General features: G+C 37.7%; 6 protein-coding genes and 1 long non-coding RNA gene across 7 annotated transcripts; 4 read left to right on the top strand and 3 right to left on the bottom strand.

The window, feature by feature from the left end:
* Window positions 1-22,818: 22,818 nt before the first annotated feature.
* Window positions 22,819-25,634, top strand: LOC138877289 (uncharacterized). Its single transcript, XM_070156886.1, has 4 exons — window positions 22,819-22,950; window positions 23,013-23,251; window positions 23,642-24,197; window positions 25,446-25,634. The coding sequence occupies exons 1-4, from the start codon at window positions 22,819-22,821 to the stop codon at window positions 25,632-25,634; spliced, it is 1,116 nt and encodes a 371-aa protein (XP_070012987.1).
* A 16,583-nt stretch (window positions 25,635-42,217) lies between these two features.
* Window positions 42,218-46,586, top strand: LOC104241324 (uncharacterized). The gene is made up of 5 exons (XM_009796268.2): window positions 42,218-42,302; window positions 42,353-42,997; window positions 44,062-44,697; window positions 45,437-45,451; window positions 46,357-46,586. Exons 1-5 carry the CDS (start codon window positions 42,218-42,220, stop codon window positions 46,584-46,586), a joined length of 1,611 nt encoding a protein of 536 aa, XP_009794570.2.
* Window positions 46,587-46,860: 274 nt separating this feature from the next.
* On the bottom strand, window positions 46,861-47,331 carry LOC138877288 (uncharacterized). The gene has a single exon (XM_070156885.1). The coding sequence runs from the start codon at window positions 47,329-47,331 to the stop codon at window positions 46,861-46,863; it is 471 nt and encodes a 156-aa protein (XP_070012986.1).
* Window positions 47,332-47,450: 119 nt separating this feature from the next.
* Window positions 47,451-48,796, bottom strand: LOC104241325 (uncharacterized). Its single transcript, XM_070156884.1, has 4 exons — window positions 48,682-48,796; window positions 48,523-48,573; window positions 48,366-48,428; window positions 47,451-48,151 (listed from the first exon to the last, which is right to left on the bottom strand). The coding sequence occupies exons 1-4, from the start codon at window positions 48,794-48,796 to the stop codon at window positions 47,451-47,453; spliced, it is 930 nt and encodes a 309-aa protein (XP_070012985.1).
* Window positions 48,797-50,833: 2,037 nt separating this feature from the next.
* LOC138877287 (uncharacterized) lies at window positions 50,834-53,050 on the bottom strand. Its single transcript, XM_070156883.1, has 4 exons — window positions 52,999-53,050; window positions 52,622-52,897; window positions 52,133-52,372; window positions 50,834-50,910 (listed from the first exon to the last, which is right to left on the bottom strand). The coding sequence occupies exons 1-4, from the start codon at window positions 53,048-53,050 to the stop codon at window positions 50,834-50,836; spliced, it is 645 nt and encodes a 214-aa protein (XP_070012984.1).
* A 231-nt stretch (window positions 53,051-53,281) lies between these two features.
* Window positions 53,282-55,150, top strand: LOC104241323 (uncharacterized). Its single transcript, XR_714688.2, has 3 exons — window positions 53,282-53,363; window positions 54,460-54,534; window positions 55,033-55,150. It is a non-coding gene; the product is annotated as an uncharacterized lncRNA (long non-coding RNA).
* Window positions 55,151-64,857: 9,707 nt separating this feature from the next.
* On the top strand, window positions 64,858-67,003 carry LOC138877286 (uncharacterized). Its single transcript, XM_070156882.1, has 6 exons — window positions 64,858-65,226; window positions 65,422-66,000; window positions 66,109-66,267; window positions 66,352-66,599; window positions 66,655-66,833; window positions 66,960-67,003. Exons 1-6 carry the CDS (start codon window positions 64,858-64,860, stop codon window positions 67,001-67,003), a joined length of 1,578 nt encoding a protein of 525 aa, XP_070012983.1.
* Window positions 67,004-71,783: the final 4,780 nt, after the last annotated feature.

Genomic DNA, 71,783 nt, shown 5'->3' with positions numbered 1-71,783 from the left:
GCAAGCACGTGATTTTTGCCCAATATGAGAATTACTCCCAAAAAAATCAAAAATAAAATAATTTTTCTTGGTGTGCAATTTTGTGATATTTTGTGATATTTTTCTTCATCCCAAGCTTCATCTTCATCGTCAAATAACATCCGCTATCGACGAGCTCGCCAAGCTCCCATGGCTGCGAATCTTCTTCTCCTTCTTCTTTGTTGGGTCATTGTTTCTTCTACTGCTGCTGCGTCTGCCATGGTTGCTCCCCCACTGTTTCTGCATCGCTGCTGCTGCTGCCACTGCGTCGCCGCTGCTGCTGCCACTGCGTCGCCGCTGCTGCTGCCACTGTGTCGCCGCTGCTGCTGCCACTTCGTCACCACAGCTGCTACTGCTTAAGCAAAAGCTTCGTCCAAACGAGCATCGTCGTCTCCATTGCTGCCACTAGTTGAGTAGCGTTGCTACTGCTGCCCGCGTCGCCACTACTGCTGCGTTTTTCTTCCAGCTATTTGCTGCTTCACTTCATCGTCCTCTTCGCTGCTATTGTTTCGTTGTCGCTTCGTCGTCTTCAAGTCCATTTATGTCAAAGTTTCGTTGGATTCGTTTAAAGTTCGTTCGAGTTCGTCGTTGGTCATTTACGGTTAGTTGTTCTAAGTTTTGTTTCTGTCCATAATTTGTTTGATATTTTCAGATTTGGAATTAGTATAAGTTTGCTTTAGTTTTCTTATTTATTTTAGATAAAAATTGTTAGTTTAATTATATTGTTGTTAGATTTAAGTTGAAGATCCAATTTAATTATTTTTCAGCTTGTTTTATTAATTTTAAGAGGATTTAGTTTTAATATAGAAAGATATTAGTTTAAATCGTTCAAATCCGTTGTTGGTTGTTAATATAGATTTAGTTCGTGTTCATCTTGTTTGAAGTTCGTTTTTAATTTAGTAATTTAATGCGAAGTTATGTTTTGGTTTTAATTTTTGGATCATGCATCTTTGTTATAAGTTTTGTTGGATTTAATTTAAGAAAGATTAGTTGATTATTTGAAGATTAGTGATTTGAATATGTTTATTTGTTTTGTTTAAGTTTAATTCGAAGTTTGAACAAAGTTTGTTTGTTATTGTTATTGAATATTTTCATTCATGTTCATACTTTGTTTGGTTGATCTTGAATCCGAAATTTGTATAGTTTGATTTCTTGTTTATCATTTATGATTATTTCTTGAATTTGTCTCATAATCTTGTTTAAGTTTAATATAGGAATTGTTGGTTGTAATGTTGTTAGAGTTGATTTTAAGTTCAATATTATTGAATTTAGAAATCTGAATATACTTGTTTGTTGTTGTTGTTGTTGAATCTGAAAATAGGTTTGTTTGTTGCTAAAAATATTGTTCAATCAAATTTTAGTTGTTCTTTGTTGTTTAATTTATGTTCATGTGATTTGTTGTTGAAATATTGAAGAAATCATGTTCATGAAATTTGTTGTTTGAACATTGTTAGAAATTAATCATATTGTCTATATTTTGGTTAAATTTGATTAATTGATGTGTTGTAGCTGATGGGTAGTTTGGTAATTTGCAGTACGTTCAGGGGTAGTTTGGTAATTTCAGTAAGGTCGGAGGGGTAGTTTAGGAATTGTACATTTTGTAATTTTTTATGTGAAGCATGGGGGACAAAATGAAATGAGGTGGGTTGTGATATAGTTGTTTAATATAAAGGAGGGACAAGACAAAATTTAGTGGGGGGAATCTTGTATTTGTTTATGTTAGGCATGGGGGACAAAATATAATGGGGTGGTGTGATATGTTTATTTAATGTAATGGGGATGAGTGGGAAGATAATGGGTTTGGTAGAGAAAATGAGTTGATTTTAATTGATTAAAAGATTTATGGGATGAGATATATATAGAAGTCTTGAATCAGATTTTAAGGAGACAGACAGAGATAGAGAGAAAAAAAAAGAATAAAAAAAAATTGAAGAGAGAAAATTTCGAAAAAAAAAAAAAAAACTAAGACTTTAGAAAAACAAAAAGAAAAACATTCTGGAAATTCAAAAGAAGAAGAATATACACCTGATATATAGTCCAAATATTCTGAGATACGGATTGAGAAATTAAGGGTTAAACACTAACTAGTCTTTCAAAAATCTGAAAAGTTTCCCTTTGCTTCTGTCCGTTGGTTGTTGTTGTTTCCGGATTTTGTCTTGATTTTAAAATCTGTCACTAAGTTTCTCGTCGCTGGTTGTTACTAGTTGCTGGGATTGCTGTTATTGTATGCTACTGAATTTCTGCTGATCTCTCACTTTTCTTTTGCTTCCAATATCAGGTACACAACTGACACGTTGATTATTGTAAACTGAAACAGGAAGCATGAATACGAAAAATGAAGAATTGAAGTTCTAAATTTATTTTGAATTATATTCTTAATTTTATTTGTATATATAAATTATTTAGCTTACAAAAATCGGAATCATGTAGCTATTTAATGTATATATAGTGGAACATCCAACGATAGCTTAACGGATGAACTATCTATATATTGCTTAAAAATAAATAAATGGTGTAGTAACTCCGTCTAAGTTAAAAATCAAACGAATAGACCATTTCGGAACTTGTAAGAAAATTGTTTAGTTAAATAATATTGGTTAATTCCAGCATGTAATTGTTTTAGGATTAAAATTAGATTGCCAAGTAAATAAATAAATGGTGTAGTAACTCCGTCTAAGTTAAAAATCAAACGAATAGACCATTTCGGAACTTGTAAGAAAATTGTTTAGTTAAATAATATTGGTTAATTCCAGCATGTAATTGTTTTAGGATTAAAATTAGATTGCCAAGTTTTTTTTTTAATTTGACAAACTGAGAACATGCCTAGTATAATATAATTAGGTAGTAATACGTGAAGCCCAGGTTTAGTTTAATGCCATATACGTTGGGCCTGTGCCCGTATTGGCAACGGACTGCCTTGCTTGTATCATTTTTCAGAATTTACGAATCATATTCGAAACTCAACTATAACAACTCAAGCATGTAAATAAATTAAGACCTTTTCTCTTTCATTTTTGTAGAGACAATTTTAATAGAAAATGTAGGCACTTTAGGATTATCCTGATAAAAATAAATGAGATGAGCCTCGCCAAATAAAACGCACAAATTGCGGGGCCCTCGATAAATGTTTAATTAAAATTACTTAGACTTCGGGATGAGCCGTTTAGCAAAATTCCACGGCCTTACCCAGAAATAATAATACGATAATTGCTTCAGGCGTGCATTTTAATAATCTTACCTTCTTAAATTCGGGTGCGCATTTATGTGACCCAAATCCAAATCTCAACGGAGTCGGAATGTATTAACAACCATGGGCGCATTGATTGTGACATGGTTCGAAATGCATTTTTACAATGTTGCAATTCCATAAAAAATAAATAATAATAAAAGCGGTTTTAAACTTAATGAAAGCACATAAGTAATAACATGTATTAAATCAGATATCTAGCCATTTAACAATTTAAGCGACCGTTCTAGAACCACGGAATTCGAGGGTGCCTAACACCTTCCCTCGGGTCAATAGAATTCCTTACTTAGAATTTCTGGTTCGCAGACTTCATTTGGAAAGTCGAATATTTTCCTCGATTTGGGATTCAAGATAAACCGGTGACTTGGGACATCAAAAGTCAAACCTTTCCCAAGTGGCGACTCTGAATTAAATAAATAATCCCATTTCGAATATTGTCACTTAAATTGGAAAAACTCCTTCGCGCATTCAACCCTTCGGGGCGGGCGCGCAAAAAGGAGGTGTGACAGATTATGAAGGGTTTTATGAGAGTTGGATGGTGTGCATAGATCGGGTATCCAGTCCAAGAAGCACGCCATGTCTATTGAAGTCTGCATGCACTCCAGATAAGTCCTTCTTTCCTTTCCCTGAAAGGGACACTTCTCGTTTATATTCATCATCTTGCCTGTTGTTCACTTTTCTTTGAATCCCTTTCGGTCTAGTTCTCCTCTGAAACTAATACAAAGAAAATATGGTAAGATTGGTTTTTACAGGGTTTCATTTGACAAAAGTTAAAATGCAAGGAAAGCACCCAACCTCAGCAGGTGCATCAATTCGATCTCAACTGATCATGATGGCCGATGCTCCAGAGTCAAAATTATTGAAAAGGAAAGAAATCCAAAGTCAAGTGCCCATAAAGGCAAAATAAGATGAAAAGGCCAAGCCCCACACGGGCTAACCATCATTTGAAATTTTGGAAAGTCCAGATCCCTGAGTTTAGAAAAGAGACAGATTTCCAGAAAGTCAACGAGCAATAAAAATTTTCATCTAAAGAGTTGGGCCGATATCAAGTGACCGAAACAATCAAGGCCACAAAATCAACCACTGTTTCAAACTGACAAATTGTTCTTTGAATTGAAAACAGGTTCAGTCCAAAACAACCTTGCAAGAAGCAGGAGCAATAAAAGCAAGGCACGCAGAAACCAAAGCGGTTCTGCAGCAAAAGTTGATCTGAAAAAGGAAGTCTTTTTAAACCCTTCATTCATTTCCCTAAATAAAATGAAGAGTGAAGTAAAACAAATCATGGTAGCCTAGGGTCCCAATTCTCTAGCTGCGTTTTCCCAACATAGGGTCTCATTCCCTAGTCACTCCCAACATAACCTGGTAGTCTTTTTCCATTATAGGGTTCCACTCCCTAGTTAATCCACGACATAACCTGTGGACCTCCCCGGCATAACCCGATGACCTTTTTCTTTTCCGGCATAACCCGATGACTTTCCTAGCATAATCTGTGGACCTCCCCGGCATAATCCGAGGACCTTTTTCTTTTCCGGCATAACTCGATGACTTTCCCGGCATAACTCGTGTACCTCCCCGGCATAACCCGAGGACCTTTTTCTTTTACGACATAACCCGATGACTTTCCCGGCATAACCCGAGGACCTTTTTCTTTTCTGGCATAACCCAAGATATGATTGAAGTCACAAGTTTTGCATGTCCTGCCTTGATCTGAAGAGCTAGAGAAAAATGAACCAGCATTCGCAGCTAACGAGCATCAAGATTCAGATCAGAGTTTGCAGGAAGAACCAGCCAAGACTCAAGATCAAGCTTCAGAAGATTTATATATAGGATCTTGTAACTCGTAGCTCATAGGTTTAGTTAGTCTTTTTCATTTTAATTTTGATGTAATAATAGGACCGCGGATTGAAGCCTCGACGGAACCTCACTCGACTCTCGAACTCATCACTCCATCATCCTTTCAGAACTACACCGACCTGATTCCTTTATAGCCAAGGATATGTAGGCAACCCCCGAAGCAAGGTTCGGTCAAACTTTTTCAAAATGCTTCCAAATGGAGTTTCAAACGGGCAAAAATTGCTCGTAATTGCTCACTTTATCTTTGCTCGAAAACTCTTCATGTTTTCAAGCAAAGAGGGGCAGCTGTGAGCACCTAATTTTTGCCCTACATGAAAAAAACTCCTAAAAATAAACCAAAAATAATTTTTAAGGGATTTTAAAAGTTTTTCTTTATTTAGTTGCATTTCATGCATTTTTAATATTTTAAAAATAAAAAAGAAATGATAAAAAATATCATGTTTTAATTTTCATGCCATCTTAGGTCCAATTTGCATGTAGGAATTAACTTTATTAAGAAAAATCACAAAAAAGATTATTTTTACATATTTAGCTTTTAATCTTTAGAAAGTAGTTGTTTTTATTTAGTTTTAAGTTAATTAGTTGTTTTAATAGATAAACAATTTTAATTTTTTACAAATTAGATTGATTTAGGATTTTATTAGATTTTAAAATCAAAGAAAAAGAAAAATGAAAAAAAAGATTTTGATTTAGTCTTCCTACCCCAAAGTTAATTAGCCCAAATTCATGACCCAAATCCCTTCAAGCCCAAAACATTAAGCCCATACTCATTCCCCATTTGACCTAATCTAATTCCTACCCCTATAAAATAATGCTAACTCCTATCAGCAGCAGCTAACCTAAGACTTAAACCCTAAGAGCTGACAGCCGCAAAGGACTAAAAATAGACGGAGAAGGCAGATTATTTCGTTGTTCTTGAATTTCACCAAAAAAGCAGCCATTTTTTATCCTCTTTGTAATTCCATATTCACATAAAGAGATAACTAATCTCAAAAGAGCAACTGACTCCTTCACCTAATAGACGACAAACACAAAGAAAACCGAAAAACAGAAAAAAAAGAAAGAAGAAGCTGCGTACAACATTCCCAAAAGATACAGACATACACACATTTTTATAAGGGGGTACGAAAATAGTAGGGAAGGGGATTCACTTTTTTGGGGGGAGAAGAGCTTCCTTTCTTTTCTTAGATATACGCGACACACAAAAAATGCAAAACAAACAACACGCACACATAAGGGATGGAGGAAACGGAATTTGGACAGAAACTTTAGTCCAATTTTAGATTTTGGTCCATTATACAAATTGTGGTGTTGTAATTGATTTTTGGAATCAGCCAAAACGGAAGGAAAATATATGGATAAAGATGGCAAAGTTTGCCGAGGTTGATTCCGCTGTTGATTTGACGTTCCGATTTGTAATTTTGGTGTTTCAGTCCAAAGATTGTTGCCTTGTTTAGCCCGATTGATTTGCAATTTTCAGCTTTCTTCATCAATAAAAGGTCCATTTCTCAATTTTCATTCTCATTTCATTTTATTACAATAGCTTGGTGTGTGTGTTGGTTGATTTGTTATTCTACGCTATTTGAGTAACATGTCTTAGTTTTCATTTAAATTATTTTAATTAGTTTTTATTTCGATTGTGATGTATGTAGTCTAGGCTCTTGAATAAATGTTTTTAATTGGGGTAGATGAAAAATTGGAGTTATTTCTTTCTTGGCAAAGAATAAGAATGGGCCATAAAGTGAGTCTTGGACCATAAGGAATCTGACCAAGTAATAGATCATGTTAACTAGCTTATTTGCCCCCTCCCCAATAATATCTTGTTCATAAATTTGGCCTTACAATAATCTCGAACATAGAAAATGACTTTTGAACATTTGTAGTTTGCTTTAGGCGCGACTTAGTCTATTATCATGATTAAGTATACATTCATGTAACATAATTATGATTTTTTCTAAAAACTAAATCGAGGTATGCATTCGCGCAACTTCGACCAAACTTTCTTAATAATTAATAAAGCGTGACTAATTATGGACAAGTACGCGTGACATGATTTTTTACATGCCAAAGGAAATGAGTATACGTACGCGTAACTCAATTCTCTCATTACGAACAAATCAAGTGACTAAAAGCGGTAAAAAGGTAAATGCACATAGGTTCTAAAATAAGTAATTAGACAATTTAGCCAAGTATAAATTGCTGAGCGACCATGCTAGAACCACGGAACCCGGGAATGCCTAATACCTTCTCCCGGGTTAACAGAATTCCTTATCTAGAATTTTTGGTTTGCAGATTTTTAAATAAAGTTGAAAATTTCCTCGATTTTGGATTTAAAATAAATCGGTGACTTGGGACACCATAATGTCACTTAAAGTGAAAATACTCCCTTGTATACCCCTTCGGGGTGTAAAAAGGAGGTGTGACAAATACATTTAAAATTAAATATGTATTTGTGGATCCAGTCAGCTCAGCCAAATTATGCCCCCCTTACGATTCGTCAACGGGTTCAATACGGCGAGCGAAATAGTGAAAGGGGAAACCACCCTACCTGTCAATTTGGCCAGCACAACCCAAAACACCAACATCTCGACCATCAAAGGAGCTGAAGGATAAACAAATAGTGAAATACCAACCACGAGAAGCGCTCTCGGCTATACCCGAATGAACAAATAAAGGACTGTACCGTGTCCTCAGAGCAAATACTGAAGACCTACCGAGGCTCAAAGCGCCATCACCACTAAGGTATAACTATCTCCCTTTTAATTTACACTTCACACTAACCTTTATACAGGTGTCCGACTGAGACGGTCGAAGCGCTATCCAGCTCGAAGACCTTAAAGTTTCAAAGCATACGTTGCACTATTTTCCTTCGATCGGGTTTTTATCCCGAAAAGGGTTTTACCGGCAAGGTTTTTAACAAGGCAACATCTATATACTACCTAAGAAAAACTCAACAAGTATTCAAGGCTTCTTTTGCAATCAACCTCGAATATTGAGGGGCATCCCCCCGGAAGGTCACCTACTCGGAGAAGCCAAGATGCGCTAAATGGGGTCTCGATAGGAAAATAATGTACTAGACCAAACAGTCGAACGGACCGTGTCAGTATAGAGAAACTAAGCCCTTAACCGCAAAAGACATGTATACTTGTACCAAGTAATCAAAGAGTACTTTCCAAAAGCATTTTGCATTTCAAAGAAGCTCGGTATTTTTGCAAAAATGGTTCCTCTGTCAAAACGTCCCGAACACTCGGGAACTGGCGTCAATAACTCAAAACAATGCGACCTTGGGGTCGGAGCTTCAAACTCGTAAACCCTCAATGAGGCAACAACAAAATCACAAAACAGCTCCAAAGCCAAAAATGTCCTGAACACTCAGGGATTGTCGTCGAAAACTCAAGGCCACATGACCTCAGGGTCGGAAACTCCGAAATCATAATCCCTCAATAAGGCAATACCAAGTTTACAAGTAATGGCTCCCGAGCCAAAAAACCCTCGAGGACTACCGCCAACCGCCACCTCCATCGGCTTATCAAAACCCGAGGCCATAAGACTACATGCGGGCAACCTCGGTCTCGTAAGACCTATATAAGGCAACAACAATATCTGAAAGACCTCAAGCAAGTCATGAACCACACTTGTACCAAGTGAGCAACAACAATATCTGTAAGACCTCAAGCAAGGCATGAACCACACTTGTACCAAGTAAACAACACTGTAAGACCTCAAAGGCATGTCAAATTTGTAAGACCTTACTAAAGGCATAACCCCGATCTTAAAGTTAAGGCTATATATCGAACTTGTAAGACCCCTAAAAAGGCATACCCTCGATATAGACGCCGAAACTACTTTACTCAGAAATTGAAAGGATCCATCCAAACACAATGACTACGGTCACAAGGCTATACCAGCCAAACGAATGAGACTCGGGGATGCCCGACCGTCGCTATAAAATCATAGGCCTTCAATTACTTCGAAAAGAATTGGTTAAACAGGCTACCCTTGACATAGGAAAAAGAGCTTCGACCATGTCAGCTCCAAACTATAGACTTCGAGATACTCAACCATAGAGCCAAACCTCCCGAGGTGCTCGATCATCGCCATATAATGATTCACAATTGAGGTTTTAATCGAATCGTCGAAGAGTCAGGAAAACACAATTTCAAAAAGTCCTTAATGAGGGGAAAATAAAGCCTATATAAAAGGTCGTACTGACCCAATGCGTAAGAGCCACTATCGCCAACCCATACAAAAGGTCGTACTGACCCAATGCGTAAGAGCTACTGTCGCCGGCCCATACAAAAGGTCATACCGACCTAATGCATAAGAGCCATTGTCGCCAGCCTATACAAAAAGTTGTACCAACCCAACTCATAAGAGCCTAAGGGCCAGCCTTAAATTGAAAAACTTGAGGGTCGAATGAGCTCGAGTCGATACCCAACTCGGAGACTGAACCCAAAACAGTTAACTAAATATGCCTAAGAGAAAAAGGATAAGAGCTCAAATGCCGGCTTACACGAAAAGGTTGTACTAACCAAGTACGTAAGAGCCTACGGGTCAGCCCAATGAGCCCCAGGGCCATAACATGAATCTTAAGGTTCCTTTTAACTTGAAGACCAATTCCTCTAGCTAAAATCAAAGCAAAGAGAAATGCATGAAAAATAAAACCGCAAGGCTTCCTTTTATACATATATGCGAGAGAATACAAGCTTCATTACAAAGTCCTTTAAAAGCACTCTACGCAAAACAAGGAAGGAAAAGCCTAATCTAATCCACGTCCCCCTCGGGGATTATGGCCCGTCGGCCTCTTTCTCGCCATCTTCAGCATCAGACAGAAGGAACTTAGCATCATATTCTTTCGCATTTGCCTGCTTTATCTCTTCTGAGAGATCGAAGCCCCTAACATGAATTTCCTCGAGGGTTTCCCTATGAGATTTACACCTCACGTACGCTTTGTTCCTACTCTCCTAGTCGAGAGCACTCCTTAGCTTAGCAAGAGCATTGGCAGCATCCTTCAAATAGACAGCCACCTTTTTATCAGCCTTAGTTCGGATTGTTACAGCTTCAGCCGGGGCATCTATAACTTTGGCCTTCATCTTTAGGAGCTCGGACTCGAGCCAAGGAATCATGTCAATTCGAACCAAATTGTTCTCGTGAGCATTGCAAAGATGCACTTCGAGGGTAGAAGCCTTGGCCAAAACATCCTTCTTAGTCGGTATCTGGGTGTCCACCCGAGCCTTTAGCCCATCGTGCTCGAACTTGGCTTGACCAACTTCGTTCCTAAGGCGTTCTAGATCCTCCGTCTTTTTCTACAACTAAAGTAAACGAAACATTAGCCTCGAAGGATAGAAGAAGAAATGCACATTCCCCTGAAACAGAAGTTACCTGTTCCTCAAGGTAGCTTTCGTAGTTCAGACTGCGACTTGCCTCATATTGCAAGTGTGCCGACTCGTCTTCCCTTTCATCACAAAGAAGCTTGAGGGATTTCTCTCTATCTACGGCTTTTTGCAATCTGGCCTCACGGCGAAGCATCTCAGATTTGAGCTTATTAAAAGCCTGTAGAAGAGAGACGTGGTAAGAAAGTGAAAATTACAAAACTATAAAGCTAGTACGAACGGCCAAAACCTACCTCCAAGTAAAGCCGCTGAGCTTCCTCGAAAAATGAGCATACATCTACTGGTTTGGCTCCATATACCCGGTAGAACCGCCCCGATTTGGGACACGGTTGCCCAATATATGCGCCCCTTGGCGTCGAATATCCCTTGAAGTGCCTTCGATGAGAGAAGAAGCCGGCGGCAGAAAACCCTCGTTCCTTGAAGTACCTTCGATGGCAAAGGAAGATGGAAGCAAATGAGGGACCATTTTTCTAAATCCAGAGACCTCAGGTGCTGCAGGTTCGTCCGATATGCCCTCTCTGAGCCTTCGGGCCGGACTTGTCTTGTTACAATCATCGTCATCCTGCAAAGGCCTTTTCTTCCTATTGTTATTATTATCATCCCTCGGTCCTGAAGCCGGCGGTTTTTTTCCCTCTTCTAGAGGGCACGACCTCGCCTTAAGGGACTCCCCAATGCCTACGATGATAGAGTTAGTACGTAGAGAGAAAAAGTGCCCTCCCAAGAAAGGGGGGAGCAAATCACAAAGCACGTACCATGGTATTTTTCCTCCCGCCTATCCTTGGACAAAACTCGCCACTTACGCTCATTGTAGGCTGAGTAGGTTGCCAAATTGTCCAATATGGCAGATCGGGTACCTTGCACTACATCCATGCAGTAGCTTTAGAAAAGGAAAGGAAGGTGCATTTACGGGGCCCGCCTTCGCCATAAGCAAAACTATAAAGGCATGAGTGTACCACTTACGTGTAAAATTCCATTCCTGAGGAAATGGTAGAAACTCCATAGGGATAATATCGACAGTCCGTACTCGGACGAATTGGCTCATCCACCCCCAATCTATGTCTTCTTCATCATCAACAACGAAAGGCGTGGTGGATCGACATTGTAGGGTTAGCAGATCTCGATGGTGAAAAGGCTTGTACAGCCTGATGAGAAGGCTAAGAGTGAATTCAAGCCCTGCTTTCTATGCAAAGAACCTCATCATTAATACTATCCGCCAAAATGACGGATGAATCTGCGCCAAGGTAACCTAGTACATTCGATAGAAGTCGATCACAACCCTATCAAATGGGCCCAACATAAAAGGGTACGTGTACACATTCAAAAATCCCTCGGCATGGTCCATGATTCTTTTTTCCGGGAAAGTTACCCGCAGTACTACCTCTTACCCCCATCCACAATCCTTACTTGCCGACTCAAGAAGATACCCCCTCAAAACAGTATGCCCAGAGGTGAAACTCCATTCTCCTTGCCGAGCGGACCCTAACATAGAAGCCACGCCTATGGTAAAACCAGAGAATTGGAGCGGGAATTTGAGCAAGGGCGTCCAAATTGAAATGATGAAGGACCTAACGCAGGAAAGGAAAACTCTATAAAAGAGGATAACTACTCAGAGTAGCGGAATCTTCAAAAGGGTGAAGACAACCCTATACATGGAAAAAGCGGCGACTATTCGTCTGCCTTAAAAACCAATTAAAAACACTGGCTAAAGCTTTTATCGCTTTAGGAAGATGTGTTAGTGGGATCACCTCTGTCATTTTGTAACCATGTCATACACTTGACGCCGCCATATGACGTTTTGGGGTCAGAGACCCCCGCATCAACCAAGCCTCGAGATAGTACCTGATCTCGAGGACATTCGCCAAAAAGAAGATAAGCTCCAGAAAGCCATTTGCATCATTACACGTCCTGAGATGGTACCCGATCTCGAGGACCTCCTCCAAAAAAAAGATAGGCTCTAGGAATCCATTGGCATCATTACACATCCCGAGATGGTACCCGATCTCGAGGACCTCCACCAAAAAGAAGATAGGCTATAGGAAGCCATTGGCATTACTACACGTCCCGAGATGGTACCCAATCTCGTGGACCTCCACCAAGAAGAAGATATGTTCTAAGGAGCCATTGACATCATCCCAAGCCTCGAGATGGTACCCGATCTTGAGGTCCTCTGTCAAGAAGAAGATAGGCTCTAAGGAGCCATTAATATCATTATGAGACTCGAGATGGTACCCGATCTCAAGGACTTCTCTCAAAAAGAAGATAAGCTCTAAAACCTACTCATATGGTCTTGGCCTCGAGGTACCATCTAAACCCTGGTAAGCCCTCATATGGGATCTATCTGCAACGACTTAAGGTTATCTACACTGAGTTCCAAACAAGTTTCAAGGTCGCCCGATCATGAGAAAAAACCCCACTCGGGGACTGCTTTTGAAAGCTTAAAGGCTATTTTTATTCTTAGACATCCGAGCAAATCCCCCCGTCGGGGACCATCGCGGGGTCTAAAAGGCTAAGTCTCATTCTGTAAGTCCGAAACCCTAATTTCATTCAACTCAAAGTCAGGGATCCCGATGACCCGATTTTATCAAACTGATCTAGGCTCGGTCCAAGGAACGACAAAGGGTTCTACGGGGAATCATGTTAATCAATCAAGATCCAGAAGAAATACTTGCACACGGGCTCGATATTCGCACCAATTAGTGGAGTCATGCATTCAGATTCTTCACAAACGTAGATAAAAGGAAATATAGCATAAAGTAGAGACAAGTTGAAGAAATATCTTTGTATTTATAAGCACATTTTACAAAATCCCACGAAGGGTCCTTACATATGATTACAACAGCCCACGAGGGGTCCTTACACAGAAACAAAGAAGCAAAAAAGTATACATATAGTAAAAGCCAAGAGCCTAATCTATTCTCGAGGGTGCATCCTCGGCGGCAGCATCTTCGAGCACCATCTCCTTGGGGGTCTCATCTCGGTCTTCCAAAACGGCATCTTTAGGGGAGAAGATGAAGAAGAGGAAAGTGATGAAGAAGAAGCAGAAAAAGATGAAGAAAAAGCCATAGCCCGCTAAAGAGCAAAAGCTTTTACCAGGCCAAGAAGATCACGACCCGATAGAAGACTTGGCGAGCGTCGGCCTTACTTGCACAACTACTTTGAGTCCACTTCTTGGGATATTGTGACGTGCAAGTTATCGGCCAGTAGTGCCACTTCACCCCACGAAAAGCAAAATGGATGAAGTGCTACACCATGCCGGAGTAGGGAGGTGAGCAGCGCTGTAAAGTCCGAATATCCTCCTGAGCAGCGGTGTAGAGCCCAAATAACTTCCTGAGTCAGAAAAAATTGGCGTCCCTATCTCGTCGCCTCTAGCCAACGACGACAGTAGTAGCAAAAACAAAGACAATAACAACAAGAAGAAGTTAGTGCAATCCCGCTGGGAGAAAGACAACTTTGAGAAAGGGCCAGTGCGTAGCCGGTGAAAGCGTTGTCGCATGCCCCTTCGGCCACATGCGTTAAACATGAGAAATAAAATTGGATGGGGGCGATGAGAAGAAAGGAATTGAAAAATGGTAAAGAATGACTGAGTGAAGTTTGATTCAAGAAAGCTTCCATTTATAGAGAAAGGGTAGCGCAACCGACATGCGCATTCAATACTCTTTGGAAAAAGTAACCGATGGCACCATCAATGTCTTTGAAAGATGTATCGGCAGACGCAATCAATGCGTTTCTGGAAAGATGAACCGACGGGACGCCTCAGTTATCACTAAGGCTCAAGTCATAAGTGTGACATCATCACGGAAAGATCGAAGAGATAGATATAGAAGTCGTTTCTTATCGTTCCACTCTAAGAAACGCCGGGACTATCTATATACGATAAAACCGGAGGGTCCAATTTTCCGTCATTGTGATGCCTCGTCAACACGTTTTCAAAGGCTCGAGGCTATGGTCGAGATTCACCCCCGAGGGGCTATTGACGCCCGACCTCGAGCAGTATAGATCAGCGGTTATGGTGAAAAAGTGGGAAGTTCCCAAGGCGAGTAGCTAGAGCCGACAGAGTCTGTCAGTCTAGTCTAAGCCCGCATCATGGCATTAACTAGCTGTGCCATCTCCATATCTTTGTAATAAGTGTATTTGTACTATGTTGGGATTCCCCCTCATATATAAAGTGGATCCTTGTCATTTTGTAAGGGATCTGATGCTCAATACTAAATACACAAGAACATTCTCTTTGCTCTCTAACACATTCTCTTGATCTTATTGCTTCCGTTTATTGCTTATATTTATTGTGTTCTATTTATTGTTCTTCATTTATTGCTTATCATTGATTATAAAGAGCCTTCATTTTTAGCTCTCATAACTGTTATTCCTCCCTCGATCGCTCTAAACCGGCCTCCAGATTCGACCTCGAGGCCTCATAAATGGTAACTCGAGGCCCCGGCCTCCAGCCGTTCGGTTCGATTATCACATCGTCTCTAAGCTATAATGTTGCTTTCTAATCTTTTACTTAGCATCCATTGCCTAACAACTAGCATAAAAATAGATCACATATTTTTAGAACCACAAAATCAAATTTAATTGTTATTACCATTTTCACGGTATATATATATATATATATATATATCCAATGACTTAGCTAGAGTCCTAAATTCGGCTTTGCTCAACTCTCACACCTGTTCCATTTGTTGTAAGTTTCTTTAGGAGAGCCATGTATGAAAAAAATGAAAGTTGTAAGAGACAAATGTTAATGCCCGTTAACAAATTAATTAGTATATACACTTAAAAGGCCATGATCAAACGTAAGAGTTTGAACTGAACATATTAAATCGGGCTATTAAAAGGGGGCTAGAGAAGAAGTTATAAATAGATTTACATAATACTATTAGAGTCTAATTTTTATGCATGAGGTAAAGAAATTATTTACACAGACGTGTTATTCACTTAGATAATTACAGGTAAATATTTTGATAAAAACCATTGATAATTTAAAAAAAATTATAACTGTCACTGTATATAATCGTGATGTCATATATATAGTTATAGCACTCATAATCGTTTCAAATCTTTTCTCGCGAGGTGTTTGGGGGGGGGGGGGAGCATTCAACTTGCTGCAAAGGAAGAAGTCCTTCCCTACTACTTTTTATTTTCTAAATCAGTATGGGAGAACAAAAAGAGGGAATAAAATGTGATTCCATGTGCTAAGATGTCGAATGGTGAATACACACACAAGTATATAAAATCAGAAAAAAAGAAGAAGGAAAACTTGAGTAAAAGAAAAGAAAAGAAAAGGCCAAATACATAAACATCCCATTAAATTTGGTCTAATTTTTTATTTTGGCACTTTAATTCAGCCTTGTTCCATTTTGGCCATCTAACCCCATTTCTTTTGTTTCATTTTGACACAAAAGCTGACTAGATTCCATGTGTGATTTGCCTCACCCTTGTAGGCGCGTGAGAGCCATTTTAAAGCCAAATTTCATACTTCTAACGTAGAGGCTAATCCAGAATTTAAATCCTATGGATTCAATTTTAATGTTTTTAACATTGAACCCATTATATTTTTAAAGTTATGAGTTTATATCTATTTTTTTACAATTTTAATGAATTTTTACATACAAACTTTTACTCCTCGAAAGTTATGGGTTCAGTTGAACCCGTAGTTATTACTAAAAATATATATATAAAAAATATTTTTTCCACGGGAGGGGGCAGAAAAAACTAAAATAATAATAATTTGAATTACAAAAAAAAATTGCCGGGGGGTGGGGGCAATGGGGTGGGGTAGCAGCTGGATATTTGTCCGTGTTGCATTTGTACCTGGGATAAAAGTTTTTGTGTCAAAGTGGAACAAAAGAACCCATTATATTTTTAAATGTTATGGGCTTATATCTATTTTTTAAATAATTTTAATGAATTTTTACATTCAAATTTTTACTCCGCGTCGAAAGTTATGAGTTCAGTTGAACCCGTAGTTATTATTAGAAATATATAAAAAAAATATTTTTTCTCGGGGATGTGGGCAGAAAAAACGGAAAAAATAATAATTTGAAATTACTTTTTTTGCGGGGAAGGGGAGTGGGGGAGTGGGGTGGAGTATGTATTTGCCCAAAAGAAAAAGGAGATGCACGTGAGTAAGAGGCAGGTACAAAATAGCATGGAGGGGGGCACATGTTATTAGATCTACCAATATCTCAATAATTGACACCTAAATGCTTTGCCCCTAGCTATTACCTTTACAGCTAAATTGACTTCTTGATCTGACTTTTAGTTCAATAGGCTAATGATAATGTTCACCCAAAAAACCCTACTATCCCGCTTTAGAATCTTTTTTTCTAATAAAAAAAAAAAGTGGGGGAGGGGAGTGGTACAAGCTCAACTTCAATTGGACTGCTATAAGAGAATTGGATTCATTAATTGCCAGTAAGGTTTAAAAATGACATCTCCAAACGTTTCAGGTTAAAGAAGAAAATGAAATTGCAAAATATAATAAGAGAAACTGTAATGACCCGATTGGTCGTTTTGAGAAAATTGCACTTCGTTTAGTGGTTTGAAACTTTGAATAGCGTCATATTATGTATTATAATGTGCGTGAATGGTTGGTTTCGATTTTCAAGCGGTTCAGGATTGATTTGGAAGAATGACTCTTGTTTTAGAAGATTTAAGTTGGAAGAGTTGACTAAGGTTTGACTTTTGGGTAAACAGACTCGGAATAGGATTTTGATTGTTCCAATTAGTTCGTATGATGATTGTGGACTTGTACGTATGTTCGGATTTGGTTTCGAAGGTTCCTAGAAGAAATCGATATTATTTGTCGAAAATTGGTAATTTGAAGAACTTAAGAGTTCATAAGTTTGACAAAGAGTTGACTTTGATGCTATTGGACTCCAATTAGTGTTCCGAGACTTTGGACAGGTCTATATAGTTAAATTGAACTTGTGTGCAAAGTTTGAAAGTAATCCGAAGTGTTTAAGTATGATTCGAACACTCTTTTGAAAGAATGAAGATTCAACAAATTAAGAGAAATTCTATTCGGTTTGAGCCTCAATTCTTTGTTGTGATGTTCCCGTGGGTATTTTGAGACTTTAGATAAGTTTGAATGATGTATTTGTACTTGTTGGTATGATTGAATGGGGTCCCAAGGGGCTCGGGTGTGTTTTTCGATCACTGGTTGAGAAACTAGTTAAGTTAATGATTTGAAGTTTGGCCATGGTCAATACCAGGTCAAGATGTCATCTGTTTGCTGTTTTTAGTGCGAGCAAGTTCGTTATATGTTTTATGATTGAAATGCATATATGGTTTGTGTCCGTGAGATTCCGAATGAGTTTTGAGTGCTAAAACGAAGATTTTCTTATTGCTGTTTTTTGTGTGTAAGTAATTATGAAAATACCATTTATGTCCCTAAAATTTTCAGATTTATTTAAACTTCAAAACATCATGTCTCCCTTATTTTAAGGCCGAATTGGCTAATTCAAGAGGCTATCTTGGGTGTAATCTTGCAAGGATCATGTTGGATTTATCAAATGTGAGTTTCGGGATCATCTAGGACCCAATTCGAACTGAGATAACAACTGCATTTTTTTCTTGTTTCGAAATTTAGTGAGCGTTTTGGACATAAGAATTGTAAAATTAAAAAAATGCGAAATTACTTTTCAAGTGAAAATGCTATTTAAAAATCAGAGTTGTGTTTGGACATGAATATAATTTTAGGTTATTTTTTAATTTTTGTGAGTGATCTGAGCGAAAATTTTGAAAAATAACTTTTTGGATTTTTTCCAAAATTCATCTTCAAGTGAAAATCAAAATTTTATAGCCAAACACTGATTTCAAAAAATAGTGAAAAATTTTGAGAAAAAATGAAAAAATATTCATGGCCAAACTGGCTCTTAGTTACTTTTTCTCACAAAGTTTTGGAGCTCGATTTTGGAGGAAAATTTTACTACTTGGATTGGGGTAAGTATTTTTGACTTGGATTTGTTATTATTTCATGATTCCAACCTCGATTTTACTGTTTGATTAATGATTTGAATTGGAGAAATTTGGGAATTTTAGTAAAAGATTTAATACAAAAATTGATGGTTTGAAGCCGATTTGAGGTCGGAATTGAATGATATGTTATGGTTGGACTCGTATCGAAATGGGTGTTTGGAATTTGTGAGTTTTGTGGGGTTCCAAGATGCGGGCCCGAGGTTAACTTTTTTATTTTAGTTAAAGATCGAATTTTTATTATCCGAAGTTGTTTCTTATGACTTTTATTTATGGTGTGAAGTTATTTTGGCTAGATTCGAGCAGTTCGGAAGTGGATTTGAGCAGGAAGGGCTTACGAGTAGATTGATTTAGATTGTTTTAGCCAAGTATCTTGCCTAACTTTCTGTTGGGGAACTCCCCCTTAGGATTGAGTTTGATTATACTATTTGATTATGTGAAAGACGTGTATATGAGGTTACGAGTGTGTATACAGGCTTAAATGTGAAAAATGATCGGATTTAAACTCTTAGATTTCTTATAAGCATTTCATTGAAGTTGTTATTAATTGTTCTACCTTTTGTTGTCAAGTTTATTCTTACGTTTTTTAATTGAAGTTATTATTATATGGTCGAGTTTTTCCTTATATGCATTGATTAGTAGTTGTTGTTACATGCTATGCTTTCCATAGTTGAGTTAATATCTTCCTTGTTGATCTATTGAAGTTGTGGTTGTTGAGGAGCTATTGACATGTTTGTGGTCGAAATTGTTGGTTATTGGAATACCTTTCCTCGTTGAATTATTTCTCGTTTATTTTGTTGTTATTGAGATTCTTGTACATATCTTGGTTGAACCGTGAGCTATGTGTTATGGTGACATTGGTATTTTTTATTTTGGCAATACTATGACATATGGGCACGTATGGTGCGAGTTGATTATTGTGTTGTAATATTGATATGCATGTGGTGGTATAAGGGCGGGTATTAAAACGCATGGGGTGAGACAAGGTGGGACTTATACGCGTGTTGCTAGTAAGGGAATTACTTGAAGCCACACGGTGAGATAAGGGGGCTAAAACACGTGCAGTTATTTCGGAAAAAATATTTCTAAAATAAATGCAAGGCTCACCTAGTAATATAAGGAAGATTGTGATTGCGTTTTAGAGATTTAGATTATATAAGTGGAACATCTTGTAGTCAATGGGTTGTACCCATTAATATTATTAATGAATGAAGTATGTTCTTTCAAATTGTTCTCTTTATATTACTTCCGTAATACTGCTTAAAATTAGTTAATAGTTGGACTATGTATGATCATTCCGCTCCACCTAGAATAATTAATCACTTGCTTTGATCGTTTATTACTTCATTTTGCTATTGTGAAAAAATATGCTAGACATGCTCAATTGGGTGCATGGGATAGCGATCTGGGGGACCACCATCTATATATATATATATATATATATATATATATATATATATATATATATATATATATATATATATATATCACAAATTAATTGAGATAAAGAGCTGATGGATCTTATCCCCTATATTAAACACTTATTCCTATCTATTGATATAAAGATCTTCGTCAAATACCGAACTTTGTCTTTTTTTAGAAATTACTCATATTCAAAGCAACTTTTCACGAGCACTCCACCCCATACAACTAGTTTGGGGGGGGGGGTCGCCTTTTCAAACAAAGTAAGTAGTCAGGACTTCATAGAAACTTTCATTCTAAAGGAAGGGCAAAGCTTAATAATGAAGTAATTCACATGCTCACTTAGGATAATTAATTTAATATTCCTACATAGCTTAAATTCGGCCGGGAACCACAATTGTGGATCTTGAAGTGTGTACAACACCTTCTTTTCGAGGTTATTTGAGTCTTTGCCCGATCTTTGGTAATACGGACTAGTTAAACAGAGTTATTTGCAAATATGTGTCCTAACACACACCTTAAAATTGTTAGGTGATGACACTTCTCTTTTAATACCCATTCAAAAGGGTTGTCACATGTCAAAACCCGCTTTCGCGAGAAAATGGGGCGCAACAGTCATCATTTAATTCAATATACTAATTATGAGTTCATATTTAATATTTGTTGAGATTTCAGTATGTTTTTACACATATATGTGTACCCAGTGTCGTTAGTTATGGGTTCGGTTGAACCCATAGCCATAAGGCTACATTCGTCCCTCACTACTACACCTCAGTCCCAAACAAATTAGGTCGGCTATATGAATCCTCATTGAGCATGTGTTTCCATTTAAATTCATACTTTAATGTGCAAATTATTTGCAATATGAACATGGTAATCATATTGATCATTTCGACTTAAGTGTGTAACAAAATCTGAAAGAGAAGGGACCTTTCATGGTTCTCAGAAAGAATGGAGATTGATAAGTAGATCAATATTCGTGATAAACAAACGTATGTTAAGCCAATTACTCATCTATACAGATTAGAACTTCAAATTGGTTACATATCTTTTTTTCTTTTAACAACAAATCACTTAATGTTTAATCACTGCAAAATGAACCTAATTTCATAATGGTTTTACCATACAGTAAAAAGGAATGAAAGAAAACAAAAATCTGCCATTATTTTTTCTTGCCTGCTTTACCCTCTTTCCTTCTAACTACTTCATCAGCATACTTCACACCTTTACCTTTGTAAGGTTCTGGAGGTCTCCATTTTCTTATTGAAGCTGCAAACTGGCCAATGGCGGATTTATCGTATCCACTTACAGTGATTCTTGTGTTTTCTTCAACCTTAACTTGCAGTCCATCTGGTATTTCCATCCGAACCGGATGAGAGAATCCAAGATTAAGAACTATGTCTTTCCCTTCAATCGTTGCACGGTATCCTACACCTACCAATTGAAGTTTCTTCTCGAATCCTTTTGACACGCCCACAACCATGTTGTCAGTAAGGGTCCTAGCAAGTTTAATATACCAAAAAAAAATGTCATTTACGGAGCAAACACTAATATGCGTTTAGAACATGATTGCATTTACTTTTTACTTCAGTGAAGTAATGGCAATGAAATTAGAGACCAATATTGTAAGAGCCAAAAGTTCAAAAACCATCACGGAAAGCTTGGCCAATGGTTTGACTATATGACAATTCTTTAAACTCGAGACAAGGCATCAGTTTGGTCATTTCATGATTTAAGAACAATATCTAACTTTGGAATCATAAGATTCCTTAAGATCAGAGACAACCTCAAGAACTTCAAGTTGTAAACATAAAAAGTTATCATTGTTGGACTTTAAGCATTGGGCTTTAAAGACTAAGAGTGTGAATTGAGAAATGGTGGGAAATAAAATAGAGGAAAATGAAAATTTGAATCAAGTGAGCTTTTGTCATTAACTTTGTACCACATTGGTGAAAGACAACTACACTTGTGTGTATAAATATGGGATCACTTCTTAGAGCTCTTAAAAGGAGTTGAAGAGAATAAACCCTCGCGCCGCCGTCGTCACTCGCTCGGCTTGGATTTGGATTTGGATTTAGATTTATTTAATATTTAATATCGCGCCAGAACCCTTCTGCAGATTCAGAGGGCCACTCTGGCCGCGGTCCTGGCGTAACCGCGGCAGGCGGCGTAAACTTCTGAAAATGCACTTTTTTCAGAACAAACATCACACCTCTTCCAATAATTGCCTATAAATTCTGAGGCATGGCTTCGGTTTTGATACACCAAAAACATTACAGAACTTTCTTCTTTCTGAAAATACTGCATTCTAATTCGCAGTCTCTCTCTCTCAAATTCGTAAGTGTAATTTTGCTCCGTTCTTTGAGTTCGTTGGTATCCTGCAGTTTGTATTGTCACTGTTGCAGGAAGATTTATTCCGTTTCATCCTGGGAGGATTTAATCCATTACCTTGACAATGTGTGAAGGGGTTAAAATTCCTTAAGGACGCACAAGCAAATTGTGGACTCGGAATATTTCTTATAGTTTACTGTTTTTTTTTCCAGTTTTTTCTTCTAACAGTTTTTCTTTATTTTCCTCCTAATTTTGTGTTTCCATACCGAAATTTAACAAGCTTAAGGAATTTTAAAATCTAACGGTTCTGTGTTGAAATATATATATTAAACTGTTATCTATATTTTGTATACTGGTTTGGAGACTAAAGCCTTCGTGCTTTCTACTCCAATAATTGTTCTGTTCGGTTTAAAGTATAACAAAACTTTACCGGAATAAGAAACGAACGGGTTTGAAGTATATAAAAACTCCACCATTGTTACGTGTTGTGTGTTTGGTTTGGTATTCAGTTTGAAGATATCAAAACTTCACTGATTTAACAAAATTCTGTTTTGTTTCCAACTCTATAGAAACATGTCGAATGAAAACCAAACTAATGAAAATGTTGCGGGAACGGGTGCTACTGTTACGAGTGTTGCTGCCTCGTCAAGCTGTTCAACTCCTGCTCATGCTATGGCACCAGCAGAAAACCCGAAAAGTTTTCCGGTATTGACTTCAAACGTTGGCAAATGAAGATGCTCTTCTATCTGACTACGTTGAGTTTGTAGCGATTCATCAAGGAGGATCCTCCGGTCCTGGCTGAAGGCACTCCGGATGACGAACGATTTGTGGTAACTGAAGCATGGAAACATTCTGATTTCTTGTGCAAAAACTACATTTTGAGTTATTTGGAAGATAGCTTGTACAATGTCTATAGTGTCATGGAAACTTCAAAAGCATTATGGAATGTGCTTGAGAAGAAGTACAAGACTGAGGATGCCGGACTTAAGAAGTTCGTGGCTGCAAGGTTTTTGAATTTCAAGATGATTGACACTAGGTCGGTCATAACTCAAGTCCAAGAATTACAAGTCATTGTGCATGATCTCCTTGCTGAAGGTATGACCCGAATCAATAATTTTATTAATAAGATTTTTTGTGTTATTAATTGTGAATTTATTATTGAAGGTATGGTCATAAATGAGGCCTTTCAAGTCGCTGCTTTCATTGAGAAGTTACCTCCGTTGTGGAAGGACTTTAAGAACTATCTTAAACACAAGCGGAATGAGATGACACTTGAAGAATTGATTGTTCGTTTGAGGATAGAAGAAGACAACAAAAATACTGAAAAGAAGTCACGTGGAAACTCGACAATAATAAGGACTAACATTGTTGAGAAGGCACCACAAAATAAGAAAAGAAAGAAGGCTTCTGGACCAAAGAATTACCCGAGCAAGAAAAAGTTCAAGGGTAATTGCCACAACTGTGGAAAATCTGGGGATAAGGCCGTGGATTTTCCTGCACCAAAGAATGATAAGAAGAAGAAGAATCAAGTTAACATGGTTGAAAATGCTCAAGAAATGGAGGACTTGTGTGCAATGTTGTCTGAATGCAACTTGGTAGGAAATCCTAAAGAATGGTGGATTGATTCTGGAGCCACCCGCCATGTTTGTGCTAACAAGGAGTTATTTTCTTCCTATGCCCCCGCAGGACCCGACGAGACAATTTTCATGGGAAATTCGTCTACAACCAAAATTGAAGGAGTTGGCAAGATTGCATTGAAGATGACGTCGGGAAAAATTGTGACTCTAAACCAAGTTCTCCATGTTCCAGAAATTCGCAAGAATCTTGTGTCTACCTCACTTCTTGTCAAGAATGGATTCAAATATATTTTTGTTTCTAATAGTGTTGTACTAAGTAAGAATGATGTGTATGTAGGAAAAGATTACCTGAATGAGGGCCTTTTTAAGCTAATTGTAATAGCAGTTCCTATAAATAAAGTTAATGCTTCTTCTTACTTACTTGAGTCAAACACTTTATGGCATGCACGCTTAGGTCACGTCAACTTCAAAACATTGCGAAAAATGATAAATTTAGAAGTATTGCCAAAATTTGATTGCATTAATTCTAAATGTCAAATATGTGTGGAATCAAAGTATGCTAAGCATCCTTATAAGTCCGTTGAAATGAATTCAAGTCCTTTAGACTTAATTTACATAAATATTTGCGACATGAAGTCAACACCATCTCGCGGTGGGAAAAAATATTTTATTACTTTTATTGATGATAGCACGAGATATTGCTATGTTTATTTACTTAATAGTAAAGATGAGGCAATTGATGCTTTCAAGCAATACAAGAGTGAAGTTGAAACACAACTAAATAAAAAGATCAAAATGATAAGAAGTGATAGGGGTGACGAATATGAATCTCCTTTTGAAGAAATATGTTTGGAAAATGGCATTATTCACCAAACAACTGCCCCTTACTCTCCACAATCTAATGGAATTGCGGAGAGAAAGAATCAAACGTTGAAAGAGATGATGAATGCGTTGTTGATAAGTTTTGGTTTACCACAGAACTTGTGGGGGGAAGCAAAACTTACAGCTAACCGAATAATCAATCGTGTACCTCATAGTAAAACACTGTCCATTCCTTATGAAAAATGGAAAGGAAGGAAGCTCAGCTTGAAATACTTCAAAGTGTGGGGGTGTTTAGCTAAGGTACAAGTTCCTAAATCTAAAAGGGTTAAGATAGGTCCAAAAATGGTTGATTGTGTATTTATTGGATATGTAACCAATAGCAAGGCATATCGTTTTCTGGTTCATAAATCAGAAAATCCTGAGATTCACATTAATACGATAATAGAATCAGATAATGCTGAATTCTTTGAAACTATTTATCCGTATAAAAAGGAAAGTGAAGTGACCTGCCAAAAGTCAAAACGACCTCGGGAGGAAATAACAGATGGTATGCCTAATGAAGAAAATCCAAGAAGAAGTAAACGTCAAAGGATATCTACTTCATTCGGTCCAGATTTTCTGACTTTTCTGTTAGAAAATGAGCCTCGTACCTTCAAGGAAGCAATGTCTTCCTCAGAAGCACAATATTGGAAAGAAGCTGTCAATAGTGAAATAGAATCCATATTGAGCAACCATACCTGGGAATTGGTTGATCTTCCTCCAGGTAACAAAACATTGGGTTCTAAATGGATTTTTAAGAAGAAAATGAAAGACGATGGTACTATTGATCAAATCCATCAAATGGATGTAAAAATAGCCTTCTTAAATGGTGATCTAGAGGAAGCAATTTACATGAACCAACCTGAAGGGCTTGTGGTTCCGGAAAAAGAAAAGAAGGTGTGTCGACTTGTTAAGTCCCTTTATGGACTAAAACAAGCACCTAAGCAATGACATGCGAAATTTGACCAAACAATGTTGTCAAATGGCTTTAAGATTAATGAATGTGATAAGTGTGTTTACATTAAGAACATTCCAAGTCATATAGTAATTGTTTGCTTATATGTTGATATATGCTAATAATGAGCAAAGTCATTGCTGACATTCAAGCTACTAAGTGTATGCTTGCTAGTAAGTTTGATATGAAAGACTTAGGAGTTGCCGATGTAATTCTGGGAATTAAAATCTAGAGGACTCCTCAGGGTCTAGCTTTGTCTCAATCACATTACGTGAAAATGATACTTGAAAAATTCAAACACTTGGAATTTAGAAGTGCAAGAACTCCAATTGACTTAAACCATCATCTTATAAAGAATAAAGGTGAAAACACGTCTCAATTGGAGTATGCTCGTGTATTGGGAAGCTTAATATATATCATGAACTGTAACACGTCCTGATATAGCTTGTGCAATAAGTAAACTTAATCGATTCACAAGTAATCCCAACAAACATCACTGGGTGGCAATGAAACGAGTTCTAGGATATTTGGAATATACCCAAGACTACGCTTTACATTACAATAAATATCCTGCGATTATCGAAGGATATAGTGATGCGAATTGGATAACCGGCTCAACAGAAACAAAGTCCACAAGTGGATATGTTTTTACTGTTGGTGGAGGGGAAGTATCTTCGAAGTCTTCCAAACAAACATGCATCGCTCGCTCTACAATGGAATCAGAGTTTATAGCTTTGGATAAGGTCGGCGAAGAAGCTGAATGGCTACAAAATTTCTTAGAAGACATTCCGTTCTGGCCAAAACCTTTGGTTCCTATATGCATACATTGCGATAGTGAGGCTGCAATAGGACGGGTAGGGAATGTTATGTATAACGGAAAGTCACATCATATACCACGAAGACATAACACCGTTAAACAACTACTTTCTAGTGGAATTATCACTATTGATTATGTAAAATCAAAGGATAATGTGGCGGATCCGCTTACAAAAGGTTTAATTAGAGAGGGAGTTGATAAATCATCTAAAGGAATGGGACTATAGCCGAGGACAAGTCAACATGGCGGTAACTCTACCTAGAATTTTGGATTTTCCGAGATCTAGGTTCAAAGAGCTCAAATAAAGTTGTGATTGACCGGTTCAACATTGTCAAAGTAAAGTCTTTGGTCCCTTCTCGTGATGAAGACAATGTTCAGTAACAAGGATAGAACTTTACACGTTCTTTAATGATTACCTAAGTTTGATGTGGTATTTATCAAATAGTGTCAATCTAGAGGATTACATGTTTAGGAATCACCTATGTAAGTGTGAAGTGGAAGCCGCTTCAATGAGAATTCTGTAAGGCCAATTCTCTACGCACTTATGAAACCAGGAGGTGTTCATGGCTGAAACGAACACAACAATGAGAACCAAAAGACGGTTAAGGGTTGATTGTGTGACATATGGTTGTCTAGGTATACACTAAAGTTCGACGGTTCAAAGATATCAAATCTACCGATTGACCGAGTATATCCGACATATGCTCACTACGGAAAGTTCAAAGGGAAACCTACTTATCCAGATGCAATTAATCCTTGCTTGCAAATCACACAACTTACATCGATGATCATTCTTGTTACAGACATTCCCATTTATGTGGGGGATTGTTGGACTTTAAGCATTGGGCTTTAAAGTCTAAGAGTGTGAATTGGGAAATCGTGGGAAATAAAATGGAGGGAAATGAAAATTTGAATCAAGTGAGCTTTTTTCATGAACTTTGTACCACATTGGTGAAAGACAACTACACTTGTGTGTATAAATATGGGATCACTTCTTAGAGCTCTTAAAAGGAGTTGAAGAGAATGAACCCTCGTGCCGTCGTCGTCGCTCGCTTGGCTCGGCTTTGGCTTTGGCTTTGGATTTGGATTTGGATTTGTCAAATGATCGATCGATAAGATTATTTTTTGGACAAAATTTATTTAATTAATCACCGCTGAAGATTCAGAAGTATAGTCTGGCCGCGGTCCTGGCGTAACCGCAGTAGGACTGCGCCAGAACCCTTCTGCAGATTCAGAGGGCCACTATGGTCGTGGTCCTGGCGTAACCACGGTGGTACCGCGGCAGGCAGCGTAAACTTCTGAAAAGGCACTTTTTCCAGAACAAACATCACACCTTTTCCAATAATTGCCTATAAATTTTGAGGCATGGCTTCGGTTTTGATACACCAAAAACATTACAGAACTTTCTTCTTTCTAAAAATACTGCATTCTAATTCGCAGTCTCTCTCTCTCTCAAATTCGTAAGTGTGATTTTGCTCCGTTCTTTGAGTTTGTTGGTATCCTGTAGTTTGTATTGCCACTGTTGTAGGAAGGTTTATTCCGTTTCATCCTGGAAGGATTTAATCCATTACCTTGGCAACGTGTGAGGGGGTTAAAATTCTTTAAGGATGCACAAACAAATTGTGGACTCGGAATATTTCTTATAGTTTACTGTTTTTTTTCCAGTTTTTTCTTCTAACAGTTTTTCTTTATTTTCCTCCTAATTTTGTGTTTCCATACCGAAATTAACAATCATGAGATGGCTTAATGAAACAGGATACTGTTGAGTTGTCCTACATCGGAGGGATTTGAGGTCCTTGGTCTCCTTATATGGCTTGGGCAATCCTCACCTTATAAGCTAGCTTTTGGGATTGAGTTAGGCCCAAGGTCCATTATTATCATGGTATTAGAGCCAGGTCCATCCCAATTATTTATACCGATGTTGGGCCCCTATTTATGTTGTCCACGCTCCAGAGATCTGGGCGTGAGAGGGGGTGTTGAGTTGTCCCACATCGGAGGGATTTGAGGTCCTTGGTCTCCTTATATGGCTTGGGCAATCCTCACCTCATAAGCTAGCTTTTGGAGTTGAGTTAGGCCCAATGTCCATTCTTATCATGATGGTTAAACTTCCTAATTCTTATAGTGTTAAGGTAACTCATTCAGGATCAGTAACACTCATGCCTAATTCGATTCTACACAGCAATGTGTTGTATATGCCCTCTTTCAGATTTAATCTATTGTCTGTACACAAGTTGTGTAGACAACTCAATAAGTATGTTATTTTCACTCTTTCTTCTTGTTTACTACTACAAGGCCCTTCAGTGAAGAGCCCTCTGGAGATTATCTATTGTCTGTACACAAGTTGTGCAGACAACTCAATAAGTATGTTCTTTTCACTCTTTCTTCTTATTTCCTACTACAAGGCCCTTCACTGAAGAGCCCTTTGGAGATTGGTAAAGAACAAGAAGGAGTCTACATCCTCAATTCAAGGCCTTCTGTAGCAGCTTCAAAGGATTTACCTAAGTCTAGTAGTAATTTTAGTAGGAAATCTATTTCTATTTTAGACTCTTGTAGTAGGAAATCTATGTCTTATTTCAGTCTTTCTATTTCTGATGTAAAGGATAAGCTGTGGTATTATCGCTTAGGCCATATGCCCTTAAGTAATATGAAAAACATATCCTCTGCTTCTGTTTCTTCATGTATCAATTTTTCAACTCCTTGTTTTATATGTCCAATGGCTAGGCAATGTAAACTCCCCTTTCCCTCAAGTTCTATTTCTACCAAAAAGGTGTTTGAATTAATTCATGTAGATACTTGGAGTCCCTATAATGCTCCAATATATGATGGATATAGATACTTTCTTACCATTGTGGATGATTTTAGTAGAGATACTTGGACTTACCTATTAGCCAATAAATCTAATGCCTTCATAATTTTGAAATCCTACCTAACTATGGTAGAGAGACAATTTCACACAAAAGTAAAAACAATAAGGTCATGCAATGCTTTGAATTAGGAAGTGGGAATGTACAGTCAGAATTTTTTCAATCTCAAGGAATCCTTCATCAAACAACTTGTGTTGCCACTCCACAACAAAATGGTGTAGTTGAGAGGAAACACAAGCATTTATTAGAAACTTCAAGAGCCTTATTATTTCAATCACACTTACCTATATCATATTGGGGAGATTGTCTTTTAACAACTACATATTTAATCAACAGATTCCCTTCAAAGGTATTAAACCTAAAGACACCTTATGAAATACTACTTAGCTCCAAGCCTAGTTATTCTAACTTGAAGTGCTTTGGTTATCTATGCTTTGCTTCCACCGTTTCTAATCACAGAACCAAATTTGAGCCTAGGGCATTGCCTTGTGTTTTCTTAGGTTATCCACATGGAAAGAAAGGTTATAAATTACTTAATCTTCAAAATTTGAAGACATTTATTTCTAGAGATGTTATATTCCATGAAGAATTCTTTCCTTATGCTTCTTTAAATTCTGATTGTTCTGACAAAATACCTTTGCCTGTTGTCCCTTCTCCTACTCCAGGTAGCTATATACCTGACATCCCTATCTCAGTTTCCCCTTCCATTGGCCAAAACAATCCCACTACTTCTTCTACCACTAATCTTCCTTTTCCTAGTCAACTGCCTGTTCAAAGTCCAGCCACCTCTCCACATCTTTCTCCTTTGTCTGGTTCACATTCCAATCCATCCATTCCCCTATTTTCCTCCCCAGGCTCTGATACCATGATAATAATGGACCTTGGGCCTAACTCAACCCCAAAAGCTAGCTTATGAGGTGAGGATTGTCCAAGCCATATAAGGAGACCAAAGACCTCAAATCCCTCCGATGTGGGACAACTCAACAGATACAGCTTATAATGATGGCGAAATTAGATAGTATCCACGCTTTTCCTCTCTCTCTATATATGTGTGTCCTTTTTTTCTTTTTCTTTTTTTTTTGTTTTGGGGAGGGGGGGGGGGGGTTAAGGTGAAGTTGCATTCATTGCCTTGGTGGTTTTCTAAACTTGCTAATCACTCCCCTGTAGTTTTGAGTAATATCAGCGTCTTATGGATTAGATCTAGGATACAAATAAAATGGCACTAACTCTTTACTCTTTTTTTTATGACTTACCATATCACTAATCCACTTGTTCTACCATCTTTTCTTCAATTAATCTCAAAAAAAGCTACAAGATGAACTGCATCGATTCTATATCAGAAGAGAATTATACCACCAACTACTTAGAACATCCAAATAATCTTCTGATTGATCGAATCTTGATGTTCTTCCATGATGTTTCTTACACAAATTTGGTGCCACAAACCCACTATTCGTAGAACTGCACCAACCCCTTCTAAGGTGACAAGGACTAATGGGGTTTTCCATGAAGCTCCAGGATATCCTCACCAGCCAACACCACTACTCCCATCAACAGTATCTTCTGCAGATCATTTTCCCATATAAACCTACTATTTTCAGAGCTGCACCAACTCCTTCCAAGGTGACTACGACTAATGGGTTTTTCCCTGAAGCTCCAGGATATCCTGGCTAGCCAACACCATAACTCCCATCAACAGTATCATCTGCAGAATATTATCCCGTATAACAACCTATTATCTTGTTGATATCATTTGACTGTTACACAAGTGACTTAACTCTTTGTCTACACTTTGCCCCCTCTTTGTCCAAATGTTCACCACTATACAACTCATTTTTGCTGCCAATAAATATCAGCCAGGTAGAATATTTTAGCCTCTTACTTGTTTTAGACCACCAACTGGAAGGCCAAATACCGATGACTTCCTGACACTGATCTATTTACTCAATTTGCTAATTGATCGTTAAAGAATGAGTCAATCAGCAATCTCTAAATCTCAAATTAGTTGAAGTGTGCTATACGAATCCTCTGCATCCCAAATTAATCCAGTTAGTTAGACTGAATAACTAGATAAATTCTCCTTTTACTCCAACTGCCAGACCTAATACCTATGATTTCCCGACACTGCTGTTTTTACTCAGGTTACTAATTGCTCGACAGAGTAAATACAGGATTAGTTCTCTTAGCTAGATTATGGTGTTGGTGATTCCAGTTGCATGAGTAAACAATAAACTTCATTGAACTGACTTCTTCATTTTCGTAGATATACGAGTGTTGAAGAGATGAAATTGGTGCTAATCTATCTAAAAATTTGCCTTTATCTTTTGCCTTATCGTCACTTTTCGTTTGGAATTAGCTACCTTCTTCCTACTGCTTTCCTCACCACCTGTTACCAAAAATTCCTTCTGCTTTATGCATAATCTATCACCAAAAGTTCTCCAGTAACACAATCGACGTTTGCAGTGCTTATTGGTTTGAAAAGCTCTTCTCTTTTCCTATGGTTTAACCCTAGATCCATTTACCCTCTAATATTCTCAACTATTGTTGGGCTTCTATTGTTTCCTCCGGGATCCAGGTAAATTACATATTTGTGTGTTTATCGAAGCTAAATTTTCAGTTTTTGGAGCGTAAAACGAACATAAAATTGGCAAGAAAAAAATCCAACCTTTGTTTTTGTGTTTCTACAATTTTTGTTTGTTCCTTCTCCATTGTGTTATCAAAGCAAAAATTCAGTCTTTATAGAAGCACAAAATGGGGATATAACACCTGAGATCATCTTTCAACTTTTGTTTTCAATTGTCGCTTTGCATTTAAAATTCTTTTCTGTTGTTGCAATTTTAACTTTACATGAAGAAATAAAATCTTGTTAACAATATATAGCTGTATTTAATTCTATCCCTACAGTTGCAAGGTAATTACTTGGTTAAAATAACTATTTCTTTTAATGTACGATGTTATGTCTATTATGGAGATTTTGATCAACGCTTTCAAATCGATTAAAAGCTACAACAGAATAGTTAATCTATCTTGAGCATGCTTAGTAGCTATATTAGCAGATACTACGCTACTGCTTTGATATGATGAAAACAGGAGAACCAAATTTTTGTTGCTACTATCTAATATATTAACCGTGAAATTCATTACTTCTCAAAATCATGTTGTCTGCTGCACTTGGGATCAAGTTTTCGGCTGCCTTGGGTTGATACTGTGGAGTCCATACCTACTACATTGAATAAAAGAAAAAGAAAGAGGAGTGATTGACTCACCTACTACATTGAATAAAAGGAATAGGAGTGATGGATGGAAGAAAAACAACTTCAGATTTTTCAAGATTGGGCTGCTAGAATTTGCACATTGATTAACCAATCAAATTGGTTTGGTTGGTGAAAATGTGCCTATAAATAGCAGGCTTCATTTCTCCTTTAAACACAACAAAATAAGAGAGAAACAATAAAAATTAGAGAGAGTAATCCACAGATTGTTGTCTGTGAGATAACTAGTGAGTGATAGTAATATTGTAGTGAAGTGTTTTATATAAAGAGTGTTATTTCTTTCAAACTTGTAGTAGTCTCTTGACACTACTGAGTTGTAATATTATAGTGGTAATATTGCTACACTCGGATATTGTATTTTATCCCGCTAAAATATTTGGTGTCATTGTTACTCTCTTGTGTTATTTTTATTTGCTGTGGATATTATTCCTGGGCGGAATTATTTATTTTATCCCAACAACATGGTATCAGAGCCATGACAAATAATGGTCCGCTATCTTTTCAGTACCCCCGTCTGACAAAAGATAATTATGAGAAATGGTGTCTGAAAGCCATCATTGGCTCTTAGGATATATGAGCAATCGTAGACAGAGGGTATGCAAAACCCGATAATGAGGAAGCTCTTCCCCAAAATGAAAAAGAGGTCTTGGCAAAGACAAGGAAGAAGGATCAACAAGCCCTCACGCTCATCCACCAATGTTTGGATGATGCCATGTTTGAGAAGGTGGCAGATGCTACCACCTCAAAGGAAGCTTGGAAAATTTTACAAAATTCTCTTCAAGGAGTTGACAAGGTGAAAAAGGTAAAACTTCAAAATCTAAGGGCTGATTTTGAAGTTTTAAAAATGAAAGAATCCGAATGCATCTCGGATTATTTTTCAAAAGTGAAGGCTGTTGTAATCAACTAAGAAGATACAGGGAGGACATAGAAGATGTCCGTGTGGTAGAAAAGATCCTTCGCACTTTAACACCTAAATTTGATTTTGTGGTGTGTGCTATTGAGGAGTCTAAAGATTTAGACTCTATGATGGTGGAGCAATTGGAAGGTTCTTTACAGGCCCACGAAGAAAAGATCAAAAGGAGACAAGAAGTGCCATTGGAGCAACTTCTTAAAACTCAGGCATCCTTCAAGGATTATGGAGGTGAAACAAGCTATCGAGGAAACGGACGAGGACGAGGCCGAGGTCGAGGAGGTCATGGAAGAGGAAGAAGTAATGGTAACAACTTCTACAATGAAGTTAAAATCCACCAAACATTCAGAGGTCGTGGTCATGGACAAAGAGGAGGAAGAGGACGTGGATACTACCAAGAAAATAATGGACAAAGGTATGACAAATCAAAAATTGAATGTTATAATTGTCATAAATTTGGCCATTACTCTTGGGAATGTCGTAGCAATGTTGAAGAAAAGGCTAACCTTGTTGACGACAAGAAAGAAGAAAATGAGTCAACGTTGTTGATGGCACTCAAGGAAGAAGACAGAGATGATTGCAGCTCGTGGTATTTGGACAATGGAGCAAGCAATCATATGTGTGGATGCAAAGAGAAGTTTGTGGAGATCAATAAAACAGTGAGAGGTAATGTGTCCTTTGGAGATACCTCAAAGGTTCAAATCGAAGGGATAGGTACGATTCTGATCTCCTGTAAAGATGGTAGTCACAAGTTAATTCAAGATGTTTATTATGTGCCAAAATTAAAAAGTAATATTTTAAGTTTGGGCCAACTTCTTGAAAAGGAATATGACATCCACATGAAAAATATGCATCTTTGGTTTAGAGATTCAAGTGGAATTCTAATTGCTAAAATGCATATGGCAAAGAATAGATTGTTTTCTCTGAATCTTAAAATAATTGATGCAAAGTGTTTGAAGGCTAATGTGCAAGATGAATCATGGTATTGGCACATGCGATTTGGGAACTTAAATTTTTAAGCGCTCAAATCAATGAGAGAAAAGAACATGGTGCATGAGATACCATCAATTAACCATCTCAATCAATTGTGTGAAGCTTGTCTTCTTGGAAAACATGCAAGGATGAGTTTTCCAAAGGAGGCCATGTCAAGATCAACCAAGCCGCTCCAGCTTGTCCACACTGATGTGTGTGGACCAATCAATCCACCTTCTTTTGGTAAAAAAATATACTTTCTGCTTTTCATTGATGACTTCAGTAGAAAGACTTGGGTTTATTTCTTGAACCAAAAATCTGAAGCTTTTGCTGTTTTTAAAAATTTCAAAGTACTTGTGGAGAAAGAAAGTGGCTATGAAACTAAAGCTCTAAGGTTCGATAGAGGAGGCGAATTCACCTCAAACGAATTTAATGACTTCTGTCAACTTCATGGAATTCGTCGCCCTCTAACGGTACCTTATTCACCTCAACAAAATGGTGTTGCAGAGAGAAAGAATCGAACGATTCTTAATATGGCTAGATGTATGTTGAAAGCTAAAAGTATGCCTAAGGAATTTTGGGCCGAAGCTGTTTCTTGTGCATTTCATTTTGAATAATAGGTCTCCAACAAGAAATGTTAGAGATCAAACCCCTCAAGAAGCATGGAGTGGAAGAAAGCCAAGTGTCAAGCACTTAAGAATCTTTGGGAGCATAGCCTATGCTCATGTGCCACATCAAGGGAGAGCAAAGCTTGACGATCAAAGTGTCAAGCATGTGTTTGTTGGCTATGATACGAGTTCAAAAGGCTACAAGCTATACAACCCAAGCAGCGGCAAGGTAGTGGTAAGTCGTGATGTTGAATTTGATGAAGAACTGACATGGAATTGGGAAGCTGAGGAAGAAACTTTATATGATTTTCTTCCATACTTTGGTGATGAAGAAGAATCGGAGACCGTGGAACCTGTGCAGGACACAACTCCACCTTCTTCTCCAACAAATGTTGCATCTCCCTCTTCTCAAGAAAGTTCAAATGAACAGCCGCAAAGGACAAGGAGCATTCAAGAGCTCTATGAGGACACAAAAGAAGTTACTAATTTTGATTTTTTATGTTGTCTCTTTGCTGACAGTGAACTGATGAACTTTGATGAAGCTGTTACAAACAAAAGATGGAGACAAGCCATGGAGGAGGAGATCAAGTCAATAGAGAAGAACAACACTTGGGAGTTAACAACTCTTCCTAAGGGTCATCGAGCAATTAGAGTGAAATGGGTATACAAAATAAAGAAGAATGCTGATGGAGATGTGGAGAAATACAAGGCACGACTTGTGGCTAAAGGCTACAAGCAAAGGCAAGGCATTGACTATGAAGAAGTCTATGCACCTGTTGCCCGCATGGAGACGATTCGTTTGCTAATCTCTTTGGCAGCGCAAATGAAGTGGAAGATTCATCAACTAGATGTCAAGTTAGCCTTCTTGAATGGCTATCTTGAAGAAGAAGTCTATGTTGAACAACCATTGGGCTTCGTGGTCAAAAACCATGAAGATAAAGTGTTGCGGTTGAAGAAAGCTTTATATGGATTAAAGCAAGCCCCACGAGCATGGAATAGTTGCATCGACAAGTATTTTCAAGACAATGGGTTTACTCGTTGTCTCCATGAATATGCTCTTTACCTTAAAGTTCATACTAATGGAGATATCTTACTTGTTTGTCTTTACGTTGATGATCTTATTTTTACGGGTAATAACCCAAGTTTGTTTGAAGCTTTAAAGAAAGATATGTCCCGTGAGTTCGAGATGACAAATGTAGGGCTCATGTCATACTACTTGGGCCTAGAAGTGAAGCAGATGGAGGATGGAATTTTTATCTCTCAAGAAAGCTATACAAAGGAGATATTGAAGAAGTTCAACATGCTCGATGGCAACCCCGTGAACACACCGATGGAAAGTGGGACAAAATTGTCCAAGTTTGATGAAGAAGAAAAAGTGGATCCCACATTCTTCAAAAGTCTTGTGGGAAGTTTGAGGAACTTGACTTGTACCAGGCCAGATATACTCTTTGCAGTTGGAGTAGTTAGCCGGTTCATGGAGGCTCCTACCTCTACTCACTTGAAGGTCACTAGAAGAATTCTTCGTTACCTAAAAGGTACGATCGATTTTGGGTTATTTTATTCTTCTTCTAATGATTTCAACCTTATGAGATTTTGTGATAGTGATTATGCGGGAGATATTGATGATAGAAAAAGTACAACTGGTTTTGTATTTTTCTTGGGTGATTCTGTTATTTCTTGGAGTTCAAAGAAACAGTCCATTGTTACTCTCTCGACTTGTGAAGCCGAATATATAGCAGCAACATCATGTACCTGTCATGCTATTTGGCTAAGAAGATTATTGAAGGAGCTTACAAATGGAAGCTACAGAGATTTGTATTGATAACAAATCAGCGCAGGCACTCGCGAAGAATCCAGTGTATCATGATCGAAGCAAGCATATAGATACAAGGTATCATTTCATCAGAGAGTACATTGCCAAAAAGGAAGTCAAGCTCAAATATGTGAAGTCTCATGATCAAGTTGCAGATATCTTCACAAAGGCTCTCAAGTTTGAAGATTTTCAAGGATTGAGATCAAGACTTGGAATGAAGAAGAAAAATCAAAATTAAGGGAGAGATTTGTGGAGTCCATACCTACTACATTGAATAAAAGAAAAGAAAGAGGAGTGATTGACTCACCTACTACATTGAATAAAAGGAAGAGGAGTGATAGATGGAAGAAAAACAACTTCAGATTTTTCAAGATTGGGCTGCTAAAATTTGCACATTGATTAACCAATCAAATTGGTTTGGTTGGTGAAAATGTGCTTATAAATAGCAAGCTTCATTTCTCCTTTAAACACACCAAAATAAGAGAGAAACAATAAAAATTAGATAGAGTAATCCACAGATTGTTGTCTGTGAGATAACTAGTGAGTGGTAGTAATATTGTAGTGAGGTATTTTATATAAAGAGTGTTATTTCTTTCAAAGTTGTAGTAGTCTCTTGACACTACTGAGTTGTAATATTATAGTGGTAATATTGCTACACTCGGATATTGTATTTTATCCCGCTAAAATATTTGGTGTCATTGTTACTCTCTTGTGTTATTATTATTTGCTGTGGATATTATTCCTGGGCGGGATTATTTATTTTATCCCAACAACGTGGTATCAGATCCATGGCAAATAATGGTCCGCTATCTTTTCAGTACCCCCGTCTGACAAAAGATAATTATGAGAAATGGTGTCTACGTATGAAAGTCATCCTTGGCTCTCAGGATGTATGGGAAATCGTAGACAGAGGGTATGCAAAACCCGATAATGAGGAAGCTCTGCCCCAAAATGAAAAAGAGTTCTTGGCAAAGACAAGGAAGAAGGATCAACAAGATCGCACGCTCATCCACCAATGTTTGGATAATGCCATGTTTGAGAAGGTGGCAGATGGAATTTCATGCTTGGCGACCATTTTTTGGCTTTTCTTCTGTCTCGGCAATGACTGCAATGGCCTTCAGTGCTGGATCAAATTCCTCATCTTCACAGATCATTCTGACTATTGGTCCGATGTTGTAGACAGGAAAAAGATTGTTCATCACATCAGGAGCTTCTTCATCCCGAAAAACAATTCTTTCAGCTTCAATCAAATCTTCAACTGCCCTTTTGAGGGTCCAACATGTTCACAGAAAAAAGATACTTCTGCGGCGACATTCGAACATTCTCTACGTTGGATATAGAAGGTTCATGTAGAGATTTCTACTTGATTTGATGTACCTTTCAATACATTGAGATCTCAGCTTCTGTCAAAAGATTCTACTTCTTGTTTTAATCTGCTTACTTTTGTGTGATGTCTCAGAAATTAACATAGAAATACGTTGTTCAACAACCAATATAATATCTAATATGTTTGTCAGAAAACTAATACTTCTTTAATACTGTTCCTATCAATCAAAATTCTATATGTAACTGGTGAAATTTGATGGTCATTTTTGAATCTTCTGCTAGCTAGTTATTAGTGGTGGTGATCATAAGTGCAATTTATTAGAATGAAGTGAAAAGTAGTACTACTTGTTAAAAGTAGGACCTCTTGCTAATTTCTTGACGTAACATTGAACTCTGCAGTTCTTTTGATTTCAAGGAAACTTGTACGCTTTATTTGTTTATCCTTTATGTTCTTGTTTTTAATTAAGCTGCCTATTTTTCTTCCATTACATACGCTGCATAAAAATGGGTGTACTTGTTCTATTTATTAAAACTTAGCAACTTCCTGTCTTTTTCAATTTATTTGCTCCACTGCATTGTATCTTCAGTTGTAGAATTTGCTCAACTCTGCTTCTACTAAAAATATCTACGTTTAGCTTTTATTGCCTGCTAATTTTCTATATTTTATCGTACTTTACCAACACTTTACATCAACAATTCGTTAGTTTGTTCTGTGTATCGTCTCTGCAATGCATACTTGTTCATTGTTATGTAGTGCATACATTTTATTTGTAAGTTTTGGTTTAATTTATGTGAAACTTTCACAGACAAAATTACCAAGATGTCTAGGCTGGGCAAAAACGTGGACTCAATATGCTGGCAAGAAAAAGGAAAACGCCAATGCTTTGAAGAAAGAGGCACTAAAATAAAACAAAGACGTCGTGAAATATATAGGGCAACATCAGCTGATAGAAGAGAACTGGACTTATTGCAGCGACGATCGACATATCTTCATTCTAGAACGCAGAAGCCAATCAGTAGTTCCACTGAAATATCAATTTCTTATCAGTTTAATGGAGAGTTTGCTGAACAAGCAGTTGCTCTAAGAGGAGGCTCATCTTCTATTTTGAGAACAGATTTGTAAACTATGATTTTGTTATCCTGAACTGAACTTTGAGACATTAAACATTTACATATTTAATACGTTCATAACACCTTTTTTTGTCTTAGAAATATCTCCACAGTTCAGGATTCCCCTGTTTCTAATAATGTCAAAGATGTACGTGATAGCTCCTGTATTTTTGAAGTTGGTAAGTGTGGAAGTATGGTATTCAAATTTGTAGAATGTTTAAACAGCCAGACTTATATGCTTGATTCCTTATATCTTAGGGTCCACATTGGGAACATGCACTGAACAGAATGATATTACTATGCATAACACTGCAAATAGAGGTTTGGTTTCTTATAGCTTTAAAGTCATTTTAGTCATTTATTTTTCAAGATTGAAATTTTTTCCCTTTGGTTAACCCCAAAAAACACAGGTCGTAGATCTAAAAAATTGGGTCAGTGGAACACTATTGACTTGCCCAATAGCCCTTATAGACTGAAAACTGTACCGAATTGTAAATTTTGTAGAGCCAAAAGATTTCAATATGAATCATCGGGATTTTTCTGTGATAATGGATCAGTGAAATTGATTCACTATGGACTACTTGCTCAACTCTTAAATCTTTATTTAGGCAACTGTGAGGAGTCCAAACATTTTCGCACTTATGTTAGATTGTATAACAATATATTTGAATTTACTTCTCTTGGAGTGAATTATGACAGAGATTTAGCAAGAAGAAATTGTGGTATTTATACGTTTAGAGTTAAAGGAAAAATGTATCATTTCATAAATGACCTCATACCTTCGAGTCAACCAGCCAAAAATATAAAGTTGTATTTCTATGATACTGATAATGAACTAGCAAATCACATGGCATTCTCTGACAAGCTTAACGAATCGGTTATCAAAACTTTGATGGACACATTAAAAGTTAATCCATACTCTATCTTTTTGAAATCTTTAACAGATATCCCAGAATTATCAAACTTCTACATTGCGCTTAAGTCTGACTCTGATTTAGATCAAAGAACATATAACTTACCAATATAATCTGAAGTAGCAGTGATGATAGGCTATAATTACGTATTTTAGTCGATTATTACACTCTAATTTACTGCACTTTAGTTGAGTTTGCGCTTTAATCGCTAGTGTTTTGCACTAATTGTGTGTTTTATGCCTTGTAGGTGTGATTCCGAGCTATATAGATGTTATGGAATGAATTTAAATGGTTTGTAGCTTTGAAGTCTGAGTAAGAGCTCAAGGAATTAAGCCGGGATCGCTTTCGGGGATCAACGGATGATAAACAACAAAACGAAAACTCGAAGAGGCATATTGCGTACTGTCTGGTAAAATAGACAAAACTCTTTGTTCAGAACTCCATTTGAGCTCCATAATATATGGTTGGAAATATAACTCAAAGGGCTACAACTGTTATGTTTTACGTTTTTCCAAATTACAAACGGAATAGGGTGAAAAGGTGCAGTTACGGTAGGACCGCGACAGAAGGCAGTCGCGGACAAATGAAGAATCTGAGAGGGTGTTTGGCCGCGGTTCTGGCGTAACCGCGGTGGAACCGCAGCAAGATGCGAAAATTTCAGGGACCAAAGTGCAAAACACGGGATTTTAAGCCCTAAACCCTATATTAAACCAAGGAAGCCGGCCAAGAAAAGGAATTGGACATATTTTTGACATAGATTTGACCTAAGGAGGCAGAGACACAATAGGAGCAAGGCTTGGGAATTCTTCTACAAGTTTTTTCTTTCCTCTTCCTATTTTTCATTGTTGGTTATGACTTTTAGTATTGTAGTTTTACATACTATTATGAATAGCTAATTTGTTATCTAGAGTTTTGATAGAACCTTTTGTAGGATAAATTCTTGTTATGTTTTTATATAATTGAGCCGTAGTATAATCTCTATTTGTTCAACTACGTTCTTATTGTAGTTAATTGAAGAGCTCTCAATTAGTTGTGCCTATTTAGTATGCATAACTCGGGAGAGAGTACATATTTAGGTAAGTGTTGAACAACATCACTCCCAAAATATAAGAGGGATCTATAACTGCGGGTTTAAAGGCGGAATTAGGAATAACGAAGCCTTGGGTGCGATCTGAAGTGAGTTGTATTAAAAGCCAGCTAGCGTAGCTTGGGAGAGTGTGTCTAGTAAATTGTTGTGATTACTCGAGAGAGAATTACAACACGCAAAGTGCTCATGATCGGTAGAGAATACTTAGGCGAAATTATAGAAGACATAGCGGGAACGATTCCGACAATTGGGGAAATCATAACTCTAGACCTCCTTAATCTTGTCTCTAACCCTTAGTATATTTAGTTGTAAATTTAGTATTTTAATTTGTTAGTTAATTAGTTAAACACAAGAATCTAAGTATCTATAAGTTAGGAATTGTTCAAGCTTGTCTTCTTGGTGATAGTGAACAGCTGTAGCTAAACCTTAGTTCCCTGTGGAATTCGACTCCGGACTTGTAAAACGGATTATATTTGCAACGACCGCTTGTCCTTTTTATAAGGCATAGTTGGGCGTGATCAAGCAGCAATATGGATAGAAGATGGAAGTAGTTCTAAGATTTCTCTACCACATATTCGAATTTATACACATAGTAATAAAAGCCAATTGGCAAATTATTACTATGGTTGTTATGATCCATTGCACTATACATTTCTATTTTCTTATGGACAAAACGGATGGCACTGTGGTATTAAAAAGATTATTCGAACGAATAATACTATTAGCCATGGAACTTATTGTGAAAATGAACAACTACCAAGTGGACAAAATATGTGTTCAGTTGACATGCTACTTGACATGGAAGCAGAACTTCTGGAAAAAAAGAAACAAAAATGAAATATTGTGTCCTGCCATGAATATTATTGTTACAAGCTCCAAATGAGGGATGGCGAAGAAAATGGAGTTTTACATGCTGGAAGAGTATTCCAATAATACTCAGTTGACGAATTCATCAAGCTTGAGACTCAAAGGTTAAATTTCTATTCATTTAATCAAGATTTATTTCGAATTGATGCGTTAGCGGGGATTCTTGATGTTCCAAGACATGGTGAGCGAGAGGCGCGCAACATAGGCAGACACAGTTTTTTACCTGCAAGTTTTATAGGAGGTCCTAGAGATATGCGCCAACGATATATGGACGCTATTACGTTAGTGCAAAATTTTGGGAAACCTGATATATTTTTAACAATGACATGTAATCCATCATGGCCAGAGATAGAAGAACATTTATTGGTAACAGACGAGCTACAAAATAGACCTGATTTAATTAGTCGAGTATTTAGAGCTAAGGTAGAGGAGATGAAAATAGATATACTAAAGAGAAATATATTTGGAAAAGTTGCTGCTTTTGTGTACACTATTGAATTTCAAAAGCACGGTCTTCCACATGCTCATTTTCTTATCATACTCAATAACGAATATAAATTGTTAACTCCAGAAGCTTATGATAAATTTGTTTGTGCTGAACTGCCCGAATCTGATAAGAATGACTACCTGTATTCACTTGTTACTAAACATATGATGCATGGACCTTGTGGTAGCTTAAATCCTAAATGTCCTTGTATGAAGAACAGAGAATATTGTAAGTTCAAATATCCAAAAGAATTTACTAATCATACATATAAGGGGAAAAATGGATACCCAATTTATAGAAGGCGAAATAACGGTAAATTTGCAAATATTAGAAACCAATTTCTTGACAATTCATGGGTCGTTCCTTACAATCCATATCTATTGAGCAAATTTAACTGCCATATTAATGTCTAAGTTTGTTCTGATATTAAAGTTGTTAAATACCTTTATAAATATATTTATAAGGGACATGATAAAATTGCCTTTTTCATCCATGCTGATGATCCAAATATTGAAATAGATGAGATCAAAGAATATCAATCTGCTAGATAGGTTTCTCCATCGGAGGCAACTTGGCGCTTATTTGGTTTTCCCATTAGCGAAATGATTCCATCTGTTTACCATCTTCAGCTACATTTTGATGGACAATAATTTGTCTCTTTTAAAAGCACACATACCATAAATTCAATTGTGAATAACCCCATGATCAGAAAAACCATGTTGACAGAATTTTTTGTGATGAATAGAGAAAATAAGGATGCAAAGAAGTTAAATTTACTCTATAAGGAATTTCCAAAATACTTTGTATGGTCCAAACAATATAGAATGTGGACACGTCGAAAGCAAGGTGTTGTTATTGGACGTATAGTCACACGCCATCCAATAGAAGGAGAAAGGTACTATCTTAGATTGTTATTAATGAACATTAGAGGACCAAAATCATACCAACATTTGCTAACCGTAAATGGAGTATGTTGCACTACATTTAGAGAAGCAGCAGAAAAACGAGGCTTATTACAATGTGATAATAACTTAGTTGATTGTATGTTAGAAGCTGTAAGACATCAGATGACTTATAGTTTAAGACGTTTATTTGCTACACTTCTTGTATATTTTAATCCTGCTCATCCGAAAGAACTTTGGAATCAATTTGAAGATTCTATGACCGAAGACTTCAAGATTTTGCCAAACTTAAACTCGAAAAAGATTCGTCATATGGCCTTAAACCATATTAATGACATTTTGCATTCAATGGGTCATGACATAAATGAATTTGCACTCACACCAGAAAGAATTTTAGCTTCTTCTACTGCTAGGGAGGCTCAAGATTCTATTTTGAAAGAAATATAATTATTAGAGAAGAAAATTTGTTACTAGAAACAAAATTGAACGATGATCAGCGAAAAGCATATGATATAATCCTTGATAGAATATTTAAGAATAAGTGTGGAGCTTTTTTTATTGATGGTCCCGGAGGAACTGGTAAAACATTTTTATACCGCGCATTATTGGCTACTGTACGATCAAAAGGATTCGTAGCTCTAGCAACAGCAACATCTGGTGTCGCAGCTTCAATTCTTTCTGATGGACGAACTGCTCACTCCCATTTTAAATTTCCGGTTGATATTGATGAACATTTCTCATGTAATATCAGTAAGCAAAGTTCGCTTGCATCGTTAATACGAGATGCCAAACTAATTGTGTGGGACGAAGTATCTATGGCCAAAAAACAATTGATAGAGGCATTTGATTTACTACTGAAAGATTTAATGGATACAAAGACACTCTTTGGTGGAAAAGTTGTCGTCTTTGGTGGTGATTTTAGACAAACTCTTCCAGTTGTTCGGAGTGAAAAAAAAAAAGATTTCTTACGAGAAAGTTTATTATGTTTTGAAATTTGGAACCAACTCGAAAAATTGCGATTATCAATAAACATGCGAGCAAGAACAGATCCTGCTTTCAGCGACTATTTGATGCGAATAGAGAGCGGAAAAGAAAAACTAAATTATCAAGGTAAGATTGACATTCCTGATTGTTTCATTGTTCCTTTTATAAGCGAAAAAGAATCATTGAAAATGTTATTTAGAATTACCTATCCGGATTTGTACACATCTACTTGTGATATGTCTTCGACAAATTCTCGTGTTATTTTAACAACAAAAAATGATTTTGTTGACGAAATAAACGATATGCTCATAACCCAATTTTTTGGTGAAACTAGAACATATGTAGCGTTTGATGAAACTATTGAAACGACTGATCAAAGTCAATATGAAGATTTCTTGCATACTTTACACCCAACTGGCTTACCTCCGTATAAATTAACCGTGAAAATAAATTGTCCCGTTATTTTACTATGGAATTTAAACCCGTGCGAAGGTTTATGTAATGGGACACGACTTATATGTTGTAATTTTGAGAGGCATGTGATAAGCGCAAAAATTGCAAGTGGTGATTCAAAAAAGATGCACGTATTTATTCCAAGAATACCGTTGTTGTCTTCACAAGATGAAAAACTACCTATTCCTTTCAAAAGAACACAATTTCCGATTAGATTATGTTTTGCTAATTGACAGTTATACTATGAGCAGTCATTTGTTTGAGATTTAACCTACAACTGATCAGTATTCTGTAAAAATTTGATCGTCAATGCTTTAAAAGTAAAGTTATTATCATGTAGATGCTTACTAAGATTTCTCTGTATGCTGAATCCTTGCATAGAGATTCTAAAGTTGTAATACTGCTTGGACAGAGCATCAGCTGTCAGGTAAATGATTTTCCTCTTGAATAGATGCATCTAATATTTGAAATCTTGCAATTGTGAAACACGAATACAGAAGGCTCAATAAATATTGATGATGAGACGTTATTCTATTGTTTTATATTATTTTTTCCTTCACATAAAAAACTGCCTTCTCTGTTCTGTTGGAAATTTTTTGGAAGCCCGAACAGCAAGAGAAGAATGTGAAAGGAGCAGAAGAGAAGTGGTCAGTGACAAACATAAAATAGAAACAACAGGATAAGTATTTCACACGTCCACGAACACGATATGCTCTATTTTTCGCCCTTTTAGTTTTCTCAGTAGTTGGTTCCTGCTGAAAGGGGTTAATATATTTTGATATCTAACCTATTAATCATTAATCATCAGTTTGTTGGAGCGTTGGGGATGAGGCAGCATACGCTCTTTCCTTAGGATTGAAAATATTTGTTGGTGTTGATGAGACACCGGACCGATGAGAATGAGGCTCTACCTTTGATATTTGATATACCAAATAAGGCTATTGCAGGTACTCCCACAAAATTTTATATTGCTTTATGATTATCCTTTTGTTGGTAAGCTTGTGGTTAATAATATTATATTGATAAATAATTACTTAATTAGTAGTATTTTATAATTTTAACTTGGAGCCAAACAACAAGAAGATGGTTAATGGTAACTGCACTGCATTTATACAACAAAAATGCACTAGAAAATGGAATAAGAAAGTCAGATTAAACAGAATTGAGAAAGTGAAAGTAAAACAAACAGATTGTCTGTATTACTTTTCTGAGAGTTTCGAAGGAGGTGTAGAGCATTTTAAGACTTTGTGTTCATCATCTGCTTCACAACATCTGCATCTATTCCTTTCAACATTCGCCTCTTTGTTATTTAGTGAAAACTTTTTCTATTAGATTATGGTGAGCTTTACAACATACCAAAGCCATTGGATTCTGTAAAGAGTACAACCATTTGCCTGAAGTCATCCGATGCTAACTGCAGATACTTGATCAACAAAAATATAAAGTTTCCTCTCAGAGGAAACACAATGTCTTTCGAGAGTTTGTTAAATTCTATGGTAAATATTGGTGTTTGCTATGATGTTGATATTTGCTGTGAGACAGTGAGCTTCAGAAGGATGTAGATTAGCAAGGTTTCCATGTTGTTGGATATGGTTGCATAACTTATACTAGAAATTGGATTTTGATTAAAAAAAAATATTTTTGTTTTAATTACATAACTTATATTTGTATGCTGAACGGATTTAAACACTATAGTTCTCAAATTTCGAGGTGATTGTTTCCTTTGAGTTACCGCTCAAAATCATAGATATAAAAAAGTGTTTGGTTGAAATCATACATGAATAAAGTACACTTTGTATTATGAATTTTTGTTTTCCCGTGTGAGCAGTTATTGTATTAAAATAAACAAATACATACTTTATGTTCGCGTAAATAAATTCCAATAAAGTCCAATGTTTGACCTTGAGCTTTATTTAAGGGCAACTTTTCATCAGCAGATGATAACAATGGTATTCTTGGAATAAATACATGTGCATTCTTAAAATCTCCACTTGCAATTTTGGCACTTATAACATGCTTTTGAAGGTCACAACATATAAGCCGTGTGCCATTGCATAAACCTTGGGATGGATTTAAGTTTCGTAACAGAATAACAGGACAATGCTTTTTTACTGTCAATTTGTGGGGAGGTAAACCAGCGGGATGTAATGTATGCAAAAAATCCTCATATTGACTATGATCATTCGCTTCAATAGTTTCATCAAATGCAACATATGTTCTAGCATCTCCAGGAAATTGAGCTATGAGCAACTCATTCATTTCATCAACAAAGTCATTTTTTGCCGTCAGAATTACACGTGAAGTCATATAAGACATATCGAAACATGTATGTAAATCTGGAAAAGTTGCTCTAAACAAAAGATCTAATGATTCATTTAGAAATGAAAGGAATAACAAAATAATCAGGAATTTCTATTTTATCATAGTTATCTGTTTTTTTCTTCTCCATTTCCTATTCTCAGCAAATATTCACAAAAAGCATGATCTGTTTTAGCTTGCATATTTTCTGATAGTCGCATTTTCTCAAATTGATTCCAAATTTTAAAATACAATAAGCTTTCTTGAATAAAATCTTCTTTTTTTCCATTCCGAACAACTTGGAGGGTTTGTCTAAAGTCACCACCGAAAACAACTACTTTCCCCCTAAATGGAGCTTTTGTATCCATCAGATCCTTCAAGAGAACATCAAAAGCTTCTATCAATTTCCTTTTTGCCATAGATACTTCATCCCACACAATGAGTTTGGCATCACGTATTATAGCTGCTAATGAACTTTGTTTACTAATATTACAAGAGTATTGTTCATCAATTTCAATAGGAAATTTAAAACGGGAGTGAGCAGTTCGTCCTCCTGGGAGTATTGAAGCCGCAACCCCTGAAGTTGCTATTGCTAAAGCGACAAAGTCTTTTGATCGTACAACAGCCAACAAAGCATGGTATAAAAAAGTTTTTCCAGTTCCACCAGGTTCGTCAATAAAAAAGACACCTGGTTGGTTAGAAAATATCGTGTTAAGAATTTTATCATATGCTTTTCGTTGTTCAGTGTTCAACTTTGCCTCTAGTAATAAATCCTCTTCTCGAACAATAATATTTCTTTCGAAATGACAATCTTTGGCTTCTCTAACAGCTGGTGATAATGTAATTCTTTCAGGCACAAAATTATATTCATTAATATCATGCCCCATCAAATGCAAAATGTCATTAATATGATTTAAAGTCATGTAAAGAATATAATATCTTTCGCATTCGTGTTCGGTAGAATCTTAAAATCTTCTAACATTGAATCTTCAATCTTGAAAAATAAATGACTAAAATGACTTTAAAGCTATAAGAAACCAAACCTCTATTTGCAGTGTTATGCATAGTAATATCATTCTGTTCAGCACATGTTCCCAATGTGGACCCTAAGATATAAGGAATCAAGCATGTAAGTCTGGTTGTTGAAACACTCTACAAATTTGAATACCATACTTCCACACTTACCAACTTCAAAAATACAGGAGCTATCACGTACATCTCTGACATTATTAGAAACAAGGAAATCCTGAACTATGGAGATATTTTTTAAGACAAAAAAAGGTGTTATGAACGTATTAAATATGTAAATGTTTAATGTCTCAAAGTTCAGTTCAGGATAACAAAATCTAAGTTACAAACCTGTTCTCAAAATAGAAGATGAGCCTCCTCTTAGAGCAACTGTTTGTTCAGCAAGCTCTCCATTAAACTGATAAGAAGTTGATACTTCAGTGGAACTACTGATTGGCTTCTGCATTCTAGAATGAAGATATGTCGATCGTCGCTGCAATAAGTTCAGTTCTCTTCTATCAGTTGATGTTGCCCTATATATTTCACGGCGTCTTTATTTTATTTTGGTGCCTCTTTCTTCATAGCATTAGCGTTTTCCTTTTTCTTGCCAGCATATTGAGTCCACATTTTTGCCCAGCCTAGACATCTTGGTAATTTCGTCTGTAAAAGTTTCACATAAATTAAACCAAAACTTACAAATAAAATGTATACACTACATAACAATGAACATCAGTATGCATTGCAGAGACGATGCACAGAACAAACTAACGAATTGTTGATGTAAAGTGTTGGTAAAGTACGATAAAATAAAGAAAATTAGCAGGCAATAAAAGCTAAACATAGATATTTTTAGTAGAGGCAGAGTTGAGCAAATTCTACTACTGAAGATACAATGCAGTGGAGCAAATAAATGAAAGAGACAGGAAGTTGCTAAGTTTTAATAAATAGAACAAATACACCCATTTTTATGCAGCGTATGTAATGGAAGAAAAATAGGCAGCTTAATTAAAAACAAGAACATAAAGGATAAACAAATAAAGCGTACAAGTTTCCTTGAAATCAAAAGAACTGTAGAGTTCAATGTTACATCAAGAAATTAGCAAGAGGTCCTACTTTTAACAAGTAGTACTACTTTTCACTTCATTCTAATAAGTTGCACTTATGATCACCACCACTAATACTTACAAATTACTAACGTTATCATCCATGACAAGAACTTAAGTAGATAGCAGAAGATTAAAAAATGAACCATCAAATTTCACCAGTTACATATAGAATTTTGATTGATAGGAACAGTGTTAAAGAAGTATTAGTTTTCTAACAAACATATTAGATATTATATTGGTTGTAGAACAACGTATTTCTATGTTAATTTCTAAGACATCACACAAAAGTAAGCAGATTAAAACAAGAAGTAGAATCTTTTGACAGAAGCTGAGATCTCAATGTATTGAAAGATACATCAAATCAAGTAGAAAGCTCTACATGGACCTTCTATATCCAACGTAGAGAATGTTCGAATGTCGCCGCAGAAGTATCTTTTTTCTGGGAACATGTTGGACCCTCAAAAGGGCAGTTGAAGATTTGATTGAAGCTGAAAGAATTGTTTTTCGGGATGAAGAAGCTCCTGATGTGATGAACAATCTTTTTCCTGCCTACAACATCGGGCCAATAGTCAGAATGATCTGTAAAGATGAGGAATTTGATCCAGCACTGAAGGCCATTACAGTCATTGCCGAGACAGAAGAAAAGCCAAAAAATGGTCGCCAAGCATGAAAGTTCCCCATCAGACGGGAGTCTTAGTAGTCAGTCTTGCTATCCTTTCTGTGTTCGGATTATCTCAGGGTGTGATCCGGATGTTTTACTTTCTTGTCTTACTTTCCGATGTAAACCCTTCTATCTTTAAAAATTGAAAAAAAATCAAACAAAAAATCAAATGAAAATAATATTTCTTTGTCCAGGAATGTCTCTTTTCTTAAATCTTGTTATTTTTCTTATTCTCTTTTTAGTTCTGTTAAATGTAGATTTCAATAACATGACATGCTTGTGGACTTCATGCCCAGATCTTAATATGATGTCCGACTCCGAAATAATGAATCAAGGATTAGAATGCAATGAAAATAAGTTCAAGAAAAGAAAACAAAGACTTGGAGCAACTAAAGGAAAATTGGCTCCAGATTGGAAAGGTCCATACATTACAACAAGAGTACTACTAGAAGAGAGTGTTGTACTTGGGACACATCGAAGAAATGTCCCTGAAACAACTATTAATGCAACAATCTTATACTCAAAACGGATGGCATTGTGGTATTCAAAAAAATCTCATTCTAATTTTAATTTGGTTTAATAGTCATGTCCTTGCTTCAATATTAAAGATCGAGATTTATATAATATAAATTCTGAGATAAGAAGCAAAATTTCACCATTGCATACGAAGTCATGTCGATCATGATTTGCTTCATAGAGATTTCGAGCAATGGACATGAAGGTTTGTTGCTACTACTTATTTGGTTCTGATAAAAGCAAGAAGAAGTAATATAAGAGCTGTATGGTCTATAGCAGCATTGTAACTCTGGAGTTCTGCAAACACAAATTTATACGGTGAGAAGTTTTAAACAAAAGGTACATCCAAGATAACTCCAGATTTACATAATTGAAAAGAGATAAAATTTTGATATTTTTGTAAGCAAAATGGAGACAAACATTTGTGAGTCCCCCAGGAGGGAGTATTGGAGCCATACCAATCAGTAACAACAGAGTTTACTCTCAATATAATACTTTTCGGTGCTAATCCGAATTTAATCAGGTCCCTATACAAATATCGGATGTCGAGCAAGAAATCAAAAATAGAGAAATTAAAGAGAATGATTTGTAGTAATTGAAAAGTCATGTCGTAATTGAACCTACGGACCTTGTGACATGTTTGGTGGTTGTTATGTACGCGTCATGCCCAAATAAATAATTTGTTAGCGAGACAATGCCGCACGTGCGAACTATATGGTCCACCTCAAAATTTTTGTTGTGTAAATAAAGATTCATAAAAGAAACAACTTCGACTAAAGGCATACAATGGGAAAAAAATTATAATAAAGTAACTCGGAAGAACCTTAAAACAGATATACCTTATTGATTTTGGAAGATCCAATATATGTTGCTTCACTAATCATCCTGCATTTTAGAATTGCAAAGTATAGATAGACAGTAGACCCTCCTCCTTTTTCCGGGCTTGGGACCGGCTGTCGTGCAGTAGTGTAGCTGAAACACAGGTGGAATTAAAAACTTGCTTTTTTCATTGTTGAACTAAAGATTATTAGGTTTCCTACGAGAAAGCTTTCTGAATAATTTCGTCATAAACCACATTATATGTTGAATGATCATCATTACTGTTTGTTGTAGATGGGCGAATCAGTATTTTAACACTGTTTGAACTTTTCGCTCTTGATAAAGCAACATAAAGTTGACCATGAGAAAATACAGGTTCACGTAAGTAAATTCCAACAAAATCTAATGTTTGACCGTGAGCTTTGTTTATGGTCATAGCAAAGCACAATCGTAGGGGAAATTGTGTTCTCTTAAATTGAACAGGTATTTTTTTCATCTTGTGATGTTAACAATGGTATTCTCTGAATAAATACATGTGTATTTTTGAAATAACCACTTTCAATTTTAGCACTTATGACATGTGTTCTAAAGTCACAGCATGTTAACCATGTGCCGTTGCATAAACCTTCGCAAGGATTTAGATTTCGTAATAATATAACTGAACAATTCTCCTTTAAAGTTAACTTATAAGGCAGTAAACCAGGAGGATCTAAACTATGTAGAAAATCTTTAAACTGTCTTTGATAATTCGGTTCAATAGTTTCATCTACTGCAACAAATGTTTGAGACCTTTCTGGGAATTTAGTGATCAACATATTATTTATTTCGTTTACAAAGTCATTCTTTGTTGTTAAGATAACACGAGAGGTTATCATAGATGAATCAGGAAAAAATGCATGCAAATCAGGATATGTTATACTGAACAATGCATCTAAGGATTCTGCTTCAGTTGTAAAAGGAATAACAAAAGAATCAGGAATCTCTATTTTGTCTTCACAGTTAGTTCTTTATGTTCCATTTCCAATTCGAAGTAAATATTCACAAAAAGAAGGATCTGTTCTTTTGCGCATATTTTCAGATAGGCACAATTTCTCAAGTTTATTCCAAATTTCAGAGTACAATAAGCTTTGATGAATAAAATCTTCTTTTTTCCCATTTCGAACAACTGGTAAAGTTTGTTTAAAGTCACCTCCAAATGCAACAACTTTACCACCAAACATTGTATCGTTGTCCATAATATCTCTTAGAAGTGCATCAAGAGCTTCAATCATATTCTTTTTTGCCATTGATGCCTCATCCCATACAATTAATTTTACATCTCTAATTATACGTACGAGTGAACTTTGTTTAATAATGTTGCAACGAAAATTATCATCTATATCAATAGGCATTTTGAACCGTGAGTGAGCAGTTCGTCCTCCTGGAAGGATAGAAGCTTCCACATCAGAAGTTGTAGTTGCTAAAGCTATAAATCATTGAGACTGGATAGTTGCCAGTAATGCACGATATATTTTACCTGTTCATCCAGGATTACAATACATTCAGAGAGTCATTGGGTCCTCTAACATTCATCAACAGTAATCTCAAGTAATATCTTTCTCCTTCTGTTGGATGACATGTTACAACACGTCCAACAACCTTGCCTTTTATGCGACGTGTCCACATTTTATATGTTGTTGACCATACAAAGTATTTGGGAAATTCTTTATACAATAACGAAAGTTGCATAACATCTCTATTTGTGTGGTTCGTAACAAAGAATTCAGTTAACATTTCTTTTCTAATCATCGGATTTCTTATAATTCTATCTATACTTTCAGAACTTTTAAAGGAAACAAATTATTATCCTTCTAAATGTAACTGAAGGTGATACACAGCTAGAGTCATTTCACTAATTGGGAAATTAAATAAATGCCAAGCATCTTTCGGAGGTGAAACTCATCTAGCCGATTGATATTCATTAATTTCGTTTATGTTTGTATCTGTATCACTGCTGTGTATATGAAATGCAATTTTATCATGTCCTTTACAAATATATTTGTAAATATATTTAACTACTTTGATATCAGAATAAACTTCTACATTCATATGGCAGTTATACTTGCATAACAAAAAAGGATTATATGGAACAACCCACGAATTGTCTAAAAACTGAGTTCTTATTTTTACAGATTCTCCAGTTTTTCTCCTTCTATATATTGGATAAGAATTTTTTCCTTTTGACGTTTTATCAGCAAAATCTCTTGGATATTTGAATTTGCAATTATCCTTCTTCATGCAAATATTTGTCGGAATTAACCTTCCACAGGGACCGCGCATCATATGTTGAGTAACAAGTGAATACAAATAACGATCTTTAATAGCATCAAGCAATTCCGCACAAACAAATTTATCATAAGATTATGGAGTCAATAATTTGTCTTCATCAACAAGTATTATAAGAAAATGAGCATGTGGAAGACCGCGTTTTTGGAATTCAATAGTGTACATAAATCCTGCAACTTTTCCAAAGATTTGTCTTTTCAATATATCTTTTTTTAGTTCTTCTATTTTTGCTCTGAATACTCTACTAACTAAATCAGGTCTATTTTATACCTCATCACTTGATCGTAGATGTTCTTTTATTTCCGGCCATGATGGATTACACATCATTGTTATAAACAAATCAGGTTTTCCAAAACACTATACCAATGCAATAGCATCCATATATCGTCAACGCATATCCCTTGGTCCACCTATAAATGTAACAGGGAGGAATGTTTTCTTTCCGATTTTAGAGGCTTCTCTTTCACCATATCTCAAAATGTCAAGAATTCCTTGCAGCACTTCAGTTCTAAATAAATCCTGATTAAATGTGAAAAAGACTAATCTTTGTGTTTCAAGCTTTATATATACGTCTACTATAAATTGTTGAAATATTCTTCCACAATGTACTACTTCGTTTGTTTCATTATCTCTTATTTGAATTTTGTAACAGTTATACTCTCGACAGGATATTGTATCTCTTTTTCGTTTTCCTTTTTGCAGCGATTCTACTTCCATGTCGAGAAATCCGTCAACTGAACACATATTTTCTGTGCTGGGCAGCTGCTCATGTTCACAGTGAGCTCTATTCCTTGTCAGATTATTCATGTGTGCAATTTTTTTATTCCACAATGCCATCCATTTTCACCATATGGAAACAATAAGGTATACTGCAAAGGATCATAACAGTCGTAGTAATAATTTACTAATTGAGCTCTATTACTATGGGTATAAATTCGTACATGTGGTGCAGAAATAGTATTTCCAGAATTTTCTTCCCATATTGCTGCAATCTCTGATGCACCGGGTAAGTTATATATTCGTTGGTCTAAGGCTGAGTCACATCTAAGTGAACTTCGGAACATTTAAGAGAGATCGTAGGAAAATAGTATGTGGATTGACTTTTAATATGCCCATCAACTTTTGCACTATCGATTCGTTAACTCTTGTTGAACAAGCCATTTTGCTGGCTAGTTCGTTTTCACGATCATAAAAGTATAATTGTAAATTCTTTGGTTTTTGTTAGAAGGAATCAAATCATCTATGTAATACCACATTTTCTTTTTGCTCTGAAAGTGAAGGGCCCTCTAGGAGAGATGGACATTACTTATCCACGAGAAGTAAAGCTTGAAAGGGAAGAGCAAAGTGTCCTAAGGGTCAGAAAGGCTGTAGAGACACGAAGGGCGAATCAAATGCACGGTTTATTCAGGTGGTTTTGCTGTTTATTTTCTTTGTTCTTTTTTATCTGTTGTCCAATTCCCTTCCTATTGCATTACTGATTCTAACTTATTATCCAGTTATCTCATGTAAATGGTTTGAATTTGCTTGATAAAAAGATGGTTTGAATTTCAATTATGGAACTATATCTATCACACGATTACTTCCACAGATCCATTACCAGAAATCTTCAAGGAGTTGGTCTAAGTTATAGCAGAATTGTTTTCAAAATTGTTGTGTAAGCTACACTTTATGTTGCTTTATCAAGAGCGAAAAGTTCAAACTGTGTTAAAATACTTATTCGCCCATCTACAGCCGACACTAATAATGATCATTCAACATATAATGTGGTTTATGACGAAATTATTCAGAAAGCTTTCTCGTAGGAAACCTCCATTGTGAGTGTAACATTTGAAGGTACTGCTATTGGTTGCTTACCAATTCTTGATTCCTTACATTCCACCGTCTTCCTCACTAAACCAACACTACTAACGCCAAACTTTGACACAGGAATCACATTCAAACCCCCAACAAATGAAGACCTTAAATAGCTGAAGTGAAACAAAAAATAAGATTAAGTTCATCAGACAACAATTGCAACTAATAATCCACCCTCAACCCCAATGACGGTAGCACATTAAATCTAAGATGCAAATACTGAAAAAGGAGAAAGTTCCAACTGGTACCCAACAGCAGAAGTAGTTAAATCTTAAGAGCCCTAAATTAAAATGAGAATGCATGACAAATAACCGCTGTAAGAGATTTGATGCAAACACCGGATGCGCGCATATTTTTTCCGTCTTTTTATAGGAGTCTTAAACTATATACAGTATTCAGCATTCCAAAATGTGTGGCCCGCACTTCCAAAAGTACCAGAACAACATCAGAGAGCCTAAATGCCCGGACTCGCTCAAAACTCACCCTGAAATACACCCGAGGCCTCCGGGACCTCAACCAAAAATAACATCAAGTCCTAAAACATCATACGAACTTGGTCGAGCCCTCAAATCACATCAAACAACAACAAAAACACAAATCGCACACCAATTCAAGCTTAATGAACTTGAAACTTCAAACTTCTACAACCGATGCCGAAACCGATCAAATCACGCCCGATTGATCCCAAAATTTGCACACAAGTCATATTTGACATTACAGAGCTACTCCAACTTCCGGAATCGAAATCCGACCCCGATATCAAAAGTCCACTCCCGGTAAATTTCCCAAAAATTCAACTTCCGCAATTTCAAGCCTAATTCAACTATGGACCTCCAAATCACAATCCTGACACGCTCCTAAGTCCAAAATCACTCAAAGGAGCTAATGGAACCGACAAAACTCCATTCCGGAGTCGTCTTTACGAAGTTCCAACTACGATCAAATTCCTAGAACTCAAGCTTCCGTTTTAGGGACTAAGTATCCCAAAACACTTCGATACCCAAAACAGAACCTCCCGGCAAGTCACATAAGCAGAAAAAATATGGAGAAAGCAGTAAATAGGGGATCGGGGCTAATATTCTCAAAACGACCGACAGGATCGTTATATCCCCCCCTCTTAAAACAATTGTTCGTCCTCGAACGAACATAGAGACATACCTGAAGTGGTGAAAAGACGAGGATAATGGCTGCACATATCATGCTCGGTCTCCCAAGTCGCGTCCTTAACCGGGTGACCACTCCACTGAACCTTCACTTAAGCAATGTTCTTTGACCTCGGCTTTCGAACCTGCCTATCCAAAATTGTCACCGGCTCCTCGACATAAGATAGATCTTTGTCTAACTAGACTGAGCTAAAATCCAACACATGAGACAGATCACCGTGGTACTTCCGGAGCATAGAAACATGGAATACCGGATGAACTCATGCTAAACTAGGAGGTAAAGCAAGCTCATAAGCTACCTCCCCAACTCGCCGCAACACTTCGAATGGACTAATAAACCTTGGGCTCAGTTTGCCTTTCTTTCCGAACCTCATGACACCCTTCATGGGCGAAACCCGGAGCAAGACCCACTCCCCAACTATGAATGAAACATCACGAACCTTCCGATCCGCATAAATCTTATGTCTAGACTGGGCTGTGCGAAGTCTATCCTGAATCACCTTAACCTTCTCCAAAGCATCCTGAACCAAGTCTGTACCAAGTAATCTAGCCTCGCCCAGCTCGAACCAACCCACTACAGACCGATACCGCGACCATATAGAGCCTCAAACAGTGCCATTTGAATGCTCGATTGATAGCTGCTGTTGTAGGAAAACTTCGCAAGTGGCAAGAACTAATCCCAAGAGCCTCCAAACTCCATCACACATGCACGGAGCATATCTTCCAGTATCTTAATAGTGCACTCAGAATGTCTGTCCGTCAAAGGGTAAAATGCTGTGCTCAACTCAACCCCAGTACCTAACTCATATTGTATGGCCTTCCAGAACCGCAATGTGAACTGCGTACCCCGATTAGAGATGATAGATACCAGCACACCATGAAGCCTAATAATCTCGCGGATATAAACTCGAGCCAGCTGCTTGGAGAAATAAGTAGTCATCACTAGAATAAAATGAGCCGACTTCGTCAACCTATCCACAATCACTCAAACTACATCAAACTTCCTCCGAGTCCGCGGGAGCCCTACAACGAAATGCATAGTGATCTGCTCTCATTTCCGCTCCGGAATCTCTAAATTCTAAAGCAATCCACCCGGCCGCTGATGCTCATACTTCACCTACTGGAAATTTAGACACCGAGCTACATATTCCACTATGTCCTTCATTCTCCGCCACCAATAATGCTGCCTCAAGTCCTGATACATCTTCGCGGCACCCGTATGAATGGAGTACCGCAAACTGTGAGCCTCCTGGAGAATCAACTCACGCAAATCGTCTACATTGGGCACACATAGCCTGCCCTGCATTCTCAATACACCATCCAATAGTGACCTCCTTAGAATCACCGTTTTGAAATGTGTCCTTAAGGACAAGTAGATGGGGGTCATCATACTAACTCTCCCTGATACGATCATAAAGAGAAGACTGGGAGACCACACAAGCCAAAACTCAACCCGGTTCAGAAATATCCAATCTAACAAACTAGTTGGCTAAGGCCTGAACATCCAATGCCAACGGCCTCTCTGCTGCTGATAGATAAGCTAAGCTCCCCAAACTCTCCGCCTTACGACTCAAGGCATCGGCCACCGTATTGGCCGTCTCGGGATGGTATAGAATAGTGATATCATAATCCTTAAGCAGCTCTAACCTCCTCCGTTGCCGCAAGTTAAGATCTTTCTACTTGAATAGATGCTGCAAACTCCGGTAATCGGTGTAGATCTTATAAGGGACACCGTACAAATACTGCCGCCAAATCTTCAAGGCATGAATAATAGCTGCTAACTCAAGGTCGTGGACATGATAGTTCTTTTCATGTGTCTTCAGTTGTCTAGACGCGTAGGCAATCACCCTACGGTCCTGCATGAACACTGTGCCGAGACCAACCTGTGACGCATCACAATATACAATATAAGACCACAAACCTGTAGGCAATACCAATACTGGGGCCATAGTCAAAGCTGCCTTGAGCTTTTGAAAGCTCTCCCCACATTCCTCTGTCCATCTGAACGGAGCTCCCTTTTGGGTCAGCCTGGTCATAGGTGTTGCAATAGATGAGAAACCCTCAACAAATAACGGTAATACCCTACCAAACCAAGGAAACTCTGGATCTCCATAGTTGAGGACAGTCTAGGCCAACTCTGCACTACCTCAACCTTCTTCGGATCCACCTTGATCCCCTCACTTGACACTACGTGACCCAAAAATGCTACTGAATCTAACCAGAACTCACACTTTGAGAATTTTGCATATATCTTCTTTTCTCTCAAGGTTTGAAGCACAGTCCTCAGATGCTGCTCATAATCCTCCCAACTCCGGGAGTACACCAGAATGTTGTCAATAAACACAATGACGAATGATTCAAGATAGGGCCAAAATACACTGTTCCTTCAAGCAATTCCTATAATTGTTCCTTTAACTCCTTCAACGCAAGAGGACCCATACGATATGGAGGAATAGAGATGGGCTGAGTGCCCGGCAACAAATCAATACCAAAGTCAATATCTCTGTTGAGCGGCATGCCCGGAAGATCAGTTAGAAATATATATGGGAAATCCCTCACTACTAGGACTGACTCAACTCTAGGGGTATCAATACTAACATCTCTCACAAAAGCTAGATACGTGTCACACCCCTTCTCAATCATTCGTTAAGCCTTTAAAAATGAAATAACTCTACTGGAAGTATAATCTAAGGTACCTCTCAACTCTAACCGCGGTAATCCTGGCATAGCTAGCATTACGGTCTTAGCGTGACACTCAAGAATAGCATAATAGGGCGACAACCAGTCCATGCCCAAAATAATATCAAAGTCTACCATACTGAGCAATAATAAATCGACTTTGGTCTCAAAACCACTAAGAACAACAAACACGACCGATACACACGATCCACAATAATGGAATCTCCCACAAATGTAGACACATAAACATGAGAACTCAATGAATCACGAGATACGCCCAAATACATGGAAAAATAAGATGACACATAAGAATAAGTGGAGCTTGGATCAAATAAAACCGATGCATCTCTATGACAAACCAGAACAATACCTATAATGACAGAGTCGGAAGCAACTGCCTCTGTACGAGTAGGAAGAGCATAATATCTGGCTTGGCCTCACCCTCTAGGGCGACCTCTACCTCCCCAATCTCCACCTCGAGCTGGCTGAGTAGGTTGAGTGGTAGCTGGTGTTGTAGAGCACGTGGTACTTGAGGAATCGGTGGAGGTGCACCCTTCCTAAGTCTGGGGAAATCCCTCACCATATGGAGAGTGTCGCCACACTATAAAAAAGCTCTCAGAGGGCGTGGCGGCTATGGCTGGTTTGAGCCAGGTCGACTGGACTGACTGCTGAAAGCACCCCGTGTAGGAGGTACACTAGATACTGGCAGTGCATAATAAGGCTCTGGGGCCTAGGAGTAGCCGGAATACCACTGGATGTTGGAAGTGCTAAATGAACAGGGTGACTCACATAGTCCCTACCATGGCAAACTACAGCTGGAGCACGAGTACTAGTATAGGAGCAAGACTCTCGAGACCTCTTAGCCTCCCTCTCCTCTCTCTCCCGAGCAAGCATGCCCTCCACTCTCCTAGCAAAATCCAAAACTTGCTGGTATGAAATATCCATCTACAACTCCCGGACCATGCTAATCCTAATGCTGGGATGGATCCCCTCGATAAACCGACGGACCTTCTCTCGAGCTATAGCAACCAAGGCTGGTTCATGCCTAGCCAAACCACTTAAACGAACAACATACTCTGACACAGTTATAGAACCCTGGCGCAACTACTCAAACTCTACGCTCCATGCATCTTTGAGACTCTATGGAACATACTCCCTCAAGAACTGAGTCCAAGTAAATGAAGTTGCCTCAGCCGGACTGTCAATTCATAAGCACGCCACCACTGATAGGCTGCTCCTCTAAGCTGGAACGCAGTGAAAGAAACCCTACTTGACTCTGCTACACCCATAGTATGGAGGATACGGTGGCACTCCTTATAAAAACCCCGGGCGTCCTCTATCGCCAAGCCACTAAAAGTAGGAGGGTGGTACTTCTTGTACCTCTCGAACTTGAGTTGCTCCTCATCAGAAGCCCTGCCCTACCCTCGGGTCGAATAAGGGCTACTGGTTGCACTGGTATAGCCTCTAGAACCTGATCGAATTGAACCCGCTACTTTGGGGTGTAGGCGGCGGGAGTCTGTGCTCCTCCCCCGGTCTGAGATGTGGCAGGAGCAAGTGGAATCAATCCTGCCTGAGCTAGAGTGCCGAACATGCTCAGGAACTGTGCAAGGGTCTCCTGAAGAGATGGTAGTAATAGGCATCTTAGGTGCCTGCGATCCGACTGGAGCTACTGGTGGCTCCTCTGTAGCAGCTCGTGTAGGTGCTCTGGCTAAACCACGTGGATGTCCTCAGCCTCTACCCCGGCTCCGGCCTCTCGCGGCTCTAGGAGGGGGTGCGGGTGCCTGGTCATCTGATCCAGCTGTACATGTCTTGCCATCTATGAGAGAATAAAAGACAGAAGTTTAGAATTTTGAAGTCAACAATTTCGCACAACAAGGGATCAAAAGAAAGGAAAATTTTCCTAACAGTTCCATAGCCTCCCGAAGATAAGTATAGACGTCTCTATACTGATCCGCGAGACGTTATTAAACCTGCTTGTGACTCAGAACGCCTATGAACTTAGAGCTTTGTTACCAACTTATCAGGACCCAATCCTCCCTACGTGAGATGTCGTGAAGGCACCTAGTCTCTACGACTAGGTAAGCCTAAAATTTGTGGAAATAACAAAAATTAAAGTAAAACTTTAATAACTAACTGCAATAGATAATTAATTAACTGACTAAAATGTCGCTCGGCATTTACAAAGACCAACATTCGAGTATACTTAGTATTTTTTTCGAATCCCGAAACATCATAAGTCACAAGCTACACAATAAAAACTAGTATCTCTATACACCAGAGTCTAAGAAAAAGTACGGAAGGGTAAATGACATAGGTGAATAAAGGTGGACTCTGAGGTATGCGGATGCAGTAGATATCCCTTGAAGTCTCCAACTGCCACTACTCACTAATGACGTGGCTAATAAGATGTACCTTGATCTGCACATAAAGTTATGTAGAAGACTAGTATGAGTACACCACAGAAGAGTAAGAGTAGCGGTACCCAGTAAGTTCCAAGCCTAACCTCGGTCAAGTAGTGACGAGGTCAGGTTAGGGCCCTACTGGTATATATATAAAATAAATAAAGTAGAAAAATATTGCAGTGTAATAAAAGACTGGAATTAAAAAAGAGGGAACCACAGCAAATAATAGTACAGTACACATGGATAAAATAGTAGGGGATCTCCCAAGATACCATCTCGTAGTCCTAAAAGTAAATATGCAAGAATATCTCCCGAGGTACCGCCTCGTAGTCTCAAAAGTAATGTGCATGGGGGATCTCCCGAGGTACCGCCTCGTAGTCCCAAAAGTAAATATGCAGGGTGATCTCCCGAGGTACTGCCTCGTAGTCCCAAAAATAAATATGCAGGGGGATCTCCCGAGGTTTCACATCGTAGCCCCAAAAGTAAATATGCAGGGGGATCTCCCGAGGTACCGCCTCGTAGTCCCAAAAGTAAATATGCAGGTGAATCTCCTGAGGTACCGCCTTGTAGTCCCAAAAATAAATATGCAGGGGGATCTTCGAGATACCGCCTCGTAGTCCCAAAAGTAAATGTGTAAGGGGATCTCCCATGGTACCACCTCATAGTACCAAAAGTAAATGTGTAAGGGGATCTCTCGAGCTACCACCTCGTAGTCCCAAAAGTAAATATGCAAGGGGATCTCCCGAGGTACTGCCTCGTAGTCCCAAAAGTAAACACACAGCTCAAACCGATAAATACAATAATTAACAACAAAAGTTCTCGAATTAAGACAGATACAAATCAAGGAAAATAGGGAATCAACTAGGCATTCTGCACAGAGTTCAAATAAGCAGTCAAAGCACGTAGACATGTGATATTAGACTAAACAGTATAACTAAACATGCTGGTATAACTCAAATAAGATGAAAATAGGTTACTACTCTGTAAAATCGAATTTTTACAAAAAAAATAGCCCGTGTATGCACTCGTCACCTCGCGTACACAATGCTCACATAACACAACAATACCAAATCCTAAGGGGATTTCCCCCACAAAAGGTTAGGCAAGCCACTTACCTCGAACCAAACTCAATCAATCAGTAAGAATGCCTTTTCCACGATTTCTGTCTCCGAATGGCCCAAATCTAGCCACAAACAATTCGATACAATCAACACGAGCTAAAGGAATCAATTCCATAAGAAAAAAACTAAGATTTAAGTCAAAAGTCTACACAAAATTCGGGCCCCAAGCCCACGTCTTGGAATCGGATAAAAGTCACGAAATATGAACACACATTCACTCACGAGTCTAGTCATACCAAAATTAGCCAATTTTGATTACAACTCGACCTTCAAATCCCCAATTTATAATTTATGAAGTTTCTACAATTTTTCTCAAATTTCAATCTCAACGTGCTAATTAAATGATAAAATCAGTGATATAATCATATATATTAACTAAATCTGAGTTAGAATCACTTACCCCGATAATTTTCTTGAAAACCCCACAAAAAATTATCACAAACCGAGCTCCCAAAGTCCAAAATGTGAAATAATACCCATATATAGTACCAAAGCTGCCTTCCAAAGTGTTGATCGTACATTTTCAAGTGCGGTCGCACATCCCAGGTCCTGCGGACGCGATCCAAATTGTGCGGCCGCACTTTAGCAAATTCTGCCCAACTAGGATTTAGTAAAATGACCATAACTTTATGTACAAATGTCCAAATGATAATTTTTTACCTTTCTGGAAACTAGATACGAAGAGCTACAACTTTTATTTGTGAATCATCTCCAAATTTGATGGGTTTTCAATGTCTTTGCCTAATGCTTCTTATGTTTTGATGATCTAACAAACTTGTTGTAAAGAACCAGATAGAGAAACTGGCCCACATGGTGTACATTTCAACTAACCTGGTCCAAGTCTAAAAATCAGCAAATAAATGAATGACCACAGGGAGGAACACAACAAGGACCTGGTGACCTTGTCCCTTAGGGTTCTCTGACACAAGTACAAGTCAGTGACTATCCACAATCATTATAAAAAGGAACACAACAGGGACCTAGTCCCTTAGGGTTCTCTAACTGAAGTACAGGTCAATTGTACAGCTGGAACATAGCAGCAGAAAGTGACCATCTCGTCACTGTTACAGAAGAGGAACACAACTAGGACCTGGTCCGATATTGTTCTCTGACAAAAGTACAAGTCGACTATCCTGCTGGAATGCAACTGCATAGAAGTGGTTGTGCAGACAGTACATCAGTCACTTATCATTGGGAAAAAGCATGTACTAAGAATTGACACCACTATCTATTGTGATGTCTTTTGTGATATAACAACCTAGTGCAAGACACAACATCCTTTATGTACTCAGTGATATTCTCTCAAGCATAACAGTGTTTATCCGGCATTGAAGTCACTGGTGTGTCAAGAACAAGAAGACAACTCCACTAAGGATCAGTCTGTTATTGAGTTTATGTATATCCGTAGTTGAGTCGTAATCTTGTCATTTTTTATTTATTGTATTTCCTAGTATGCTTTCTTAGAAACTTTGTCTTAGGAAAAAACCAAAAATCCGTAAACTTCCGAGTTTATGTTGTGACTAGGAATAGTCATAAATTTAAAGCCTTTGTAACTATGAGAGTTATAAAGTGGCTTGTGGTGAGAGCATCACAAGTTAGTTGAAGTCTTTGTAATAGGGTTATTGCAAAGTGGCTTGTAATCGGGAGATTGCAAGTTAGTGAAGTTAAAAGTCTACAAGAGTAGGTCGTGGTTTTTTGAACCCCTTGTGTGGGATTTTTCCACGTAAAAATTCCTTGTCTTCTTTACTTCCAGTTTTCAGAAGCTTCTTAGCATTATCATATAGAGGACCGGGTACTCTACAGTTTGGTGGACTTATATAAACTAACAATTGGTATCAGAGCAGGTTCTTTCTAAAAGGTTAACACCTAGAAAAGATCTCAATGGCTGCTCCACCCAACTTTGAGGAAGGACAATCAACCTACAGACCTCCCATATTCAATGGTCAGTACTATGGCTGGTACAAGACCCGCATGCATGATTTTATGATGGCAGAAGATTCAGAACTGTGGGACATAATTTATGATGGTCCACATATCCCCATGAAGAAGCTTGAAGAAACAGGACCAATGGTGCCGAAAGGCAGAAAAGAGTACAGCGACATTGATAGAAAAGCTATAGAAAAGAACTATCGTGCCAAGAAAATCTTGATGTGTGGCATAGGACCTGATGAGTACAATAGAGTCTCAGCTTGTGACACTGCCAAAGAAATATGGGAAGCATTGCAAACAGCACACGAAGGAACTACTCAGGTCAAACAGTCCAAGATTGACATGCTCACCACGGAATATGAGCTCTTTAGGATGAAGGATGATGAGTCTATACAATATATGCACACAAGATTTACCTCCATCATAAATGAGCTTCATTCACTTGGAGATGTCATTTCTAGAAACAAGCTTGTAAGGAAAATCCTTAGTGTTCTACCTGGTTCTTGGGAAAGTAAGGTAAATGCCATAACTAAAGCTAAAGATCTACAAACTCTGAACATGGATGAGTTTATTGGTAATCTGAAGACATACGAGATGAAAAGAAAGAAAGACAGTGAAAGAAGAGAGCCTAAGAAGGAAAAGAACCTGGTACTCAAAGCTGAAAGCAGTGAATCAAGTGATGAAGATAGTGACATGGCCTATCTTACTAAGAGATTTCAAAAGATGGTTCGAAGAAATCGGGGTATACCAAAATGGGGCAGTTCAAGTAAAGCAAGGAACAACGATCTCTGTCACAGATGTGGAAAGCCAGGGCATTTCATCAAAGACTGCCCACTCACGAAACGGGATCAATACAAGCAAAATCCTGACAAAGCAGCAAAAAGGAACCTGGTTCCAGACAAACGATTCAATCGAAAAAGTGCTGCGGACAATATTGTTAAGCAGGCTCTTGCTGCTTGGGGAGACTCCTCTAGTGAATCCAAAAGGGAACCAAATGCAGAAAACAGTTCCGATCTGGCAGTGGAAACTGAAGCAATGAAGTATGATTCACTATTCATGTTGATGGCTCAGTCTGATGATGATGAAGAAGATGAGGTAAACTTCAGGAATGTTTAGAGAAATCTGAAATCCTACTCTTCTAAGAAGCTAAGGTTGTTAGCTAATGTCCTAATTGATGTCTATTATAGCCTTGTTAATGATAAGGAGGTCTTGACCATAGAACCAGGAGAGGCCGAACAATGTAGAAATGATCTGGTGGTCTGTGTAGTGGACCTAAATGAGACCATAGCTAATCTAGAAAAAGAAAAGGATGCCTTGAATGAAAGAATAACTAGCATGGAAAATGAGAGAGACGACTTGATGGTAGTAGTTGTTGACCTAAAAGAAACAATAGAGGGTCTTAGCAATGAGAAACACTCCCTAGAATGAAAAATTGCAACTAATGAGGAAGAGAGGGATAACCTTTTAGTGATATGCACCGATCTAGAGGAAACCATTGAGGAACTCAATAGGGAACATAGGAATGTGAGTCTTGGGAAAGGGAAGGAAGTAGCTAGTAAGTCACACATCATGCTTGAAAAGGAATTAGCTGTTGTGAAAACTAGCCTATGTAGTGAACTCGAGAAGAATCAACAACTTCAAGCTGAATTGGAGAAAGTAAGAATTGATCTTGAGAAATCCCTGAAGTGGACCTGGTCCTCAGATGCTGTCACTGCCATGTATCTTAACAATAGTGGAAACAAGCATCAGGTTCCAAAGGGAGAAAACTCCTTACAACCCTCACAGCAAATACGTCACTGTACCTGATAACTGGCTATGTACCCACTGTGGGAACAATGGGCATTTTAAAGAAAATTGCCAGGCTAGGGTTCAGTCTGCTCAGAAAAACAAAGTGTTTACTGATAAAGTGACTACTAACAAGGGACCAGGTACCACTCGCAAGAAGCGGATGTTGCCTGCATGGACTAGGAAAGCCATCATTCATCCTTTCTATCATAGCAAGGGACCCAAACTAGTTTGGGTTCCTAAATCTAACCCTTGATTTGCATGTGTAGGGAGCAGTGAGAGGAAGCAGACTACGATGGACTATGGACTATGAATGCTTAAAGCACGTGACTAAAAACATCATGAATTTCCTCTCACTGAAAGCCTTGCTTGAAGGGAATGTATCCTTAAAAAGGAAGTAGAGGGTACATTCTCGGCGAATGTAAAGTTGGAAAGGTTTTTTGGCACTCAGGTGGGAATCTGTACTATGTGAATGGACTAAAAGTACAGTTACCAATCTGATAACTTGCCAAATGGTCTCAGTAGACAAAGGAAATAGAACACCCACTCTGTTAACTATGAATCTCCATAAGTCGGTGGTATGAGATGGGTGAAGTCGGAACCTTGGCATGAAAGATTGGTGAATGCAAGCTTCTCACCTCCGAATAAATTAACTCAGAAGGACCTGGTGCGTGGTCTGCCAAACTCAAGAGTCATATGGACACGGTTCACAAAACAAAGAAGGAGACTATCGAGGTGTTAATGGTTCTTGTCAAGAAGATTCAAGTGAAAGCAAAAAGGATGGGGGTCATGCACAATTTCTCTACACCAAGGACTCCACAGCAAAATGGTATTGATGAAAGAAAGAACGGAACTGGAAGATGTGGCATGGACAATGCTCACCGACTATGGAATCGCCAATAAATTCTGGGCAAAAGCAGTAAATGATGCTTTCTACTTAGTGAACATGTTGTCACACCTCCTTTTTGCGCGCCCGCCCCGAAGGGTTAAATGCGCGAGGGGAGTTTTTCTAATTTAAGTGACAATATTCGAAATGGGACTATTTATTTAATTCAGAGTCGCCACTTGGGAAAGGTTTGACTTTTGGTGTCCCAAGTCACCGGTTTATCTTGAATCCCAAATCAAGGAAATTTTTGACTTTTCCAAATGAAGTCTGCGAACCAGAAATTCTAAGTAAGGAATTCTGTTGACCCGAGGGAAGGTGTTAGGAACCCTCGAATCCCGTGGTTCTAGCACGGTCGCTTAAATTGTTATAATGGCTAAATATCTGATTTAAATACATGTTGTGACTTATGTGCTTTTATTAAGTTTAAACCGCTTTTATTATTATCATTTATTTTTTATAGAATTGCAACGTCGTGAAAATGCATCTCGAACCACGTCACAATCAATGCACCCGTAGTTGTTAACACATTTCGACTCCGTTGAGATTTGAATTTGGGTCACATAAATGCGCACCCGAATTTAAGAATGTAATTTAATTAAGTCGCGCCTAAAAAGTCTAACGCGTTATTATCTTTGGGGAAGGCAGTGGAATTCACTAAACAGTCCATCCCAAATTCTAAGTATTTATTATGACCAATTATTGAGGGCCCCGCAATTTGCCTTTTTATTCGGCGAGGCTCGTCTCATTATTTTAGAAGGGTACCCTACAATGACTACGTCTTTACTACATTTATCTTTAAAGAAAAGGATGATGCCGAATTTTGCTGGTTGGCCGATTCTGGATTCTTGTTTAATTATCTGATTGGTTGTTTATGAGGTGGGAATCGCCTCATGACTTACTTCAAAGAGTGAATACGTTGTTAATTTGCTTAAGGGAGATTGCAAGCAAGACGAATAACATATACTAAACTTACACTAAACGGCCTTCAAGTTTGAATTTAAACTAGCTTATTTGGGCTTGATTAATGGAATCGACTATTTATTAGAAAACTGCTATTAATTAGATTCAAACTGCCTAGTGGAATTCGGATGTGAAGGAATTAAGTTGAATAGTTTAAAACTAATGTTGCATCTGTCCAGGTTAACAGCAATCCATCTTATACGTGCAGAACATAACTAAGAATGAAGTGTAGTTTTTGGTGTACCAATTACTCGTACACTCCACGAATTACGTAATCACATCACACACACAATTAAACAAGGTAAACCATTGTAAGTTAAGATAATTAAACAGACCCAGTTTTAAATACAAAACTACCTGCTTTATCTTCCTATCGAGTTACAATCTGAAGATTTGCGCGAATTTACTAACACTTTATAAGACTATGGGTGCAGTACCAAAGGACTAAAAATTCTTCGCGTCTTTCATTTCAGATCATTGCTATTGTTACATCAATATGAGATTCGAAAATGTGTACCTGGATGCTGAAATGCAAAGAAGAAAATAGAAGCAGCAAGTTAGCAACAAACTCAGATGACAGCAGTGATCACAAATAAAGCAACGAGCAGCAGCAGTAGCAACAAATAACAGCAGAACAATCCCAATGCAAGGGTGCAACTATGACCAAGGGAAAGAGTAGCAAAATGACAGCAAGAAGCAGTGGAGTAGAATCAGAGCTCAGACAGACCAAATCCAGAAATAAACCAATGAAACACACAACCAGTAACCTCAGTTGGGACTTGGAGAAATCAGTATTGAATAAACAGGTCGAAACAAGTGAAATCAAAACAACAAATGGGAAGAACAGTTTCTGATTTTGTCAGTGTGTTTTCTATCTCTCCCCTCTATCTATCTGTCTGTGTTCCTTATGTGTGTCTGTGTGTGTGTATCTCTCAATGTGTATCCCTGTATAGGCCTCTCTCCTTTTTTTTGTCTTTCCAGTCTCCCTCTCTATTATAGCCTAGTACCAGGCCCTTTACAGTCTGTAAAACCTATTCAGATCCCCTCCCATGTGGCCTACTGCCTTTCCAGTTTCCACTCAATTATTTAAAGTAAAACCCTTCCCATGATATTCCCCTACCAGCCCTTTATCATCTTATTTAAATTAAAACCAAGGTATGGGCAGCCTGAAAGTGGCCTGACAGCCCATGTTGTCCCATTTGCTCTAATTATTAAAGCACTATAGTGCACATGCTATCAATTCAGAACTCAAACTGAACTGAAACCCACAAACTAACTATAAATATTTCTGATTCAAATCCACAAACAGCTAGACTTAGTTCCCAATTGGATTCAAACAGAACTTCACACAAAACCATAATATGAATCAGATTATTATTGTTCAAAGCTAAACTAATTGGCGACATATATCGACTCGACTGTACTAATTATGACAGAGGACAAGCAGTCGACCAAACAAAACAACACAAAACAAAGCATAACACTGTTCTTGACAATTTGCAACGATACAGGAAAACAGGCATTATTGATTTGACGACGTTAATCACATTGAAATATGTATACTACTATATGAAATTATCATAACAGACTAAACAAACAACCAAGTAAAAGGTCTTAATAGAGACGGGAAAACAAACTGACAACAGAAAAATCAAAAATAGCCAAAAGAAAACTAAATAAACATGCTGATAAATTAATCTGAACTAAATAGATAACAAAAAGGGAGCAATGAACGAACCAGAAGAGTTTCAACACAGATGACCCAGGCCTGGGCTTGATTTGCCCATTTGAGGTCGGACAAATCCTAACCGAGGTGTTCTCGAACGAAAACACTTCGATTAGGATCTACTAGACCCCAAACTTTGTTTAAATTCAAACAGACTCCACAAATGCTTTGTGTTCTAGGGTTCGATTTTTTCAGATTTGGGGTTTTGGGATTCATGGGTAGATTCGGACCAAACCAAGCCTGGTTTGGTCACGAGGGAGGTCAGGGGAGTGTCTGGTATGAATCTAGGGTGGTTTGGTGTAGATCGAGTTTTGATCGAATCTTCAAATGAAGATTCGAGAACCTAGGGGTTGATTCGAGGCAAAGGGACAATAGATCCATGTTCAGGGTGGTGAGGCGGTCCTATGGTGTTAAGGTGGGGATCACCGGCGTCCTTGCCGTCGGGTTTTGGTGAGGGGAAAGGGGGGCGGCTCTAGGGTTCCGAGGTTTTGGGTCTGTGAAGGGGATGAGGACGAAGGAGGGGTGTTTGGATAGGGGGCGGGGTACGAGAGGAAAGCTTATATATGGGGTGGATGGCTTGATCTCGGCCGTTAGATCAATCGAGATCAACGACCTGGATCTGAAGGTTTAAACGAACGGTGTCGTTTGGCTTAGTATTAGGGTCAGGGTTGGTTCGGGTAATGGGTCGGGTTCGTATGTGGGTATGGGGGATGTGATCTTGGTCGTTGATCGTCCTGAGATCAACGGTCCAGATTAAAAGTGGCTCAACTGGATCGGGCAAACAGGGATGCTGGGTTGGGTTGTTTTGGTTTGGGCCTGTTTGTTTTAATTTGGACTGGCCCAATCCGGAAATCCTTCTTCTTCTTTTTTTTCCTTTTTTTTTCTTTTTATTCTCTTAAATTAAATTGCCAAATAATACTATAAAAACATTAAACAACAATTATCCCATAATTAACATTTAATTACACTAACATCACTTTATGAAAGAAATAGAATGAAAGATGCATTTTTTTTATTTTCCTTTTAATAACCGGATTACGGTTCACACGACATATATTTTTATATTTTTGTTTGATAAAAAATAAAAATGGACAAGATCACAAATAACTACCAAAAATGCCACGTAAATTTCAAAAACTACAGCATGACCATTTGCTATTTTTTTTTTGTTTCTTTTGGAGTGATTGTCGCTTAAAACAAAAATCACGTGCTCACAGCTGCCCCTCTTTGTTCGGAAACACGAAGAGTTTTTCGTGCAAAGATAAAGTGAGCGGATATGAGCGACTTTTGCCTATTGGAATACTCCGTGTGAAGCACATTTTGAAAGATTTGACCGAATCTTCGCTTCAAAGATTTCCTACATATCCTGGGCTAAACAGGAATCAGGTCAATGTAGTTCGGGAAACTTTGGTAGCTGGGACTACCATGGGATTGCAATGCTTGTCGTTACTGCTGTCGCTGTTGTCGTTATTGCTTTACTGACCACCTTATTACAACCAAAGGAAAATTGAAACTGAACTA

The sequence above is a fragment of the Nicotiana sylvestris genome, chromosome 9 (assembly GCF_000393655.2).
Source record: "Nicotiana sylvestris chromosome 9, ASM39365v2, whole genome shotgun sequence".
NCBI lineage: Eukaryota > Viridiplantae > Streptophyta > Magnoliopsida > Solanales > Solanaceae > Nicotiana > Nicotiana sylvestris.
Note: the sequence above shows the minus strand (reverse complement) of the source record. Positions and strands in the feature narration are given on the sequence as shown.

Coding starts and splice junctions, on each gene's coding strand:
- LOC138877289 (XM_070156886.1), top strand. CDS start 22,819: ATGTCGAATGAAAACCAAACTAATGAAAATGTTGCGGGAACGGGTGCT. Junction 22,951..23,012: donor AAAACCCGAAAAGTTTTCCG/GTATTGACTTCA, acceptor TTGAGTTTGTAG/CGATTCATCAAGGAGGATCC. Junction 23,252..23,641: donor AAGAAGTTCGTGGCTGCAAG/GTTTTTGAATTT, acceptor AAATAAGAAAAG/AAAGAAGGCTTCTGGACCAA.
- LOC104241324 (XM_009796268.2), top strand. CDS start 42,218: ATGGCGAAGAAAATGGAGTTTTACATGCTGGAAGAGTATTCCAATAAT. Junction 42,303..42,352: donor ATCAAGCTTGAGACTCAAAG/GTTAAATTTCTA, acceptor TTGATGCGTTAG/CGGGGATTCTTGATGTTCCA. Junction 42,998..44,061: donor TTATAGAAGGCGAAATAACG/GTAAATTTGCAA, acceptor ATTTGTTACTAG/AAACAAAATTGAACGATGAT.
- LOC138877288 (XM_070156885.1), bottom strand. CDS start 47,331: ATGACTTCACGTGTAATTCTGACGGCAAAAAATGACTTTGTTGATGAA.
- LOC104241325 (XM_070156884.1), bottom strand. CDS start 48,796: ATGCAGAAGCCAATCAGTAGTTCCACTGAAGTATCAACTTCTTATCAG. Junction 48,574..48,681: donor ATCTTCTATTTTGAGAACAG/GTTTGTAACTTA, acceptor ATATCTCCATAG/TTCAGGATTTCCTTGTTTCT. Junction 48,152..48,365: donor GCATAACACTGCAAATAGAG/GTTTGGTTTCTT, acceptor CATTATCACCAG/CTGTTAGAGAAGCCAAAGAT.
- LOC138877287 (XM_070156883.1), bottom strand. CDS start 53,050: ATGTCATCCAACAGAAGGAGAAAGATATTACTTGAGATTACTGTTGAT. Junction 52,898..52,998: donor TGAGATTACTGTTGATGAAT/GTTAGAGGACCC, acceptor AATGATTTATAG/CTTTAGCAACTACAACTTCT. Junction 50,911..52,132: donor ACATAGTTTAGATCCTCCTG/GTTTACTGCCTT, acceptor TTGTGTTTGCAG/AACTCCAGAGTTACAATGCT.
- LOC138877286 (XM_070156882.1), top strand. CDS start 64,858: ATGGCTGCTCCACCCAACTTTGAGGAAGGACAATCAACCTACAGACCT. Junction 66,001..66,108: donor ATGATGATGAAGAAGATGAG/GTAAACTTCAGG, acceptor GTTAATGATAAG/GAGGTCTTGACCATAGAACC. Junction 66,600..66,654: donor AAATCCCTGAAGTGGACCTG/GTCCTCAGATGC, acceptor AACAAGCATCAG/GTTCCAAAGGGAGAAAACTC.